We start from the raw sequence: 72089 nt of genomic DNA on the forward strand, positions 1-72089 counted from the left end.
ATATTTTTATTGATTGAGTCAATTGCTTTATGAATCTCCACAAGATGCAGCATTGGTAATGTATTTTAAATAAATAGGAACAAAAATGGTTTTCCCCATCTCCCTTACTATTTGCTTTGGTCAAGGAGCTAGCTGAAATTGTAAGAGCAAGATACCAGCTAAATGGCATACCAGAAACCTAAAATTTAATTATATGCAGATAATGTACTTCTCTTTATGAACGATCAATCAAAATCTGTACCAGCTTTAATTAAGTTATATAATGTCCTTCCATTAGCATGTATTTAACAATATTTTCTTTGAATTGGCCAAACTGCTTCATGCACCTGTTGTATTGGTTAATGGCTTGTCATCTCAGAAACTTCCTATAGCTAGAGATAGAAAACACGGCCTGTCACCTGTCTCTCTTGCTTTGGTCATAGAGACTAGTTGAAACTGTAAAAGAAAGGGCAGTCAAATACATAGTAGACACATTAAATTTCATTATATACAGATGATGTACTTCTGTTTATAAGGGATCAATCAATCAATCTGTACCAGTTCTAATCAAGATCACTCAAGAATCAAGTTTTCTGTATATAATAAAGACTTGTCTCCCCTTTTGGCTGTGAGTGGCCAGCAGTAATCTTTATTGAACTAGATTGATCTTACCATTGTAAATGTATTCTGGCATTTCCCCCTTGTTTCTGTCTTCTTTAAGGTTAAATTTTGTTTGGGATATTTAAGCGGGTTAATGGGTAGTTTTGTCTATTTAGTACATATGTGCACATGGTAGGATGCAGTGTATGCTAAGAAATGTGTCTACTTAATTTGATTAATGTTGCATCCCTGACATGTTCTGTTTTGTTGTTTTTTAAAAAGAAATAAAATAGAAAGTGAAAAAATTGTATACATCTACTTCATCACTTTTAGGATCCCATTTTAAAAGGTGACAACACACTCTTATTATCTAAAAGTTTGACTTTTTCATGTGCAAGCATACAATTTTAAAACCCAGACCTTCATCATTGTTCCCAGTAAGGTCTTAAAAATTTCCTTTGTGATCAGTTGAATCTGTGATTTAATATTAATGAAGTGGTTCTCATGATGCATAATTTTTCTGTACCAAAAAAGAACATTTGTCCAGCCATCTGCTGAAGTTTGTCTTTTTCATGTATCTAGCAAAGGTTAAGATTTTCCTGTGAAACAAAGGCTTGAAAAAGTCTTCCAAATGTGTTTCTGTCTTTCCTATTGTCCTGTGGTCTTGCAATGTGAGGTATATAGCTGATCCGGTGAGATATTAATCCTCCTCACGTTCAGCTCTGCAGCGAATGCTCTTGCCCTCTGGTAAAAGAAGAGAGAGAGCTCCCGGTCTATGAGGAAGTTGTGGTAGATGGTGGCAAGGCGGGTGCACAGCTGCATCTGAGACTTCTTGTTGCCCAGATCAATGGCTGCAGCAAGTGCCAGGTGGTAATAGCCTGCAGCATCGAATGGGTCCTGTAGAGACAACAGCAAAATGTATGGGTTCTTCAAAACTGTAATTTAATCACAGCTTCTTGGTTGATGCGGAAGCTGAGAGAGGTCATGGTAGCAATTTTTTAATATTTTAAAATCTTGTTATTACAAGATCAAAATTAATTAATTTTTTTATCATGGGGTAACAAAGTAATTTTCTTGAGATAAGAATGTTCCCATTATCTGGAGAAAATGAACATTATTCATTCAAAATAATGACTTAATTTTATCATTTTAAATGCAGTAGATTTGAGTCGCATGACTTGAATTTGTGTCATACTCCAGTCATGATTCAGATAGCTTTAGACTTAAGTTACAAAATCAAAAAAGACTTGACAACTCGACTTTGACTTCAACTTTCACGCATAATGACTTGTTTAGGACTTGGAACACAAAGTTTAAGACTTGGACTTGACTTGGAACTTGTTGGTCTTGACTTGGGACATATCCATCTTCTCTTCTCTTGGATTACCAGGATTACGCGAGACATGGGCTCTAATGTCATCACTCAAGATGCATGTGAGTCATACCCAATGTGAACAGAATGTTTTGGCACATTCTGGGCATTTTCTTCTTGACAAGAAAAAACAATTTTATCATCCCAAGTTAACAAAATAATAATCTTGTGATCTTGAGAATTTAAAAATATTGTAACCAGGATGCTAATCTCTGCTTCCATACATTAAGTCATCTGTCTACTTAGGCAAGGAATCTCGGTCTGTATGTCTTGTATATCTGTGTGTCCTTTGCGCATCTCTTGAATGATTCATCAGACTGATTTCACACTTGGTGGGTGCATTGCTGGGGAAAAAGGGAGTGCTGTGTCGAATTTGGTGAAATTTGGACACGCAGCACGACAAATATTAAAAAATTTAAACTTTGAATAAACAAGCTATCAGCGACTCTGGTCTGCAGCGGCTGGGTGGGGCTTTTGGGCTCTGCTACTGCATGTCATGATCAGAGCTGAACCCTCCCATGAGAGAGACGAGGGGATGACATCCCTCTTCGTTTGATAATGTTAAAAGTTAGACTTTGTTCCGGGTTTCCTGACTGATTTTAAAAAAGACAAGAGAAGATGAGAGAACGGACGAGCGCGCTGAGAGCATGAGCGAGCGACAGGGAGACGGGCTGGAAAGCTTTCTCTGAGAGAGAGAAAGCCTGTGAATGACAGAAATACAACGTTATTTTCTGATTGTTTCATGGCGGTTACATTCTAAAGCACTAATAAACAACCATCAAATACTCAACTGGTGATTTACTGTGGAGACAGACGCTCTTTTGGTGCAATCTGGACACGTGACATGTTTAATATTAATAAACTGTGAACAGACAAGCGAGTCGCTCAGCTCTTTGTCTGAGTGCAGGGGACTGTTTGATACAAACACCATCACATCGCAGTGGGGTGGGGCTTCTGGGCTCTGACTCAACCTCACACTTGTGGGTGAAGTGCTGAGGGCCAAAGGAAGTGCAGTGTTGAGTGTGAAGTTGTTTGGACATGCGACACATTGATTAACTTAAAATAAACAAGTCAGCTCAGTGTCTGAGTGCAGTGGGGGCTGTTTGATATAAACATGATCACATCACAGCAGGGCAGGGTATCTGGGCTCTGACTTGCTGAGCGGTACAAAGTCACGTGCCCCGCTAAATTGAACTGCCCAAGAGAGAAGAATGAGCACACACAGGAGAAATAAACAGAGGCGCAGCAGAATCAACCAAGGAAGGCCATAAACTGGCTCTACGGTTCAACCTCAGTTTAGTCTCACTGGTGAAATTTCTATCTGGATTAAAACCATTTAATTTATGAAATCCATATCGTTTTAACTGATATGTTTTCAATTGATACATATATGTGTGGTTCTCGCAAAGTAATCTGCCTGTTCCGAATAGGCGTATTTTGAACAGGCACTGCACTTGTGTCCATAAAGAGACTTTTTAATAACTCTGAACAAAACCATGGTGAGTCTTGGATGTGTTGGTGACTAGCTTGTAAGCTAACGTTTAAGACCAATGTGTTGAGCTGTTAGAATATTTTTTCCATTTTTAATGGACCAAAGACATTCCAGGTACTACGGTCATTGGAACTAAATCTAAGAACTCAACTAGAATTCTCTTTTGCACATTTCTTCCTATTGTTTGACTAAAGCTGTTGTAAGTTGTAGTAGTCTTGAGGTTTGTGTTTAACCAATCACTGATATTTAGCACTGTAAACTCCGCCCTGATAGTTCTGAGTATTGTTATGGGACAAAATTCAAAGTAAAAGCTGCTTTGAAAGCTCTTTTCAGCTGTTACTATGATGATATTTGGGTCTTCATTTCACGTAACAATGCATCTATGGATGACTACAGGCATCTGTGGATTTCACATTGTCTGAGTGTTGCTGCTAACTTCCAGATCCACATGGTTCAATAATTTAAAACATAGAAAAATCATCCCTTGTCTACCATCTAATCCCTTACCTTCAGATCATAGAAAATGATGTCCCCCAGTGTCTGATACACCCTGACATAGTACAGTGTTTCCTCATCAAACTGCAGAGGTGTTGGACAGAGTGTCAGGGTCTTCAGGTAATAGTGTTCAGCCAGTTCATACTGCTCCAGACAGTGGTACAGAGAGGCCAGACGGTGGTAGGCCACTCGCTCATTCAGACTCTCACCTGTATGAAAACACACAGAATGTAGAAAAGGTTATTCAGTTTTAGCACTGTAAATATTATTACTGTAACTCATGATGCTTTTTTTCTGCAAAGTTTCCTGTTATGGAGATGTAATGAGTATTGCAGCCTCCACTTTGGCAGTCTTTCCACAGGCAATGACTGTAGTATTGATCACTTCACTTCAATAAATGTGTCATCCTACTGCATCTATCATCTGTCACAGTTTCAATAAAAATCACAGAATACATATAACATAGAAAACCACAAAACCTTGTTGGAGGTTTTACGTACCCAGAGTGATGCTGATGTCCAGTGCAGTCTGAGCAAATTCCACAGCTTCCCCATAGAGTTTCAGACTGAGCATCAGTTCAGTCAACTTATTACACAACCTCAGCCTGGTATTAACACTGCTGCTCTTCACTGCGATGGGCAGAGCACGGTCCTACATGGTGGCAATACACAGATACAGAGGACATTCTTAAATGCTGAAAGGATAATTATGCCCTATTACTATTTAGGTCTTATTTTTGTAGTTTTGGCCTATGGCTGCTCAATGACAAAAAGTAATGAAAAGTATGGAAATATGTGACGATTGTGTGATCAAAATTCATAGTCATTATAAACTGTGGCTTGATCATGTAAAGCTATGCCAGAATCATCTGAGATCAATATCAAGAGTGCTCCATTATGAGGCCTTAGGGTCATGACAACATGGTGTTTTAGTCAAGTTCTACCCTGTAGAAGGTGATAGCCTTGTCCCTGTCTTGGCAGCTGTTGAAGAAAATGTCTCCTGCAGCTTCCAGAAGCTTCAGGATGAACCTGGTGTCTCCTGTGCTCAGAGCGACATCCTGAGCTACCTGATAATGACATGAGCAAAAATACAGGCTGTCATTCTAAAACATTTCAGACAGTTACAACAAGGTGAAAGGGTGGTATTACTTGTCCCATGATGGCTTACATGCAGTCATATCACTCTCACCACTCTGATGCTTTGGGTTTCTCTCTTTAGCTGTTTTCATTCATTAGTTGTTTACAATCTTTTCCAATTTGATTTTTTTTTCAATAGCTGATGAGTTATCGTCAGTGAAACTCACCACTTCCTGCAGATGTTTCACATTAAAAGACTACCAGGATTGGGGGGATTATGCCAAATAAGCAGCTGAAAGACTGGCTTTTAGTATGAAACATCCATAAGGGAAGTGTTGAATATTTTTGACAGTAGTTAAACAGTGATCAAAAAACTGTCAAAGGGGAAGAAATAATTAGTGAACAAGAACAATATATCTGTTAAAAACAGAAAGTGAGAATAGCAGAGTATGACATTACTGTGTTATATTGGTTATACTAAATGTATCCAGACTACAGGTAAACATGGAGGAAGTGCTGACTAAACAGACCACAGAGGAAATTAGAGATAAACATAAGCCTATTTTAAATGAAGGCCTGGTTCTCTCCTCCATTCAGGTAAACACAGTTCACAGTTGAATTTCTAAAGTTTAAAAGACTGTGCTGATAGACATTAAATAGCTGTGCTGTCTACAGAGCTGCTGTCACACCTGTACATAAAGATCCACCAGTTCGGTCTGGCCCAGCAGGAGGTAGATCTTCCCAGCATGCAGCCAGCCGTATGCCTCTTTCTCCTTGCAGCCCAGGTCAATGAAAATACCCAGGCTGCTCTTGGTGTAGTCGAGAGCTGCCCTGTGTGCCCTGAGAACATTTAGAGACAACCATGGCTGTTTGTCTATCACACATTATATACTGTGATATATGACTGGTATCAAATGAACAGAAACAGTTTGGACCATAACTAAAAGACTAATTTCAGGCAGTCAGACAGATTGTTATCCAGATTATCTGAACCACTTTATTTAGAGATTAAACTGAAAGTGAATGTGCATGAAATGTTGCTAATAATTCTTCATTGCACAGGAAAACTCTATTCATACAACTACAATGTAGCAGGTTAAAGTTGAAGTGGGTCTGTAAACTTAAACTAATTTTACTGTTTTCTCTTCAAAATCAGTTTGTCTACCTTACAGGGTTTATCTACAGCCTGTCTGCTTGTATTTCAGAATCAGACTCAGTTTTATTATTGTTGTTGTATGAATACGCATACAATTTGCCTCTGCTTTCTACACACACACACACACACACACACACACAAACACACACACACACACACACACACACACACACACACACACACACACACACACACACACACACACACACATTATTTGACACTGTTGCTTCACACTTTAAATTCAAAATCAAATTCAATTAGTGGCATTCAAATTAGTGGCAGTTCAGTAGGACTTGTATACAAAGCCCTCTCAAAAAGTGAAATATCAAAAATGTCATTGTACTTTAGTGTATAACTGAAATTTTCATATACTATGAAAGGGGCAAATAAGAACACGAGTGAATGTTAGAGCTGACCTATTCCAACTCCTCACACACACCTGTCTGTGCCCAGAGTGAGGTAGAGCTGGCTAATAGCTTCCAGTGCGTCCCCCTCCTGTCCTCTGTCTCCTGTGCGTCTGAGCAGCTGGACCTGGTGCTGACTGTAGATGATACACTGGGCCTGGTCTGGACTCTCACACCCATACAGATGGCACAGATGTCTGGTTGCAGTGAGCTGGCCTGGCAATAGTGATAGTCAAGTTTAGTTCATTTAAAGAGCAAAATAAAACATAGTACAAAACAGACCAAATGTAAGTGACTGTGTGACTTACACACTTACATTCTAAAACATTGGCATTGATAGCCAGCAGCAGAGCCCACTCGTAGCATCCTTTCCCATAGTCCAGCTGCTGCTGCTTTACATAGTGCTGTCCCAGCTCCAGAAGCACTGTGATGAAGTTTACCTCATGGCCTTCTTCATCCAGCTCAGAGAAGAGCTGCACAGCCTCAGTCAGGTGTCTCTGTGCTAGTTCTTTAGCTCCAGCTTTCAGACACAGCAGCCCTTCATGAAGATAAAGAAGCACTGAGTCATCTCACAGAGTTAAATTCCACTGGAAAAATCATCAACAATGAAGCACATAATACTGTGTTACCTAGGTTAGCCTGAGCTACAGCCCAGTTTGGCTGGTCCTCATGCTCTTGGCAGATGTCAACAGCAGCTTGGTAGCTCTCTGCTGCCCTCCGGAGGTCACCCATGCATCGAAGGGCCACGCCACGCATGTTGAGGACCACACCTTCATATGACGTAAAACACATTTACTCAAATAGCTATGGAATAGACTGGAGTGAATTTAGATTTTTTTCTCTTGACTCATGTTTTGCTGTTTTTCCAAAGAATGGCAAATTTCTTCACTTCATAAGGTGAAATATCATTTTTTTAAAATCCCCAAATCAATGCTTAGTAATATTCTATTTCTAACTCTATACTGCACAATTTATTCTACCAGGTTGAATTTGTCTGGAGGTTAGCTAGATTATGTAACTGCACAAAACAGGGAGAGAGTGCTAGGTAGAAGCTGGTACATATTTGAGAGTTGGCTGCTGAACAGAATTGCAAACTTCTGTTCAGGGAGGACATGAATTATATTATATTTTGGTAGATTTCATAATCAAACTGCACTTAAAAGTGCATTTCCTAGCAATGAAAAGAAAAAAAGAATCAATAGAATATATTTTGGTGGAGGAGTATCTATTTAAATTGTGCATATGTCGTAACACTTCTCTCAGCTACTATCTTGTCTAACATTCACATGAGTGCACCAGCCAACTACTTATTTTGGTTATTCAGCAAGAATGTGGAACCCATCCAAAACATTTGGTGTGAACAAAAGATGGACTAATGGAAGTGCACAGTGTCTACTCCTTATTCATCCCTTCATGTTTATCACTTAATTATCAAAAAAAAAAAGAGTGTCTCTATATATGGCCTGGACATTTTTGCTACTTCCTACTTATGGTAAATGGTAAATGGACTGTACTTGTATAGCGCCTTTCTAGTCTTCCGATCACTCAAAGCGCTTTTTACACTACGAATCACATTCACCCATTCACACAATGGGTACAGGGGCTACCATGCAAGGTCCCAACCTACCCATCAGAGGAAGCTAACCATTCACACACATTCATACACTGATGGCACAGCCATCAGGGGCAATTTGGGGTTAAGTGTCTTGCCCAAGGACACATCGGCACGTGGACTAGAGGAGCCGGGAATTTTTTTTGAACCGCCGATCTTCCAATTAGTGGACGACCCGCTCTACCTCCTGAGCCACAGCCGCCCCATGTATGTCCCCACTTATCTTTTATCAGGTCTATCAGGTCTAGAAGATCAAATCACAGGGCAGACAGCTGAAAACTGCAGTCACATGAGGAACCGAATTTGTGTGTTCATTACTGAGGTGATAATATCAGTCCCTGTCATACTCAACAGCCTTGCTCAAATTTCCCTAAAGTCATTCTGTTTGTTTGGCAGTTTGTCTGGTTGTCACAGAATGGCTATATAATTTTTTTAACTACAGGTTTTAAATAAGTTTCCAGCGGAACCAATTACTAGAACCACTTATTTGGAGGTGCAAACAAAACTAAATTAACCCTGAGCTTGTTGTAATTGTCCACTGATGGGGTGCCCTGGTGGCCAGGGTATAAAGATACTGACCATGTAATCGCACCTTCCATGGTCAGGCTGAGGACCTTTGTTGCATGTCATGGCAGTTAGCTATATCTCTCTTGCTCTTTCCCTTCATTTCCTGTCAGCTGTATACTGTCTATTCACAAAAAAGGAATAAAATGCTCAAAAATGTTCCTGATTGGGCATCCATGCACAACTATGTACTGTATGGCAGGCCAATGTTGAACATAACAGAAGTCCTGCAAAATCTTATAGATGTTTACAACTGACTGTTAGGTAGTAACCTATAATATTCACTTTTGGTTTCATTTCCAAAGTAGCAGGTTAGAATGTAATCACAGAAACCCACAAAATCAACAGACCTTCTTGAGGGGTTGTGCAGTGTTCTGGCATGGAAGCTAGGACCACATCCAGGATATCCAGAGCAACCTCTGGCTCGTTGTTGTCAATGTGAAGCCATGCCAGCCAGATGAGGGCACTGTTTCTTTCTGGGACAGAAGTGGGGATTCGCTGTGAGGGTGGACTGTTGTTGATAAGAGTATGCATGTGTCGGATAGCGTGTCCAGCCATTCTCTGCTTGTTAAACAGCTGGCAGAGACAGACAGTAAGCTGATAGCGCAACACATGGTATTGGTCATTTCCTTCTGCTTGGACCTTGGGAAAAGAGAGTGCTTGGTGTAAATATGGAGCCAATTGAGCCGGGACGAAGGCTTCCTGTTCTGTGATCCCATACAGTCTGTTAACATTGTCCAGAGCTAGAACCATGCTGCTGAGGCAGTCAGTCAGTGAAGTGGAGGACTGCAGAGAAGCTCTCCTGGCTGAACTGACACAGAGGTGGGGAAGGCAAAGTTCGCTGTAGAGCCTTCCCAGGGTCAGGTATCCATGGCTGGGGGAGATGTTCCATGTTCCATGCGCTTCAGCACAAAGAACAACTAGTCTCTCAAGATAAGGAACAACTCGGCTTGACTCAGCTTGAATCCAGTGGTGCTTCGCCAGTAGATAACAAGCCTGGGCCTCTGCCATTTTGTTGTGAGACAGAACAGCTTTCTTGAGCATGTATTTGAGAACAGGATCATCCTCTATGCTTTCCAGACAGCCTGGGATTCCCATTAACAAGGCGACAAGGCGCTCCGTCAGAGCAAAGAAACTTTCTGTATTTTTCTGCAGAAGATATATGGCAACCAGGTTGGAATAGATGCTGGCCAGCAGCCTGAGGTCTGTGAAGCCTTCACGTGGAACACTGAGGGCTTCTTCAAAGTAAACCCGGGCCTGGCTAAACTTTGACCTCCCAGCACAGAGCTTACCCAACAAGAAGCACAAACGAGTCTGCGACCAAAAGAGTCGCTTCTTTCTGGCAGTTTCTCTCGCAACACCAAGAAAGGCAATCAGCTCATCCTCTTCAGAGTGACCACTGAAGGTGGAGGAGGTGAGGAGTTCAGGGCTCTGTCTGTACACGGTGCCAAACTCCACTTTGTAATCTTGTCCTTCCAAAAAAGAGAAGAGGGGAGTGAAGTTCTCTGTATTGTTGTTTCCTTCTACAACTGGGTGAACAGTGAAACAGGGAGGGTTTGGGTTTTGGGCCTCAGCAGGCAGAGCTGAGTCTTCTTGAATCCCATTCATAGTCGCAACAGAATCTGGGGATGAGTCTTTTTCTTGATTAAGAATCCTCTGGATATTAGTTTTCAAGTGAGACTGATGAGTATCAAGTTTGCTTGAAGAACTGTCTGCAAAAGATTCATGAGGAAAAAAAATTGAAATACTTTTGAAACAGGGTTCTCTAAGATGGCTTTGACCCATCAAAAATCATTTCAAACTAGGTAGCAGAACTTACTTGATACTTTCATTTCAGAGTCTTTGTCACTGATGATATCTGGGATTGAACAATACACAAGTACAAGTAAGTAAATCAGAAAACACTGATTAATCACAATTCTGTTTTTAGGTTCAGATAAAAATACATTGCCAAGCTTCTTTTATGAAAGATCTAGGGGCATTCATTAGTGAGTGAATAGTCAGTGAATACAACCTGCGTAAGTTACTCATCAAGCCAGGGTGTGCTTGAAATTAACTAGCTTGTATGAAGTGTTAACTGACCAAGTCTAAGCGTGGTGTTTTATCCTGTAAAAAATGGTCACACTTGATGAAATTTGGAAAAGCCTTCCATTATACAGAAAGGCAAGAGCTGATTAGCAACTTGAGATGATGGTGGATACTTTTGGACAGTCATGATGTTGAAGCTGGCTGTTTATATGACAAGTGCTGGAAGCAAAGTGGGTGTGGCTATTAGGTTGTTGGTTTCAGAAAGTTGCATAAATTGTCAGATGCAGGCCCCCTCGCGATGGTGTGGGTAGAGGGGCTTTCAGAAGCTTTTCAACAATTCGACAAGTTCTTTGTGTGAAGTATATTGACACCTTTAGATGTCTGGTTTTAAAGGTCAGTTCTGATTTATTACAACTTGGGTCATACTGTAGTTTTCTATTTATTATGTTAACACTGTACTCAGTAAGTTCTGTGATCTAGTTCAATAGTGACATTGCAACAATTAAGTCTGTTTATAAAAACTGTGGGCCAATTTTAACAAGAAAATGAAATAGCGCAAATGTGTGCTGCAGTTTTCTTTGAGTTTTGTGATATAAAAGCCTTAGTGAATCTGGCCCTGTGTGCACACAACTACAATCAAAGTTATAGCAGGAAGTGGGTCTGTAAACTGTGATGGATGTTTGCAATGGACACTTTGGGTAATCATTTTGTCTTTGTTATCTCTTCCAAATAAGTTTGACTAAGCTGGGTGTTTATTTCCGATATATCTAATCATCTGACTGCTTGTGTTGCTTGACCTATCGGACTTTTTTCTTCCAACGTTGCTGGATTCCCAGAGCTCAGCAATTAACTTAGTGAGTACAACGTTATTATTACTGATAGGAATGAAATACAAAATTACAAACTATGTGTAACTTGTAATACACAAGAATTACCCTTTAATTCAGGCTTCTTTGACTCCCTTTTAACTGCAGCAATAAGTATTCCAATGCTTTTACTTTCTTCACATGACATCACAAACCAATCCAATGTTTTCTCATCAGTTTTAAGGATTATTGCTGCAGTCACTTTTTTCTGTTTTGATCTAGAAAATATGAAAATATGCCACCAAATTGGATCCTAAGTCACATGAGTAACTGCATATGGTACAGTTTTTTGACAGATCTGTATTTAAAAAAAAGTCCATAAAAATAAATTAATGTGGTGCTTAAGCTGAGCCACCATTCACATTGAACATGTTAATAAGCTACTGACATGGGGGCATATTAACTAGGGAGGAAGTTAAACATTTACCATGCACAAACGTTTGTATCCAAAATAGAAACGGAAAATGGAAAATCTGTATAAATTGGTGAGACCTTTCCGTCTTACCTAGTTTGTAGTTATGACCAATATCATTTTGTGATTTCTTCTTCAATAAGGCAGTTGTTTCCTCTATGACTTTGCTCTCTTGCAGACAGAAGAACGTCCCTTCCTCTCCATCCAAAAAAATATCTGCTGAACTGGAAGGGTGATAGAAGAAGAACATAAAGCATTTGAATTTATTGTAAAACGATTAACTACCTTTTTGTTTAAATGCTCCTAACCATACACTGATAAGAGAAAAACAATAATTATATACACAGAAATATAAACATCTAAAACAATACATTTTACATTGCATTACATATAGTACATACATTTTTATGCTTATTTTTAGAGTGATTCATAATTGGCTCAGATATTCCCTTTTACTGACACACCAACTGAAACATACAGTCTAACTCACTTGGTAAAAGTGCTGACATAGTAATATTGTTGATACACTCACTTGTAAGTGTTACTAGAGGGTTTCACCAGGTTTGTCCGGACCAGACCCACTTCTCCTGTTACCTCCTTCCTCCCTGTGAACCAATCAAAACAAGACACCAGAAGTCCCACAATGATGATGCGATCACCGGCTGCCATGCTCATCTCATCTGGACCCTCGGCATCATAGTCTGCAGTGGCCACACAAGTTCCCCTGGCTGAATAGAGCAGGACAGCAGGGATGGAAAGAGGAGGTATGCAGAGGGACAGAGATAATGCTTCACACTTTTTAATTGAACTTTTTACTATTTATGCCTTCAACTGGAGTATTTTTGTTTAAACATTTCCTTTTTTCACTGAAGATTTTTCAATTTCATCCATTCATCAGTCCATCTTGCACCTCATCCAGCAGTGGGCTACCGAAGGTTGCCCATTTGTCCTTCCTCCCAGCTACATTCTCCAGCTGTTCTTGGAGGCGATCCCAGGCCAGATGGGATATATAATCCCACCAGCATGTTCTGGGTCTTACTCAATTCAATTCAATTCAGTTTTATTTATATGACACCAAATCATAACATCTCAGGTCACTTTTCACAGAGAACATGTCAAGACTGTACTCTTTATATTTTACAGAGACCCAACATTCCCCCATGAGCAAGCGCTTGGCGACAGCGACAAGGAAAAACTCCTCTTTAATGGGAAGAAACCTCAAGCAGAACCGGGCAGCCATCTGCCTTGATCATGCTGGTCACTCTGGGTCTCTTCCCATTTGGGTACAAGAGGGAATGCTAATCAGATGCCCGCACACCTCAACTGACTCTTCTCAAAGGAGCAGCAATTCTACTCTGAGCTCCTCCGGATGACCAGGCTACTCACCTTGGGCCTCATTCACTAATATGTGCATAGAAATGTTCTTACTTTGCGCACAAAATAAGTTTGCAGGCAAAATTACCGTTGGATTCACGACGTGTGCACCGGCCAATTGTTTTTTTTACCACCATGCATATGTTAGTGAATCAGAATCATTCTAAATTGACAGGTGTGTGCCCACTATCATTAACTAGCATACTACCATGACCCCATTTCTTTACATAAGGAAAGCTCTGTTGGAGTGGTGCAGCAGTGGAGAGAGCTGTCTCTCATTGCAAAGAGGGCCGTGATGGTAAAAATGTAGAAAAACTTTACCACTAGTGAAATGCAAACAATAGTTTCAGAAGTAGAAGACAGAAAACGCAGATTTGGCTGGTGAACATTTCACTGGCACAACCATTTGGAGCCTGATTGTGAAACCTGTATACAGCCTGCATACCTGTTGCACCATTACCACACAGCATGTCCATAACAAAATACAAAGTTGGTAAATGTGTAGATCTGTGGAACTGATCTCAATAAATCTCTGCTGCTGTGCCAGGTGTGCATCGTGTTTCCTCTCTGTCCACAACAGGCTGTGATGTAGCAGAAGCAGAGCGCCCCTCCTTGAGCCACTATTGGCAAACTTGTTTCAGCAGCTTGTCTCCATGATCTCATTCTGTTAGTCACTATTCAGAGTTCTTCAGCTCCTACTTCCAGAAGAACCTCTTCTGCATCACGAGGGAGGCTGGGGACATGGAATGGGAGTGGGCAATGTTTATAGCCTCAGATGTGAATGTGACCGCACAGAGTTGTGGCCTGAGGGTCATCTGTGACAACTGAGTCAGACCTGGCCGTCAGACCTTTTGGGCTTGGTTAATGTAGGGGACTCTTGAAGCAGACAAATATCAGGAGACCAGAGACCCAAGTGAGGAGTTTAAGTATCTTGGGGTCTTATTCAGGAGTGATGGTGAAATTTATCCTTAGGCCAAATCAACCCCATGTTTCACACATACTAAAATATTTGGCAAGAAATGAAACATAATCAAGAAGCTTAGTTCAATTTAAATAATTGTGTAAAGTTATTGCCTTGACTGCGGCTTTACTGCGTCTTGGGCAGCTGTGGCTCAGGAGGTAGAGCAGGTTGTCAGAAGACTGGCGGTTCGATCCCCAGCTTATGCTTTTATAGATTATATTTAGCAATCTCATATTCTCTCTCATTTGGATATATTGGTGAAATCATTCTCTACAGCTTTTACTGCACTTACCACACTGCAGAGGGAAGTCACAGGCAGGTTTCCCATCACCCACTAAAATGCTCTCTGCACAAGATTTGAGAAACCATCTGTGGATAGATGGCACCATATGACCACAGAGAAAAACAACAACCTGAATTGTATAATCACAGACCAGTGAGATTGGTCATGATCACGTCATCAAGTAAGTCCACACACTCCTATGTGTGGATGTTACTCACTGATGGAAAGGGATAACTGGCTCCAATGCAGGGTTGGGTGCAGTGCCCCGGGCTGCATCAGCCAGACACAACACGGTCCAGCCTGAGCCCAGGAAGGGCGGCTCAAACTGGGCTATGTCTCCCTGCTCCAGGTACAGGTCTCCTCCAGAGGTGGAGCTGTCAAACATCTGGTTGGCAATACAACTAGCAAACAGTGAACCTGAGGACACAGAGAAAGAGTGAGTGAAATGTAATTGTGAATGGCCATTTCTTTTACTTTTTTCATTAGTATATGTTTTTCATTCAGTTTTTAACATCATAAAAAGGCAACATTAATGATGATAATGTTTGCACTTATTTTAATTATTACATATTATTACATAATATTTAATTATGAAGTAGTTATAGTTGCAATGATAACTTGAGCATGTTCTGATCCACACATACCAAATGTTAACAGCAAACCAACATCAACATACGGCAAAATTGAAAATATAGTAAATAGGTTGCTGTTTCCTGCAAATAAAGATTAGAATTTTAACTAATGAAAGTGCTTTTGAGATGATGGAAGCCTCTATCTAGTACAAATAATACTAATGGAGTTGGCTCAGGTGTTTTCATGTGACCTAAGAGTGAAATTTCAGTCACATAATAACAGGTTGTTGTATATGGGCAGAGATGGTAACTCCTGTCTCTGTCCAAAGATGGTCTCCACTGTCAGATGTGAATGTCCTCCCTGATCTTTCAACAGGCGTCCACTGACTCTCGGTCAATGACTGACTTCTGCTCAATGGATGTTGTAAGGAGTTTTGGTCTGGTGTTCACAGGCAGTAGGGATCCCAACACCTTTCACATGTGTTGTTGTGATGACGTCATACACCAACCCAGTTTTCCTCTTAGGAGGGTCCTGTCTTTAGGGTGTACAAGCAGAGATCTTAAGGTTTTGACTGATTTGTGGTGTTGACTCTTTGTCACTTAGGTTGCTTTTATATCTAACCAGTTTAGTTTTGATTCAATTGAACTCTGATGCTTTTGCCCATTTAGTTTATTTTTTTGGGCTAGTGTGAAGCTATCAGTTGATCTTTGGTGTGGACCAAACAACCAGACTGAGACTGCCTGCAAAGGAATGTCATGGTCTACTTCAAAGCAGACTCTGGTGCGGTTCATTTGTGGTGTCAAAGCAAATGGACCAACCACAGCATTTCATGATAGCAGATACGTGATTTTATCATTAATTCAAAAGCTAAACTACTATTAAACCATCTGATGATCATGAACTGCAATCTCTTTATCTGTATAAATGATGTATAGCCTATATCAATACAAGAAGGGTGTTGAGCTTATGTCCCACTCCATGTATTTGCAGTTCCCAAATAAAATTTCTTTCCCTGTAATATTACAGTACAAAACACTTCCTTTTATACTGGTTTGTCTGTTCATCATTATTTATGATACACAAGGTCCAGTTGCATTCTTAACTAATAATGCTTATAATCAGCTATTTCTTGTTGAGCTCTTTGTGAACACCAGAGAACATAGATATTTAAAGTCTACTAAGGTCACTGGAATTCCCAAGTGGGTCCATGTAGTGATGATGGTGCAGGATGACAGTCGCTAATAAATGAGCTACCTGTCAGTCCATATAACTTCATAATTAGAGATTTTGGTCAATTTCTTTTCTCAGCCATTGTGAACATGATGTGGACCAGAACCAAAAGGCAACAATGTATATTTTTCTTTGCTTGGTATGGACCAAATTAACCAAAGCAGTGAAAGCACCCTTAAAGAGTCTAGATGTTCTGACAGTCCATGTATAGGAGTTTCATCGAGATACTTCTAGTGGTCCCCATTGATTTAGCAGCGGTCTTAAGTCTGGCTGAGATTTTGATCATCCATTCCTGTGCCTGTTGGCCAACTGCACATCCTGCTGCACTTATCCTCCTCTTCACCGACAAGATGTTCTGCTCTGTTTAGGAGGGTTCTTACCACTATTTTTTATGCTGTGACTGCATGTTGAAATTGAGATACTGGAGGCCGGAGAAAGATCAAGGAGGACATTAATCTCTGAGACGAAGACCATCTTTGAACAGGGACCTAACCCTAATCCTTTGAGTTAAGTTTTAGCCACATACTGGAAATGATGTTTTCCTCTTTCTCCACCTTCTATCAGCCACTGCTTGATGCTGTAAATGCATTAGCGCTTGAAAACATCTGACTTTGTGCAGTAATGCAGCCAAGCAGGCAACTGACATCAATTTGCAGAGCAACTCAAAAGACTGAACTTCATCATCTACCTTCTTGCATGAGGATGCCTTTGTAGAGAAGATTGAGTGTGTCCTCCTGAATGGAAACCTTTATAGCAATGTCTTCCTCCAAAGAACTGAGCCAGAACTTTTCGTCTAACAACAGATTCTCCATGCACTGACCCAGGAAACCTGGAAGAGAGGAGGATGCGCATAAAGGTCATACTTTATGCTCATATTCTAAACTGCAAATAGTGGAATTCTTGTGCTTGTGGCAGCAGCAGTAGCAGTAGTAGCAGTAGATTTACTGACAGTAGCTACAACAGCAATAGCAGAAGTAATATTAGTGAAATTACATTTTGTGGTTGTGTCCTATCCAGTACATCATAGGTCAGGAAAGTAAATAATGATGCAAAATGCTTTTTGACATACTGCACACTACAATTCACAGGTAAATATTTTAATAATTAACTTCAAAGTTACTTTTACTGCTACTGGCAACTATTTTGTTCTTACATCCCAAACCTACCTGTTGTATAATATGTGGTGAACTTCCATATTTCCTCAAATGTTTTAAAAGTCACAAAAATCACTTTGTCTTCACTGTTGATGGAGACAAGATGAGCAGACAACTCCTACAGACAGACAGAGAAAAGAGAAGATTTAGTTAATAACAGATTTTTGTATTTATTTTGTATTGTATTTATTTTTGCTAAAACATTCATTTTGTTTTGAATGGGACTGGACTGAAAACACTGTTGACACGTGCTCATGTCATAGGCTCCAATGTAGCCTACTCCATCGCTACTGTTGCAGCTGTAAAACTGTGGATATATTGTTTTGAGCATCACACATCTCCCACGAAATGACTCAGTTCACTATCAGAATTTGATCGATTCCATCCGATAACATTTGGAAAGTCTAGAGGAGCCGCATTATTAAATTATTTTATCAAGTTTTCAAGTTAGCAGAGAGCTAACTGGAAGTTAGCCGGCTCGGCTGTCTAGTGCGCATGCCCTGCCCATAGAGCATGCACAGTATGCATTCATCCAGCCAGTGCGGGAATGTAAACCCGACACCAGATTAAAATCTCTGTGGTTCTTTGAAATACAGAGAGATATACCTGGCAGTGATAGGCTTAATTAGCATTGTGTGAACTAATTTGGCAAGGGTTTGAATGGAATGGATGTCCATTTATATGTAAAAGTTACACACTGCAGTTTTAAGTGATTTTTCAAAATGGATGGTGGTTCATATGCATATACTGTCATCATAGGAATCACAGTGCTATCATATCGGACCATTATTGGCCAATTAATGACCATTACTGAACAAATTATTTTCTGAAATGAGATGCTTAGATGCTTCTTCTAGTGTAAAAACTTGTTACCATTCAAATTCATTGTTACATGAATCAAAGTGGACCACAGCCACTATTCTCACAAACGATGAAAGTTACAACTTATCAGTGCCACTTTTAAGGTCTGTGGGAGTTCGTTTTTGATACTGAAGGGATAGATTTTAGTTGAAATGTCTTTTTAACCTAAGTATAACAATTTTCAATGCAAAACTTAAAGCTGCATTACTTGAATTTTGTCCACTAGGAGGCAGAACTGCAAAACAAGCAGACAGACAGCCTTTATGTTCTGATTTTATTCATAATTTATGAGAGTAAGTAGTAAGTAAGCAGATTTTTTTTTGCAGATTAAAACAGAGTAGAATATAGGCCTGTCAGCCAGTTCTGTGTGTTTGCATGTGCTGTACCATGAATAGAGCGTTGACCTCGGTGCTGTCAGCCTGCAGAATGTGCAGCTTCCCTCTCAGCATTTCCTGTGACTCCTCGTCTGCAGGAAGACGCTCAGGACCCCTGACCACATCCAGCAGCACGGGCAGAGCTGAGCACAAAACATACATTTACTGTGTAGCAAAATACCATGTACATAAAAACATCACATTTTAGTGTGTGTTACGGGGAGTCATTCTAACCCATGAAATGATATATAATTATTACTTATTTTAAAGACAAATTGGTATCAGCATATACAGTATATCAGCCAATGAGTAACAAGAAACAAGTTTATTTAGGCCTATACATTGTTAAATGTCCCCCAGAGTTCATATCTTGGTCACAACTCCTTAAGTACCACATTTAAGGGATCCTTAAAATATGTGTTTATGTTTTATGGTTATTTTAAAAATATTATATCAGCTGATATATCTTTATCAGCTTTTTTACTGGTTCTGTATCAGTCATCCTCTAAAAATCAATCATTTATTATTCTTGATACAAATTAATAGTTTTCTAAAGTAGTGGGTGTTGAAAAAAAGATTTGAATATATTTTATGTATATATATATATATATATTTTTTTTTTTATTTTTTTATTTTTTATTTTTTTCTTTTAAAACTAAATTACATAACTATGTGTGCTTCTTGCAAGTCCACCAACTTTATAAACATGCAATACTAAATCATTACAGTATGCTTTTTGTCCATACTGTTAATTTTGTATTGCACAAGAATGGTGAAATAGTTTGTAATGTCATGCAGTTGTGCAGTTTATATTTTAAATACATTTTAAAGATCCTGGTTTTATAATTATATCCACAGTTCCTCCACCTCACTTGATAGGCCGTAAGTTGTAGTTTCACTGTGTTCCACTTAGGACAAAGGTAACTGGAAATTTTTAGCTGTTGCTGGGTGCTATAACAAAACCAGGAAGTGTATCTTTACAAGAACCACTTTTATTTTTTAACTCAGAGTAATATATGTTTTTTTTTTTTACTCTCATAGGCTGTTAAGTGTGACTCCCTTTCTTGTGAGTATTTGCTGAGAAAGAATGAGCTGAGCTGTTACTGCTGCTGTGTCAAACTGTGACACTTAACTGATGCAATAAAATCCAAAATACAGTATTGCAATATAAGTACCACTTTTTAAACCACAAATAATACTTAAATATAATAATAGTGCAAGAAAAAGAATTTTTTTGTATTTGTGTGACAGAATTTTAAAAGAAAATCTTTACTTGCAAAGAGATCTGAAGTAAGGTTGTCCCTTATCTCCCTACCAATTTATTTTGGATTTAGAACTTGTTGGACAGAAAGTATGAAGCAACAACAACAACAACAAAAAAGTACATATTTGATGTATGTAAACAGTACAGTAGGATATTGATATTACTAAGAAAAGGGAAGTTAAATCATGAAACCATGAACCATGTAAAGCATTTAATATAATTCACCACAATATGTACAAACCTGATGAAATGCACAACAGGGCTGACCAACAATTTACATTCCTGTTATGTGGTCAATGAGATGAGTGGTTAGAAAGCTTAGATGGATGTTGGTGTAAGATTTAAATACGAAGACCAACCCACATGATTGAAATACATTCTGCCACTGTCGTGTGATGATGACACTGTGACTGAGTCAGAGATTAATAAATGACTTCAGAGGAGCTCAGAAGTTCAAGGTATAAAACACTGCAAAGTCTCTCACATGACTGTCCACTGAGGTCACTTCACTTTTACAGGTCATATGTTTGCTTATGACTAGTTAGGGGTTGGGTAAGGTTGACAGCACTACTACAAGCAATATTTTATGCTAAATTTCCTCACTTGACCCTCAGACCAAAAACATCTCAAACAAAAAATATCAAAATCTAATAGGTGGATTACAGTGAAATTTAGTGAGAACTCCCATGCTCCACATGAGATTCCTGTGCAGTTAAGTTATTAAACCTTATTATTAAGCCACTTGTGTCACCTTTAGGTCAACTTAACAATTCTGTTCTAAAAGTGGCAGGACTCAAGTAGAGCAAAAATATCAGTATGTTTGTTGTTCAAATCATATAATTGGCTGTAATACATATAGCAGTATATACATGTAGGGGCTGCTTAAGAGCTTTTACAGGATACAAAAGAAAAAGAAAACAAAAAAAGAGACAATTGACTAAATAACACGAAAACATCCATTAATTTACACTTTAAAACAGCCTTAAATTTTCAATCAAATTAAAATTCAGGGGATTTACTCTTGTGGAGTTATTATATATTGATTTTTCCATTAATTAATTTCAAGTACGGGGTTAAACCCTGAATTTTCACCTTAATTGAAAAATATAAATTCTCATTTTTACCCCTTCATACCCTTAATTCATATAGAAAACCTATTATAATCACTTCATATATTACAATCCATTACTGTATATATTAATTTAGCTCAAATTTAGCCCCTGAAAATATTTCCGACCCCTTATGTAAAATCAAAATATCAACTTTAATATCACCTTAAATTGTAACTTGTGTAACTCTTACAACGCTTCATTTGATAATTAAAAACTTTTGAAATTAAGATATTTGGTTTACACAATGGACAAAGTAAACAAGGTGTTTGGTATGTTTTTAAAGGTAAATTTAAGAATTCATTAAGGGTATTTTAAGGGATTTGTGAGTGGACGTTCCTGCAAAAATGAGCCTTGCTGTCCTAAATGAAAGTTTTAGGGCGGTTGCCTGCTCATCATGAGAAAATTAGGAATGGGGAGTTAATAGTTAGTTACCTCTATGCCATGCCATTCACTGTTTGGCAGTTAGTTTGTGGTAATTTGATGAATTGATTGATATAGAATAAAACAGAAAGGGCCTTAAGGTGATTCCTGCATTATTACTGAATCAAAATTGTATATATATATATATATATATATATATATATATATATACATATATATATATATATATTCTATTTTAAAAACATACCAGTGGTTTTACATGTTTTAGTCGATTTACTAAAAACTACACCATTGCTATGAAGTTACCTGTTGGGAAGTTCTCCTCAGATGCTGATAGAGTTCTCCTCAGACTTGCAGCATCTCTGGAGAAACCACGTGCTGTTACAGACATGAAGACACAGCGTTGAAGTGACACACATTTAACCACAATTTGGAACAGCTTCATACATTGTACATGGATAGTGTAGGCATATATACGTCCACTGTCACTGAAAACTAACTCATAAGTTTGATGTATCTTCATTATCTTCTTCACATGAAAAACTGAAAGACAAACGGCCATAAACAGAATTGGCTGTCCTCTCTGCATTTAACAGCCTCAATATAGCCTCCACTAAGTTTCTTTCCAATACAGGAAAGAAATGGACAAACAATAAAGAACACATACTATGGACTGTGAATACAGTATAGTGCTTTAACATGAGAACAGAACAAAGCACTTAATAATACCTGACTTATAGAATACTTATAAAGTTGCCTAAAGGTTAGAGGAGTGATCAGAGGGTCGCTGGTTTCATCCCTCCATCTGCAGGATGAATCTGGGTTTTTTTTTTTTTTTGCTTTAAAACCATAAATTTACTGATTAATAATGATTTATTAAATAGTCACATATTCCACTAACTCATCACATGGCCATCAAAGTAAAGTGAAGTGAAAACTAAGATGGGTTTTTATTTGTTATCTGCATGGTTTAAAAGGGAAAATGTTTGAATACAATATACTACAAATAATACAATAATACAAAATAATATGAAGGCATCCTTTAATTTATATCCTAAAAGGGTGTTCATTTTCAATTACAGTAAAATTCCATTAATATTCCATTAATGTATTCCAAATTTGAGGTGAGCCCCTGAATTTGCCCTCTCTGGAATCTGTTTATTCATTGGTGAATACACATTTATAGTAACATAACTTTATTTATATATCATGTAAAGACAAGCTGAGAAGTGTAAAGTGTGGTTGTGGGCTTTCACACAGTATCACTTTCATGTTTGCAAACCATAAAAAAGGCACATTTTTCTGCTGTATTTGTGCATGAAATGTGAAACCATATTTTTTACAGCCTTGAATTGTTCTGTAATAATATTTTAAGTGATTATCACTAAAGATTTGTAAATTTTTATAAGCGCTTGTCATTTTTCTTGTAATTTGGGTTCCTGGCACTGTTAAATACTAAATGATAAGTTAGACTTGTAACTGAGTTAATATGAAAATGAATTAAATGGTGGCTGTAATGTTGACTTTGTAAATTGTAAGTAGTTTTTACCACTTACCTTTAATCCATGTAGAAAACCCATTATAACCACTTAATATATTACAATCCATCACTGTATGTATTAAATGAGTACAAATTTGGGTTTGTGATCATTTGATTAATTGATTGATATAAACTGAATGGAAAGGATGTCAACTGTGTTTTACTACTTTTTAAACTGTTAAGTTTAATAAACAGTCTATGTTCTGCTTACACAGGGATATAAACAGAGACAAGCAGCACCTGGCGCCTTAAAACATGAATAAAGATAAAGTATTAGTAGTAAGGGATGTATATAGTGTTCAGTCAACATCACACATAGATAAAATATTAAGAAGAGAATCATGTGGTCATATAATGACACCATGTTTTGACCACTGAACGTTTACTTTTGGCTTCTATAAACATCAACTGACAGAGGTGAGATATATTACAGAACGACTTACATTTACTACATGATATCATGAGTGCATTCACGAACTCTGAGATTTATCGTAGTATTATAGAAGTAGCCTATTTTAAAAAATCTTGTACCCGTTTTGCTGTGTCTGCTGGTTTTCTCCGCCATGTCCTGCTGCTGCTGGCCGTCAGTGGAGGTCTGTCTCCGGTACTCGCGGCTCCCGCTGTCTCTGTCCGACCTGGCTGACATTTCCCGCACAGGCTGATCAGTCAACAGCTCACATCACATGCCTCTTCGGCGGTGCGGCTACAAAACTTCTCTTCCAGCAGAGGAGACAGGAGTGTCAAGCTCACCGCAGCAGCCCCGGTTCATTCTTTCAAAATAGCTGTGTTGTTGTTGACCTGTGGGTGTTGCTACATGACGAACTCGATTTGTAGATTTATAGATTTATCCAGATCAATTATCTATTAGGATTACGGTCAGAATAAAGAGGGATATCTATGAAGATATATAGATATTATAAAACAATTTACAGCTTTTTTCAGAAGGAGTTTGAACAGATTGTTGAGTTTCATATTTGAATAAACTCAGGAACAATAATTATAAACTATATTATAATTATCGACTGTAATGTTTTCATTTCTGAATATTCTTTTAATAATGTTGGTGGCAGTCTAGACTTATTTTTGTTATAATTACAAAAACAGAAGAAATGAATAATATAACTTATTTTTATGTATCAATATTTGTATTTGACCTCAGTTTATTTACTACAGATGATCATACAATATCAACAATACTCTTTTATTTTGGAGTTACATTTGCTTGATTTCCTGTACTGCTCTGGTTAGCTTGACTGAGGTGTTCACTGCACTGACAGGCCTATACTGTTCTTAAATGTTTATTCTGTATGCGTTACTCTAGGCTGTATATGTGCATATTAACACTTTATATCAAGTTCACTTCTTTCATTTTTTAAAGATTTCAACACTGAAAACCTCTTAAATTCACTCTGCAGTTTTCAGGTTAATAATCACTCACTGAACAAATAAACCTCTTTCCAAATCAGTAAATGGGTTGACAGTAGTGTAGTATATCAGGCTGCAGAGGCCCATATTTGACTCATTCTCTTACATAAAGAAAGCTCCTAACCAACAGGAGTTATTTCCTAAACAGAAGCAAATAATCTTCCCTCTTTATAACTTATCAGACACTGTCTTTTACTACTTAAACTCTCTCACACAGTTTTCCTCTCTGTTTGCTTTAGTGTGGGTTTGGTCAGTGTAGTGTTCAGGCTAGTAGCTTTAATCCAGTGTGTGTGTGTGTGTGTGTGTGTGTGTGTGTGTGTGTGTGTGTGTGTCTGTGTGCGCGTGTTTGTTTTCCCTCAAACATCCCAGGAACAGACTCAGCATTTCCTTTCCTCCGCTCAATTCCTCTATGAGGAATTTATAACAGCTGCAAACAGACAATCACAGGGAGCAGAATCACAAGATAGATGACGGCTTGGCACTTAAGTACTACACATTCTGCAAGGTGTCTGAAAAGTCTGGAGTCATATAACACACACTCTTTTTATTGCACTTTTTCTTCACATAAAGTCAGCTGCCAGATGACTAAGTGGTATAAAGTACAAGAGTTTTTAGAGTGGGAGTGTGAATCCCTCCTGCCTTAAATTCTTCTTTATGGGGTGTCATTAAAGTCAAGAATTTTAAAACACTGCAATAAAGTTACCTTTCAGCAAATTCACTAGTTGATCATTTACTTAAAGCTGCTTCTTCTGAAATTTTTTAGCCACTCGGGGGCAGTAGAACAAGATGGCAACACAATGTTGACTACCTCATAAGACCTAAAAAGAGAAACATTAACATTGTAGTCAAGTTTGTGTCCACCTCTCTTTCTCCTCTGGTTTGGTCTCTACCATCTCCTGAGGAAAATATATGTCTCTTTAGTAACTAAATGCTCCACTATGTCCAGCTGCTAGTCTCTAACTGTGTCTGTGTGTGATTTGATGCTGGGCAGGAAGTGTACAGTGGGTTTTTAGAGCTTTTTCAGTGAAAACCGCTGCCTGCTGCTGCTGTTAGAAACAACGTTGATGAAAGAGCAGTTGTGGGCTTTAAAACCAAAACAAGGAGCTAAAAGTGACTTAAAAGCTTAGGTGTCACTCATCACTGAGTGACACCTTTCACATTACACACAGTTATGCGATCCACCCACAAAATAAAAATATTGATAAGTGCAGCTTTAAAATTGCTGAGGTGTCCAACAATGCACCCAAATCCCCCTCAGGCCAAATCAATGTAGTTCACAGTTGTGTTTCAAAACACTAACAGTGAACTGGGAAGAAATTTGTGGCCAGTATTGATTGCTGAAAATAATCGATTATGTCTTTAAATATAACTATTACCTCACTTAATGGATTTTCCCTTTATAAAAGAGATTATAAGTAGTGACTAATGGCTTTATTAGTGGTTAATAAATCTACTAATGCTTTCAAATGCATATATAAGCCATTGATAAGAACTATTTTTTGATTGACAGATTGTGAAAAATCCCTCTGAGTGGTTAGACTGTTTGAGGACTTATTTCTTTAGAAAACGACTGCAGACGAGTGGACCAAAATCCATTTATTAAGCAGCTTATTAAAGGATAGGTTCACAATTTTTCAGTCAGGTCTCCATATGAACAGTGAAAGAGGTTTTCCTCACTGTAATCATTCATCCTGTTCATACTGGCTATTAAAAGATCCCCTTCAGTGTGCTTTCAATGTAAGTAATGAGGGCCAAAATCTTCATTTTGTGCAAAATGCATTTAAAATTTGATATTGATAAATTTTAAAATATGAGGCTTCATCAGTCTGAGTTAGTCATATCAAGTGGATATCTGACACATTTACAGTCTTTTTAGCATCAAATTCCCTCTTTGTGTTTCCTCAGACAGTGTTTCCCTGTTTAGCTGTGGTGGAAGTAAAGTAAGAAAAAGAGGAACTTTGGCACTAAAAAGACTGTAACGTTGAAAGATATCTACTTGATTTGACTTATTTGGACGCTGAAGCTTCATATTAGCTTCAGATAAACTTTTAAATACATTTTTGCACAGAAGGAGGACTGTGGATTTTGTCCTCCATCACTTACATTGTAAGTGCATTATGAAGAAATCTTCTAATGGTCAGTATGAACAGGAGGAATGATTACAGCAAGAAATACATGTTTCAAGGTTCATTAAGGCTCCAGACTTGGGAAACTGTGAACCTGTCCTTTAAGAAGTGCAGACTTGATTAAAACCCTTAATTAATGACTTATGGTCTTAATTAATGACTTATAAAACGTATCAAGTAAATTATGTATGAACTGTTAATAAAGCCATTAGTTAATTGTGATAAATCCGTTATAAAGGGTGCCTTACTAGAATGTAGTACCATATAATTATCATAAGTCGTTTCTTGCTGAATACTTTAGAGGGCGCTATGTACAAAAGCTGCTCTAAACTCTGCCGAATTTAGCCATTATTGCAACTCTGTTGAGCGTTTCCTGAAATCTGTTATGTCTATTGATAACAACGACTGTTTTTTCATGTCTTGCTTCCAAAAGAAAACTGTATTTGACATCTTCTATGTCCAGGCAGTTGTTCGACATGATAATGCTTTTGTTTTGAAGGCTGACTACTTTTATATCCGGTAGTACTCTCTAACGCTGACAAACTTATCTAGCTGTTACTGTCTTTGAGCATCACCCAAACATTAGCCTGCTGAGTAGCTTCTAGCTAGCAAAACTCTTCTGAGAACAGCTCATTAGCCGAGCTAATCTATGAGTCGCAAAAGAAATCACAATTTCGCTGACACAAACCTGTCTCCTGAACTCCACGGCGCCTTCATGGAGCCTCCTGGGTCAGCGAACCGAGCCGACGCCGATTTCCTGGAGCTGGAGCCTGACGAGGAGCTGCTCTGTTCGGTCAGCGACATCACCGAGCACCTCGGCAGAAACATCACTGTGGTGCTGGAGACAGCGCTGTCTGAGATCCGCAAAATGGTCAGCATTAGGGTACGAGTGCTGAAAATGGAGCTACGCGAGAAAACCGAAGAAATTGAGGTGTTAAAGGCGAGACTGGACACGGTCCAGAGGGACGGTAGGGACCCTTTCACCGGCGTTACCAGCATGGAGCCGTCTTCAGAGGCTGGCTTCAGGAAGCCAGACCTCAGCTCCGGCACCAAACACAACAGCGCTGACCCCCGGAGAGCCAAAGCTGTCATGCCCGGAGTGAAGAAGGAGAACATAGATGCTATTTGTGACTATCTCATGAAAGATAAGAACTCGAGGGGGTGTGCAGATATGGACGGAGACCAGAGCAGCCAAGCCAGCGGCGACAGGGAGGCTCGCCAAGAGCCAGATCCTCACTCCCTCAACCTGTGGCCGGACAGCGGGATGGCTGGCTCCGGGCCTGGACACGGAGACTCCGAGTCCACCACAGACGACATCTTCAGTATGCTCCCCTCTGGCAGCAAACGCATGTATGACTATGAGTGGATAGCACCAATGGAGTATTCTTCAGACCTGAAAGGTAAACACAGAGAGTGAGATAAGGTTTGTATGTATGTATGGAGATGTTCCTACACAACTGAGGACACTTTTTAAGACATGCACTGTGTGTGTGTGTGTGTGTGTGTGTGTGTGTGTGTAAGCCTATTTTAGCTTGCAAACCCCCCCAAAACAAAACAAAGAACAAACAAAAATCATAAAAATATTAGGAATAAAAAAATAAAAATCATCAAATAATCAATCAATCAAATAAAAAAAGGTAAATCAAAATGATGAGATACTAAGTCAAAATTCTTAACTTTCAGGTTAAAATTACGAGGTAAGTATTTTGCCATTATTTTGACTTAGTGAGGCAAAGTTTTAGAGAGTAAGCCTCAATGATGAGGTACAAATGTGCAGCAGACACTGGCTGCGTTGTGGAGCTCCTAGCACACACTGGACATGCTCTAAACAAATCTGTGTTGTAGGCTGATGTACACAAGCTGCCATCACTATGGTGACACCTGCCCCAGATCATGTAGAACCTGTAACATCTTGAAATTATAGTCATCAAATGCCATTAAAATTAAGGCTATAATCTATATAATTTAAACTTTTCAACAAACTATAGTCCAGTTTTAACAGACTGCTGTTCTGTGGTGTTATCAGCAGCTCCAACAACAAAGTGACACTTTGGAAAAAAAGTAAAATCCACAAGCCTCTGCTCTATGAAATCAGTTTTACACTTAGAAATCTCCATTAAAATCTCATGTTTCCATCACATTCTGAGCAGTAAATGGACCAGCCAGGGACCACCAAAGGCCCTGTTTACACCTGGTATTAACATGCGTTCCCACATGTGTCCCCACTTGTGATGGGATCTCACTTTCCCACTCTATATGCAAATAAACACAGACATCATTTCTGTTTTCAAAGACCGGACCCGGAGTCTGCTCCGTCCAAAGCTGTAGTAAATATTCAGGACATATATATATATGTATATATATATATATGTATGTGTATATATATATATATATATATATATATATATATATATATATATATATATGTATATATGTATATATACACACACACACACACACACACATATATATATATATATATATATATATATATATATGTATATATATATATATGTGTGTATGTGTGTGTGTGTATATATATATATATATATATATATATATATATATATATGTATATATACATAGAGAGAGAGAGAGTTATATGCAGTGATCTCCCCGCAGCTGTGTCTCTCCATTGAGAGACGCTGTGCGCATTTACACACAAGACACAGCAGCATAACTTTATTGATTATTTAAATCTCGGACACGCCGACAGGATCTAATGTTGATTAATTGATCAGAGGAAACTATCCAGCAACGTTTAGCTTCTGAAATATTTTTTTAAACACACAAGCGGAAAATTAATGTTTAATTTCTATTCTAATTGCCGATTTGAAGAGGAAAACCGGTTAGGGGAACGGGAAAAACAGGAAAAAACGGGAAGTGGATTACGTTTTTAATTCACATGAAAAGCAAAGTAGTTTGTTTATCCTGTTATCAAAGAAGTTGAACAGCTTTGGATGGAGGGTCTTGTGTCTAGTCTGCCGGAAAATAGAGGACATCAGTTGAATAGGTGGTCCTTCAGTGTGGCCCAGGATGCATTGCGTTTACACTACTAAAAGAATGTGGCCACATGCAGCCCAGACCACCTCTGAATGTGGTTTGAGTGATCGGATCTCAATCTGTCCTCAGTGCGTCTTGGGTGCGTTCACACCTGTATTTAGAGCTGTCCATTTGTTCTCGGATCACCGGAGACAGATGTTAATACCAGGTGTAAACAGGGCCAAATACTTTAATGGTCTGCCTACACAAAGCTGATGATGAGCCTTCATAAGCTGGATACTCTTTCAGTTTTCTGAAATTCCACTTTTACCATATCATGTGTTTCAGATTTTTATAAATGGTGCATTTCTTCTGATTACAATGAAAAAAATTGTAAGCTAGCAAAGCATTCCTGCTGGGTTTCATGAGTTACTCCATACATACATACATACATTTTCACATCCAGACTATGGAGGTCAGACAGATGTTTGTGTGATTAACCCAAACATCTCTGATTTTACTGTCAGTGAAAATATGTTCAGTTTGCTACTGCAGTAATGGTGGCGTCATTTGAGAGTGCAGCACATGGAAATATGTCTTCTAGAAGAAGCAGTCAGGGTACAGTAACCAGAATGTGTGGATCATGGAGCAAATAGGAGAAAATTGCTGCTCTTATGCACGTTGATGATGGGAAATGGGACAGCACTGTATACTGACGAGTAAATGTGCATCAACACGCCCTGATGTGCATCAGGATGCCGCCAGAGTGTGTTGCCCTTGACTCATAATTTTGACTCAAGGGCATGAGTCAATACACAAAGAACAGAAAAGCTAACAATGCACACAGAGGGAGTGTGACTTCATTCTCTGCTCAAGTTGCCTTTACTCCACTATATCCTTACATAGCAAAAAGTTGTTTGCTGTCATCCAGTGAGGCTCAATGTCATTTATGTGACCTTTAGGCCGTATTCAGACCAAATCAGGCGGTGCGGCGAAAACGTCAGTTCTCCCATTCATTTGAATGTTGGTAGTGTGGCTCGGCTGTGGATGTTTTGGCCAGTGCGGCGCTGCACTGGACTGCGTCCAGAAAGCTGAGCCAGAGTCAACTTTTGGAGAAATGCAACCCAACGTCAGCCGCAGTGACCAATCACAGCGGGAGATCAGACTGACCGGAGTTGTAAACTCTGCCATGAGGGAGCGCAAAAATGTTACCAGGACGAAGGGAGGACATTTCTCTTCGTTTTGTGATAACGTTAGTAAAGTCAGACTTTGCTGTCAGCTTCCTGACTCATTTTAAAAAAGACGAGAGTTAAGGGGAGAGAGAGAGAGCAGCTGTGGTCGAGTGAGCTAGAGAGTGAATGAAGAGAGGGAGCACTGGTAGCAAGAAAGCCGGTGAATCAGATCAATAAAAGGTTATTTTCTGATGGTTTCACAGCGGTTACGTTCTAGAGCACAAATAAACACGCCCACAACCCCCCCACACACCTCAGCTCGACCTTGTGGCTCAACGCTGCACCACCTGATTTGGTCTGAATACGGCCTTAAAGGGGAACTCCAGTGATCTTCCACATCAGCATGTGTTTCCAGATGTTAGATGTGAAAAAAGAGGGAGCTGTATGAAATCTTATAAAAACAGTCAAGTTGCATTGTGGGTACTGCAGGTTCCGGGTTTTAGGAAGGAAGAAGAGTGCATGGAATAAAAAGATGATGTAGGAGTGCAATGGTAAATCAGTGGAGTACTCTTTTAAAATAAGTTTTATCACTCCCAACTTTTCATCAGGTTTTTTTTGGGGGTTTTTTGCTGGCAGCAATGAGCTTCCATACAATGCCAACAAGGAGGATAAGTATCTGATATGATTGGAAAACAGGAACATCAGATTCACACAATTTGGCATAATTTCCTTGCTGTTCGTACTTGCTCCTTTATTTATATAAAGTATAATATGAACAGCTCATAAAGTCATACTTCATCTGCAGTCAGTTAGTTGATATGGTATGGACTGTCTGCTCTCTCAAAAGTACAAATGTTTGCCTGGAGTTCATGTTTTTTCTTTTATTTGTTCCAAGTCATGAAGGAGCCAGAGAGTGACAACACCCCAACTGGTGAGACAGAAGAAGAAGAAGAAGATGATGATGAAGATGAGTCATTGAGGAGGGAGGGGGGTGGGCTGGACCAGACACAGGCCCCGCTCTCACATGTCCAGGCCCCTGACTTCTCCATGGAGCCCCAGAGCTCTCCAGGGGAGGGTGGGAGTCCCCTGGAGGGCAGCACAGACAGGCCCGAGGCAGGTGGGTAGGAACGGGAAGAAGGGGAAGAAATAAAGGTCAGAACTACCAAAACAAGACTGAAAGTGTAATAAATTTGAAAGACAGATTGATGGATGTTGGTGTAATGTCATGTGACCATGTAGCCATCAGGGTACCGTTCACAATGGTGCCTTTTTTCGTTGCTTTACTCTCTCTGTAATAACAAAAATGTAGTTTCAGTTGTACAAAATAAGTTCAAACTTCTCAATTTTAACATTTTTATTTATTTAGAACATTTTGTTGTGTAAAATAAACTAATATATTAATAATAAACAAGGTAAAGTAAGTTGTTCAGGCTACTTGTGGGAGATGTGCTGTTTGCCTGTCGTCTCCACCTCTTCATCAAACATCTCAATGTGGCTGTTTCTACTTGTACTCTTCCTCTCTGCAGTATTTCTAACTGATTCATTGAACAAAGAGCTCTAAACATCTCCAGATTTTTTTGTGTTGAGTTGTTTTTATTGAAAAATAGCACCGCTAACAAAGCTCCGCTAACTCAGTGATGAACACACTTCATTTCCTTTAAGTTCTTCACAATAAAAGCTATCTGTTAGTTTGTCAGTGCTGCTGCTGCTACATTTCTTACATTTCAGGAAATGTTTTCATCAGCGGTAACTTAACACAGCTCCAGTATGGCTGAAAGCGATCCAGAAACAGTAAAATAAGGCTGATATCTGAAAGTACAAACAGGAACACAGGAGAAAAATTTCAAGTGCACGTGTGTTAACTAGGAGGGAACACAACCCGATTGATCAAAGGTGATAGGTACTTGTTAGTACTGACGTAGTTTGGTCGGTACACTTAAAAGTACAAGTTTGGTACTCAACCCTGTTTACAGCTGAGTCAAACCCTCACTCTTTGATCTAATATTCTCTGCCAGCATCTCCCCCTCTGACATCAACTCCTTCCACTTACTTTGGGATCATACATTTTGTAGGAAGACATGCATTTTTTAAGGATTTGAGCCTATTCATATTTTGAAAGTATTTCATATCAGCTACACGTTTGGCTGAACTAAAAGAAATATATATACTCACTTTTTGATCATTCGAGTTAGCAACGCCAACTAACATGTTTAACTAAATTTAAGATGTGTAATTATCAAAACTTTGTATGTTGCTTTTCTTGTATGTTTCCTTTTCTCTTTTGCTTTCTTATTTCTTATTTTGAGAAATAGAAACTTTTTTTTTCTTCAAAAGCCATTTCTTTTAATTTAATTAATGTTCCTCACAGCTTTATTCACACATGACAGGACGTTTACAGGACGTTTCGCCAACTATTTTGATAATCGAGTAATGGTTTTAGTAATTTTTTAATCAAAAATGCCAAAATATTTGCTGGTTTCAGCCTCATATGTGATCATTTCATGCTTTCTTTGTCATACAGTACCAGTCAAATTTTGGACACCTAATCATTCAGGGTTTATTCAGGGTTATTTTCCTCATTGTAGAACAATACTGAAGAAATCTAAACTATAAAATAACATATGCAATTATGTAGTAAACAAAAACATGTTAAACAAACTAAAATATCTTATTATTATATATATTTTAGATTCCTCAGCCACTGTTTGCTCTGATATTAGCTTTGCACACTCAAGGAATTTTCTCAACCAGCTTCATGGGGTCGTCTTTGATGTCTTCAGTATTGTTCGACATTGTAGAAAATAGTAAAAATAAAGAAAAACGCTTGAATAAGTAGTGTACATGATAGTAAACTGATAAACTTTGGGTTTGGGACTGTTGGACAAACAAAAAAGATATATGAAGACATTTTATAGACATAACAATTAACTAATAATGAAAATGATTGTTAGTTGCAGCCGTACGACAACAATACATACAACCATAACACCTACACTGAAATTACTTTATTTTTTAATTACAGCAATCAGCTGTTCACAGCTCCCAGTGGCATGATTCCCAAGCCCAAAGAATGTAACAAGCACCAGAAAAACATAATATACATCCCTGTGCACTATCTTGAACAAAAACACATATTTGGAAAAATACACAAGCAAAAAATACAAAAACATAGGCTGACAATAACACAAGCTGCAGCAAAAGTTTATCCCTCCACCCAGTACTTCTGTGCTTCATCTGCAATGGTTGCCTGGCAACCCCACAATGACAACAAGTCTCTGCAAAGTCATTACCACCTGGCTGTTGTCTGTCAAGAAATAATTACAGCACATAACTCTATGTAAGGTCAGTCTGTATGACAAACCAAGAAGTTTGCCATAGTTTGAACTTGTGAATGTGCTGTTAGTGACTAATCAAATGTTATATGTTTGTGGTTTCAGGCCAGCAGTTCCCCAGCCACACCTACATCTGCTCTCTGTGTGGAACCTTCTGCCCTGACTCTGTGTTCCTGGAGGAACATGTTAAACTGATACACTCAGACACAACCGGTGCCCAATCTCTGCAGGCACTGCAGTCCACCTCTGCAGCTGCACCCACCATGGGGGACAGCAGCAGTGACTCCAGGAGGGGTGGAGGGGGGCAGAATGAGGGCAGCACAGGACCAGGGGCTGGTGCGGGCATCAGTCGGCGAGGGGGGCCTGTGAAAAAGGAGATTAAAATCGAGGGCGGGTATGAGTGTGGGGACTGCGGCCGCCATTTTAACTACCTGGGCAACCTGCGGCAGCACCAGCGTATCCACACCGGAGAGAAGCCCTTCATGTGTCCAGAGTGTGGGGAGAGGTTCCGCCATGCAGCCCGGTTAAAAAGCCACAGGTTGGTCCACAGCGGCGCCCAGAGCCCCTTCCCCTGCCCCCAGTGTGGGAAAGGTTTCTCAGTGCTCTCTGGACTTAAGAGACACCAGCGGGTGCACACCGGTGAGAGCCCGTACGCTTGTCCGCAGTGCGGCCGGCGCTTTAAGGAGCTGGGGAACTTGTATACCCACCAGAGGATCCACAGCGGAGCCACACCCTACTGCTGCCAGCAGTGCGGACGCAGCTTCCGCCACCTTGGCACCTACAAGAGCCACCGCTGCACGCCAGCACAGTAATCCGCTACAGCTCACTGAAAGCTGACAACCTGACAAAGTCAAAGTGTACGTCAAAAACAGACATGGAGCTCAATCTGAGATGTGTCCTCATCGTGTGGCTGTCTGCTGTCACTGCGGGAGGTGCAGGTGAATTGGGGAATGGGGCGGGTTTTCTGAGATTTTGCCCAAGCTTTCCTGTTTTGTCACATTCATGATATTTCACCTCCTCTCCACCATCAAGGAAACTATCATCTTAATCTTATAAACGGTAGTTTGACAAAACAATCTCAACTGAAGGTCTACTTGAAAGGTGAGTTTGGAGGTTTATTCTTGAGCATGGAAACTTTGGAGTTGGAGGTAGTTGTCTTGAGTTGAGATCGTTTGTTAAAAAGCTGTATCAGGCACAACATGGAAATGAGATAAAGCATGCAGACTGTGTTTTTAGGTCATGTCAAAGTCATCATGAGGGGAGGTGAATCGAGGCCCCAGAGGAAGACCTTCCCTTTTTATGACTGGATGGGATCGGTGCATAAGCTCATAGAAAAACTTAATGCGTTTTGTATGTTTAGGTCCGTTTATTTCAATTCACATAGTGTATATTAAAGGATAATTTCTGTTAATTAAAATTTGGCAATCATTTCTAAATCTAGCCCCAAGAAACACAAGCAGTCAGATGATCAGAAAGGTTGCAAACGAGCCAACAGTTTATTCATCTAAACTTTAATTTTGAGGTCAAACTGAAAGTGAAACACCTGCTAATAACCCCTCATTGAAGAGGAAAACTATGTGAGGACGTATAGTAAGTACAGAGTTGGTCTGTAAACTGATGGACGTTTACAACAGACAGTTTGGGTGATAATGTTATGCCTTTGTTCTCTCTTCCAAAGGAGTTTGACTAACCTGTTGTTGGTTTGTTTCTAACCTGTCTGATCATCGATTATAACAGATAGACTCGATGGCCAGAGATACAACAATAAAACCCAAGTTGTAACAAACTGTAGTTTTCCTTTAGTGGCTCAAAGGTTTCGGAGCATCCTGGAAGTCATGATTACACCACACCGGCAACTTCTCATATCAGTCTGTACTGGAGCGACTATCTGAAAGACACTTCAGTTTTCTGCAGGTTTTTATATCACTCAGATTGGCTGTGAGGAAAATAGGAAGAAGGAGGAAAACACTCAAGGTTTTATGTGTAATCTTGGAGAGTTGAAGAGAAGATGACATATATGATTTAAAACAGGGCACCACGGATTGGGAATTTTAGAAAATTCAAGCACAAGAACTATCTAGAGAAAATGAAGCACTAAAGTCAGTATTTTAGACATGAAGCAGGAGAGACTGAACAAGAAAGCCTGGTGAAAGTAACAATGAAAGCATTCGAATAGATCTGGGGTCTGCATTATGAGCATATTGTTTTTAAAGACAGATTCAGAGACAGCAGGAGAGGACAGTTAACAAGGTCCTACGCCATACTTGAATCCTACATTTCACTCACAGCTGATTTGCACCTTCACTCGCTGAGCCTCCAGGATGCCCTGTCATGACCTCGCTCTGTGCCGATGGAGGGACCTGTTAACAGAGTGGTGGGATACTATCACCCACATGTGGACCGTCTGTGCAACTGCAACTAAAATATCTTCTGGGTTTACTTTCATCTTGATGCTGCTTGGTGCTATGTGTAGAGCAGAAAGTTTATCATATCATTTTTAACCAGTGTAATCTACTGTTACAGACTGTATATTGGTCATTTTATATGTTTGCTTGTATGATGACTAAGAATTGTGTGATGACAGAGAAAAAAGAAAATAACATCCAAAATGTCCGGTGTGTTTTCTAAATTAGAAAAAGTGACCCGTGTACTGATTTACTCACGCTTGTGTGTGAAATGACTTCCTGGATCTCAGCGCTGTGTGAAAGACTGTGACAAAAGCAAGAAAATGGCAACTTATCCAAACCTGTGGATGTGACATGCTAACCATTGACAATCTGCTTTCAAATAAACAGTTGTCTGAATATCATCAGTGAGTGTGTGTTTTTCTTTTTTTAAACAAATAACAGCGTAAACCGGATTTACTCAAATTCTGTACTTAACTTTAGTATTAACATTTAATGCTTCTTTATACTTACTGTACACTTACGTACATATAAGAGGGTTACATGTTACATGTTAACTAATAATAAACTTTTCAGATTAAAATTTTTACAAGACATTTCTGTTTTTTACTGTACCAGAAACTAAATAAAGCAGTTAAAATCAGCTTCCCCACATACAACATTACAATGTTCTTTACACACTAATGCATCAATAATATAACAATTTACTGAATGCAGGTCATTGTGCATAATAAGTAGTTTTACTTTGATAATCAAGTACATTTTGCTGATGATGACTCCACTGGTTTGCATGTTTTAGCTATTTACTCAAATTGTGGTTTTTAACTTTACATGACAGTTAACCATTTTGCAAACCATGCTGCTGCTTTTTCTACCAATCCAGCTGTCTATTGGCTTCCACTTTAGGCAGACTTTTAAAATCAGTCTGCAATTAAAGGACAGGTTCACGATATTTCAAGTGTGTATTAAAACAACAGTCAGGTGTCCATATGAATAGTGAAAGAGGTTTTTCTCGCTGTAATCATTCCTCCTGTTCATACTGGCTATTAAAAGATCCCCTTCAAATGTGCTTTCAATGTAAGTGATGGAGGCCAAAATCCACAGTGTCCAAACAGTCATTTTGTGCAAAAATGGATTTAAAAGTTGATGTGAAGCTTATATTCAGCTTCAGCAGTCTGAGTTAGTCATATCAAGTGGATATCTGACACATTTACAGTCTTTTTAGCATCAAATTCCCTCTTTGTGTTTCCTCAGACAGTGTTTCCCTGTTGAGCTGTAGTGGAAGTATAGTAACAAAAAGAGGGACTTTGGCACTAAAAAGACTGTAATGTTGAAAGATATCTACTTGATTTGACTCATTTGGACGCTGAAGCTTCATATTAGTTTCAGATAAATTTTTAGATACATTTTTGTACCGGAGTTCATTTGCATCCGAATAAGAATGATATCATATTTAGTAACTTATACATGCTTTAATAGTCTTCCTTCCTTGATTATTGTAATGCCCTGTTGACTTGTCTGAATAGTGGAGCTATTAAACAGCTCCAAATTCAGCAGCCAGATGACTGAGCAGCATTGCTCACACATCACAGCGATCTCAGCTTCATTGCATTGCTCCTCAGTCTCCTTTAGAATCCATTTTAAGTGTCACATACAGTACTTTGCAAAAGTTTCAGGCACCGTAGATGTTTAGATTCTTATCCATTATGCAGTACCATCAGGGAGGTGTCTGATCGGTCCCAAATTTATTCATGACATGACAATGACCCCAAGCATACAGCTAGAGTCATAAAGAACTATTTTCAGCAACAAGAAGAATGATGAGTCCTGCAACAGATGGTATGGTATGGCCCCCACAGAGCCCTGATCTCAACATCATGGAGTCAATCTGGGATTACATGAAGAAGCACCTGAGATGGCCTAAAAAATAAATCCACAGAAGAACATTCTTTCTCCAGGATGGTTACAACAACCTACCTGCAAGTTACCATGAAAAACTGTGTTAAAGTGTACAGTTTCATGTTTCATGATTATATTATGTTTTGTCTGCATTTATATCACAATGTCATTTTATCTATTCAATATTTAACACTTTTTGGCTCCATAGTTTTTTTATTGAAGAAAAATAATGCTGCATGTTAGAGGTGTTAGAACGTCAATTCAACAACTGAATGCCATACTTTGCAGACGCTACACATGCAGAATGTTAACTGGAGAACACATTGTAAGTGATGCAACATATGGATGTATAATATTTAAAAGATATATGGCATCTAGTCAAACAGGACAGAATGTTGGAGTAGTGTCCACTGTAGTCAGAACCCACTTTACAGGTTGAGTGTATTGACAGATATACGTAATGTGAATTAATAATTTGTAACTGGAAATTACTTAATTCATTCCATTTGTCCCGTCAAAGTGATCTAGAGGGGCAGGGGCAGACGTAGTGATTTCTGAGTACATTCTAATTATATGTGGGCATGAATTATTAATTCAAAAGAGCATATTAATAATTAATGTGTACCAATGACCAAACTCCTCAAATTAATAGTTTGGGTACATGACTCAATAAATTGTTCCCTAGAATAAATCATTTGTGTAAACATTACATTTTTAGTCGAAGAAATGAATTGAAAGGTTTAAATCACAAACTTCAGAGAACAAATCATCAAAAGTTTCTCCCCAATACCTGCATGGCTTCATAGCTGTCTGTCCATCTGTGATAGACTGGTGATCTGTAGTTTGCCTCTAACACAGTGCATGCTGGGATAGGCTCCAGCCTCCTGCAACCAATCTCCCAGGAACAGCACTGGGCTTTGAAGCCAATTTGCCAATTTGATACACTGTGGAATTACAACTCCTGGGTCTGACAGGGGACTGAAAAGCATTTTTCCCGCACACAATCATGAAGCAGCTGTAAAATGGTGGATACATTTTTTTTAAGTGTCACATTTCCCACAAAATGACTCGTTTCACTATCAGAATTTGATCCATTCGGTCCAATAACATTTGGAAAGTCTAGAAGCGCTACACGATTTAATTGTTTTATCCCCATTCTGGATGGCTAAACTGGTGCTGGGGCTCTATGGGCACTGTATGTTTTCATGCTAGTAATTTCTTAACAGTGGGAAGTGACTTTTTTGGCTTCATACGCCACTGAGCAACTTTCATAGGAATGAATGGGGCCCTGCCTCTGACACTGTATCCAGTTCTCTGTATACATCCATGCCTGCAATCCAGTTGCATTGCAATTTTTTTTCCTAGGATAGGAATTTTCTGTAAAGACCCGCCCCTACACTGCTTCTGATTGGCTATGACCCTGATATTCTTACCCTAACCCGAAACCTAACCATCTCACTCCTCATGCCTAAACCTAACCAACCTAACTAACCTAACCAACCTAACCAACAACGGCAATGAGTACTAGCCAATCAGACGCAGAATGAAGCAGAGTAGGGCAGGTCATTCCATCACCATCCTTGGACAAAGAAAAACTTGCATCGTGTCTATTGTTTTTCCAACCCACTTTGGATGAAGCCACACCCACTTCCATATGATGAAAGCCTAAACGGAATGATGGAAGCCGCAACAGCTGCATTCCCATGGAAACCACCCTCACATGGGTCCTACAAAATATCACAGCAACAGTAGCTTGGAAAACAGTGACATGGGGCACTGAATTTGATGAATTTGTTGTTGAAAAGCCACAGTCTGGGAGAATGTGCTTTGGACAGATGAAACAAAATTAGAGCTTTTTGGTAAATAACAACAACCCTGTGTTTACAGAAGAAAAAATTAGGCCTTCAAAGAAAAGAACACTATGCCTACTGTGAAACATGGAGGATTTTGGAGCAAAATATACACCCCGATACCAGAAAGCTGTGTGTTAGCTGCAGGTCATAGGTCTTCCAGCAGGATAATGACCCCAAACATACATCAAAAAGCACCCAAGAGTGGATAAGAAGAAAATGTTGGACCATTCTGAAGTGGCCTGCAATGAGTCCTGATCTGAATCCCATTGGACATCTGTGGAAAGAGCTGAAACTTGCAGTTGGGAGACGGCACCCATCAAACCTGAGAGAACTGGAGCAATTTGCTCAAGAAGAGTGGGCCGAACTACCAGTGGAGAAGTGTTGAAACCTTACTCAGAGTTACAGAAAGCGCTTGACTGCAGTTATTATCTCCAAAGGCTGTGCTACAAAATATTAAGTTAAGGGTACCAATAATTTTGGCCATGCCATTTTCATTAATTTTATTAGTATTAAATAATATGTTCAGTTGTAAATCAAAAGCAAAGTTTCAGTTATATTCAATGTGAAATTAAGAATGATGGATACCATATACTTCTGTTAGTTTCAACTTAATAAAGAGAAAATTTAGTTTTTTAAAAAACAGTGGAAGGGTACCAATATTTTCAGCCACATCTGTATTTTGATATATAAACACAATTTATATATATATATATATATATATATATATATAATGATAATTAAACTGGATGTCATTTTTTTCATTTTCAAACTGGCAGACAGTGCAACCCAAAGTGGGAAATTAAATTTCAAACGGGACATTTGCATTTAAGTTTTAATTATTTCCTGATTTTAGCTCATGTCTAATGAAAATGAAAATGAAAATGTTCATAATGACAGGCCACTTATGAAATCTGACAGTCAACTGTTATGTAAATGGCCATTAAATAGATTTTTTTCTTTAATGTCCATTCGGAACAAGCTGAAATAAGAATATAACTGAAACAAGTCCAGTTTATTATTTCATTTCCAGGTTTAAGTTTCCCAGGGTTCCTTGGAACAGACACTTTCAGTTTATAATTGTAGCGTCTGTTGTCCGACTAAGTACCGATAACACCATGTAACACCAGTAACACCTTTACACGCGGCAATACGTTTTGCTCAGCACCAATCCATCCTATCCCGCCCCACCTCCCCCCACCTGGCCCACCACCTTTTCTGGCAGAAACCCTGTTTCCTGTTGTCTGAAAAGTTTAAAATTCAGTGTCATAATTATTATGGCAGTGTTAATCTGTGCAGAGTAAACCAAAAAGTATTTGTCAATTGAGTTTTAATTTCAATTTTAATGAAATGGTTTAATTTGAATTTGGCAGCCATAGACTTCCATAGGCCAATAGATTGAGCAGTCCTGTGCTGTCTTCTCTGTCAAACCTGATTCCTGAAGCACATAGTGACACTTTGAATTATTAGACCACCTTGATATACAGTGGAGGAATGAGTGCACATTTCTACAATGGCAGAAATAATTAACTTTGAGTCAAGATGAATGGCTAGAGGCTGAGCAGAATTTGTTCTCTCCCAAAGATTTTGTGTTTGAGTGGCGTAGCTGGAAGATGTGTAAAACTGAAAGAGACAGAAGTCATAACTCATGTGGTTATCCTTCTACAGCTGTGGAGCTGGAATGAATAATTGCTCCTCACAGAGTGATGGCAGTTTAATTTCTTGGAGAAAATGTGTAGCCTGTGTAGTAAGAGATAACCATAGTGCAAGTCAACGTACAGTATATTGAGCGTCAGCTTTGCAGGATGACATTAGGATGACATTAGGATGACCTTCATACATAGATACCTCTTGGATTAAGTCAAGAAACAGCCACCTGCACTAGTCTAGATTAGTTAGACTGAGGGTGCTATGAAAACACTCCTGCATGCATGTGCATGGCGCAAGAGAAGATAGACGCTGTGCTGCTGCCAGAAGAGCCGCTGACTGAGATTACTCTGAGCAGCATGCATGGGAATAAATTACAATATAATAGATTTGTGTATATTTCTCACTTTACCTCTGATGGTCTGAATAACTTGGTGCTGCTGTTGCTGCTCTGTCTTGTCTGTCCATGTGCTGTCAGTGTCTTCTTTTCATGTTGCGACGTTATCAGTTATGAATTTGTTTTTCACTGTGTGAGAAAATGTGTGGCGTGAGAGCATGTGAAAAATGTCAATTGCGTGAATCTCACGGTCAATGCGTGAGAGTTGGCAGCCCTGTTAATAGACATGTTACACTTAAAAGAGCCGACTCTGATTTGGCTCCTTCCCAAGTGCCAATCAGCAGGCTAACGTTAGGTGGACAGGCTGGTAAAGTTAGCTAACACTGACTCGCAAATCAGTTCAGCATTTCAGTGACAATACAATCCTACTTTTAGCTAATTTAAAGTTTGGCTTGAGTCAGTGGGCCCAGCAGGTTCATTCAACATATGCTAGTCTATCCTTTCCTATGTTCTATTTTCAGTTGATGATCAGTTAAGCTAAACAGCATGTTTCTCACCTTTGTAAACAGTCAGACTCCTGTGTGGATTGACAGACTGTGATTGACAGCCAAAGCATGTACTATGATGCACTGTATTATGATGAATTTATTTTTAAAAAACAAAAAGTGGAGAAGCAAAACCATAACTTTTGCTAACTGAATAATGGGGCTGTATTTGCTCCACTTGCTCCATTGCTCAGGCGCATATGGTGTGCAGCAGGAAAACTTCTGAGATGAAATATATTTACATATTTATAGATTCTGGAAATTTTAATGAGGGAGAAGGAGTAGATGCCATTTTAAGGATTTTAATGTGGTAATTATACTTTTTTTGTGGAAAAAACCATATCAGACACACATTATTGTTCCAAGCAGCTGCAGAGTGTTTTTGTCTTCATACATGTCTGAAGGATATCTTTAAAGAAATGTTGCCCTGTAATGGGTAAAATTTAGATACAGTACACAGTGACAGTCTGAACATACCCTCCACACACCAGTTATTCTCTTCATTGATGAAGCACTGAATATAACCTCTGTTGTTTCACTGCTATAAATGGGGTGTGTGGATGACAGGAGACCACAGAGATACACAGCCTCTCTGATGCTTTATACTTTCTGACTGTAGGAGGTGCTGCTCCTCTGCACAACAACTGTATAGCGTATGTGTGTGTGTGTGTGTGTGTGCTATCACAGTCTGTTACTGTGCTATACAGATTTATAGCGAGGACAGCAGCTTCTGCTTGTGCCCTGATATGTAAAATAACCTTCACTGAGAGATTCTAAAAGGCTTTATGTGAAAATAGCTTAACAAGGCAAAAAAAAAAAAAAAAAAAAAAATCCCTTTGAGGGAGAAAAAAGTTGTCTCTGAGTCACATGATAGCCACTATGGGACTGATTGACATGTTTGGATTTTTTATGACTAGATAAAGGGTGCCATGATTTGATTGAACATCAAAGGAAAGTAAAACAAGGGATAATTGTAGCTTGATGACACAAATTAACAATGAGAAAATGTTTTATTCAAGATGCAGGGGGATATAAAAAGATGTGATCATGTGATCATAATTTGGAGCCATTACAGAATCTGAATGGAGGCCAAAAAATGTACAAATAAACCCTAGTTGATGCTGAACAGAGGAAAATGAGCTTAATGTGACTTTTGGCTTAATGACCATAAAACACAGCTGGGAAACTGAGCCAGCATGCTCCGTCATGACAACCTGCTGTGATGAGAACAGCAAGTAAAAAGAGGTCATGAAAGAATTCAAATTCAGGAGCAAATATATTGAAAATGGCTTAATGTTCACCTTTCACAGTAAGCCTTTTACAACATCCAACACTTAAGATGACAAGTCAAATCAGTTTACGGTCTGTTACCGATGTGAGACCAATAAAATGATAAGAATTACAGCGGATAGATAGCAGGCAGAACAATATGTGAATAGTTTGCCAAAAGAGACACAGCAACACACTCACTGGCCACTTCATTAGTTACACCTGTGCAATTTAATACAACCCAATACAACAGCTCTGCCATTAATTCCTCTTACTGAGCAAGACTGCGACAGCCAATGGGCTTACTGGCATGCACTGGTGCTGGAACAGGGGGGACAATGAGACGTTTTGTCCCTCACTTTCAGGTGTTATGGTAATATAGTGGTAATGTCTAAGCCAGGTTTTAACAGTAAGCCTACTCCAACATGTTGGACCTTTTAATCCATTCATAATCAACCATTGTGTAATTCAAATGAAATCAAAGTAATCTGACATTCAATAAAATCTGATTATGAATTGGGTGTGTGTGTGATGTGTGTGTGTCTGTTTGCCTTACTGCACATCTTGAGCGCTGTCTTTCCTAGCATACTGTATGTTACGTAGGTTCTGGGATAGACTAGCTAGCTAACAAAATGACTGAGCCACTGATTAAAAAAAAGTTTGTGCAAAGCAAACTTGGTTTTGCAATCAAGCCTAGGCCTACACACTGCTTTTACCAGTGGAGCTGCCAGATGCGGGAGAGCAAGAGTGAGAGAGAACCATAATTAAACCATCAAACCATATTAAAAAAAAAAAAATTGACTGACTGACATATTGGTTGGTTGATTGGTTACAGAGTGACATGTGATGCAGCCAGCCAAATTCGGAGCACCTGTGCCTAATGCTCCGATAGGATAGAAGGTCAACTCCCAGCATTGTTCGTGTGCTCTCTCTTGCCATGACTCATCCCAGCCAGCAGCCGCAGGCTTTTGTTTTTCGTTTGATTCTAGTTTTGTTTTTATTCCACAACACCTTACACTTCATTGTTCACACATCCACACCTACAGTGCTGATGTTACTGACTGACATACTCCATATTTGCAATAATTGTATTGCAATTATTATTATATTTCGTGTGTTTCTTTCTTTCTTTCTTTCTTATTATTCCGCCACTTCAGACCTAAATTTAACCCCCTAAACATGCTCAAAAACTCACCAAATTTGGCACACACATCAGGTCTGGTGAAAATTTTGATAAAATGTAAATATTAACCTCCAAAATGCCAAAATGCGCTCTCTAGCGCCACCTATGTAACTAAAATGGCCGCCACGGCCCGTAGGAATGTCGTAGAGAGATCGAACCAAAACTCAATTATTCGTCTGATCAAGACTTACAAATCATACACTGACACCCCTGACCTAAATCCAACAGGAAGTCTGCAATTAGCCTGTCGATATAAGACTTTGCTTCAATTTTGGACCCCCAAGAAACGCTATCTCCTCCTATCTCCCGTTAATGGTATCGGCTTCAAACTTGAATACATGACTTATCACACTGTGCTGAAGAAAAGTTGTTAAACACTTTGTAATAACTTGAACGGTTTAGATATTATAAGCCCTGAAAGTTGTAGTGCCACATCACACCTTACAATGTAAACCAATGGGGAGGCAATCTCTAGGCATGGACTTTGTGTCAAACAAATGGTTCTGATGTCTAAACTATAAGTCTGACCACTTTGAAACCTGTATCAATGGATTTGCGACGAAATTTCCAACAAAAAATGATTTTTAATGTAGGATTTGTCAAAAGTGAAGGGATTGCCAAAGTCAAGGGATTTATGAGGATATTTCACAAGAAGAGTGACACTCTCCTCTCCAACTGAGAGGGAGAAAGAGAGAGAATAGGGGGTACACATTTCAATCAAACTTTGACCAGGTCATGTGGGTTAAAAGTCTTTACTTTTCTAAACATAAACTTGATGAAAATTAGGAAGTGCATTTCTTTTACACACAAACTCATCAAAAGTTTTCAAATTATTAATTGAAATTACAATGAAAGGGCCCAAAACTTGCATAATTTTGATGATACAGGTGTGAGCAAGACAGACATGTCTCACCCTGCAGAAAATTCTTATCCTCACACATTTGATGTTTCACCATGACAGAGGAAGTTGCTATAACTTTATTGTACATGCTCCAATCTGCACCAAACTCTACATGTTTGATAAGAGTCCCGGCCTGAAAACGTCTACATGACAGTATCCCATCAGTGATGCAAACTGGCTGAATAGCGCCCCCTATGAAATTGCAGCAAAGCAGCCCCAGCAGCAAGCAAAATAGTCGACATAGGAAATAATGTTTATCTCCTTCTTGCATTGTCTGAAAACAGCCTGGGTCTGAAGACATCTACATGCCCGTGACAGAAGTCCTTCGACTGCGTCGTGGCCCGACATGTGCGGAGGCACGAGGGCCCTTTCAACGCTGCTTGCAGCCTTAATTTTTAGCTGTATTTTATAATCTTTAAAGATTCTTCCCTTTCTATCCCAGTTGTTGTATGTCTTGTAGTTTGTTTTTTCTTAATGTCTTTGTAATTATGGGATTTGAAGAGCTATATATTATGCTCTGGATCAGAGATTGTCATCATATCAAAAGCATATTCTTTGTTTAGAAACAATATGTTTATGCTAAATGTCTTTAAAGAAGCAGCCTTTTCACCATTCAGGGGTTTTTGTTTGTTGTTTTATGTCGTTCAGTCAAACATATGAGTATTTTTCTGTGTCCAGCTGCAGTTACTTATTATCTCTTCAGACAAAAGTACCGGAAGCCTTTGGCTAATCCTGTCATTCATTTACCCTTACAATGACAAAACCTTGGTCCTTATGCCTGAGACACACTAGATGCGTGAGCAGCGTGTGTGTGTGTGTGTCGCTGAACTGCTGCGTCTCTCACGCTTGCAGGGTCCACACCGGAAGCATGTCTGCTGCGGCGCTTCTGCCCTATCTGGCAGCCCTATCTTTCTCGTTTTCCCTGTCTATTTCTGCTGAGAACGGTGCACGTCACGTGGAGAAAATGGGCGAGACCTTGAATCTCTAGATGAAGCGACGCAACAGCCTTGCATGAGACGTGCGTTTCACGTGGGCTGTGTGGCCGCTCTAACCTGTTAACATGGGTGCCAAAATGAAAAGCAAGAGGTTCCGCGACGCACACATGCTGCTCACGCATCCAGTGTGTCCCAGGGGTTACAGGACAGGACCTTTGATTTCATCAGATGGGGAACAATGATGTAGTATGATGCAGTTTGTTGTAAGATTCTATGTTACATTCTGCTTGAATATGAGTTGCTATACTTCAACAGGTTGTGCTATAAATTATGTCGGTGTATGTGGTGTTTTAAAATCTTGTTCCATATGCCCCTTTTTAACTTTGAGCACCTGCCCCTCTAAAGGTCTCTGCACAGCCCTGCTGATGTCACATCCTGAATGGACTTTCGGTTGTTTTTTGGACTCTGTGTTTTTGTTCTTTTGAATTCCTTGGTCCATCAGATGCCCTCAGACTTTTTCTGTTTTGTGTTGGACTTTTTAAGGGACTTTCTGGCATTTGGGTTGCCTTTAATAGTCGGACTGTGCTTATTGTGTTTTTGGTTTTCTGGTTTCCCTGTGTGTTTTCCTCCTGTGTTTATGTGCTTCTCCTCTCACCTGCCCTGCATTGCCCTCGTTAGCCCTGCCCTACTCTGTGTATTCCCCACACCTGCCCCACCTGTATCAGTCTTGTTAGTCCTACCCTGCTCCCTGTGTTTCCCTCAGCCAATCATTCCCAGCCTGTCCTTGTGTCAAGTCACCTGTTCCCCATTCCCTGATTAGTTTGCTATGTATTTATAGTCCAGTTTTGAGTTCAGACTTTGTCGAGTCATTTGTGGTCATAGTTAGTGTCTCCTGTGTCTCTTGTGAATTTTGAATGAGTGTCTGATTGTCTGAGGTGTCTGATAACAAATGTAAAAATAAAACCAAAGATCCGTCAACACTGAACTGAATTTAAAGCAAACAAGTTAGAATGATCTTTTAAAATCATGTGCACTGAATCCTTTAAAATCTACAGCACATTAATGTTGAATGATCATGAGAACTGAACAGTTGAGAGCAATTTCAGTCTTTGATCTTTCAAAAGTGTGTACGTTTGTTTCCCAGACTCAGGTTGTAAAGGGCTACAACTGGGTCATGGTTCATCTGTGTATTAACATGCATGTATTTATAGCAAATAGTGCTGCAGAGCCAACACAACAAAAAAACACGTACTGTCAAAATATGTAAAGACTCTACTGCACTATATAAAGCTCTAAGGTGCATAGATGGATCCACATAGTAACTGTAGGAGTTGTGTCATTCACTAACATGGGTTTATAACAGTTAAAGTTAACTTCTTTATAAAATGTGCAATTTTTTTTTCTCTCCATATTTTAGGTGAGAATGTTGTAGGCCTTGTAGAGTCTTGTTCATCTAACCAGACAAAAACAGTTGATTTTATAAGTGTTTATATTTTTTAACACAGTAATGTTGAAACTGTGTAATATGAACTGTGGGTACTTCACAGCTGCACTCACAGAGGGAAAAGCAGAAAACCATCAAAGGTGGTACGATTGACATATTGATCTGAAACACGGTGGTCTGTCCCAAGAGTCATGTAGATCACGTCCCCCTTTTCTAGTTGAAGGATTAAAGCATTAGACACAGAGACATCGCCATTGCTATCAGTGATGTCTGAACTATACATCATTCTCTTCTTATTGTGATAGAGATTAGCACCCATCCAAGTTGATGTATGTGTGTCCCACAAGGTGAATCTGAAGTAGTAGGCTCCTCTGACTGGAGCTGTGAAGATACCTGCATCAGAGGAGAAAATCAGTGAGGGGTCAGAACTTCTCCCCAGATCAGTACTGAAAACTGAATATAAAAGAACTGAATACCTGTACTTGGGTTGTAGGCCTGGCCGATATTGGTGAAGACTTTACTGAACTTAAGTGTGGTTTCAGTATTGAAGGGTCCAACATGTCCTGCATCAGTAAGACTGACTGAAAATGCCACCTTTGGTCGGTCTGTGTAAATGTGGGAGATGTGCATATTGAAAACGTCTAATGTGCAGTCTCTGAGAAATGTAACTGCATCTTTTGTTTGTAAAATATTTTCCTCATTGACATACTGCTTTTCAATCGCACAACATAGTGACACTGCAGTCAGTTTGATGCTGATAGCAGCATTTTGACTTTCAATAATGATTTAAGCAGCTTACCTGCATTCTCTCTCTTGAGCTCCTCCACCTCGTTTTCATTGGAGCTCATTCTGGCCTCCAACACTGTGAACACATTTAAAACTCTTACTGTAAAGTAGGACTACGGTTAGCAGTTTTCACATTTTTCTTTGATTACTATGTAGGCCTACCTGTGCTCTTATTTTCTGTTCCTGTTACTCTGGCTAGAAGATCTGCATTAGAGGAGGAAATAAATTAAGATTAACATCCACATATAAATTGCAGTATATATATAATATAAATTTGATCAATATGTCAAACTTTTTTCTTTTAAGTGTATCTTTTTACTCCTCTTTCATCACTTTTGGACTTCACTTTAGACTTTTTACTTTTTTATTTTTTTTATTTTTTTACCTGCATTCTCTCTCTTGAGCTCCTCCACCTGGAGCTCATTGGAGCTCATTCTGGCCTCCAACACTGTGAACACATTTATCACTTTTATTGTAAAATAGGATTATGGTCTGCAGTTTTCAGATTTTGTCTTGATTACTATGTAGGCCCACCTGTATTCTTATTCTCAGTTGTTGTTGTTACTCTGACCAAAAGATCTGCAATAGAGGAGAAAAATCAATAAATATAACAATATTAATTAATATTAATTAATATTAATTATAATATTTTTTATAGATATTATAGATAATTATAATAGATTAACAACCCCAGATGTTACATTTCTTTTGAAATCTTTTTGACTCCTTTCCAATTACTTTTGCACATCATATTTTGCAAAAACATGTTTTCTAAGATTATATGTATTCTTTATTTTTTATTTATGTTTTTGTAGCTTACCCATGATGTCTCTCTTGAGCTCCACAATGACATTTTCACTGGCGTTCATTCTGGCCTCCAAAACTGTGAATACATTCAAAGTTTTTTACCAAAAGCTTCATTTTGAATATTAGATACTAATCTTGTTAAACAGCTGAAAGACTTGGTTACATTTAACTCTTGAGTTTGACAGGAAAAACATCACATACATAAATTAATTATATATCATTTAATAAAATGTAAATATCTACCTGCATTTTTGCTTTCACTGGCTGTCAGTCTGGCCTGTATGGCTGGGATAAAAGCAGTAAATTAGTCCTAAAAGTAATGAATATGTGAACATTGCATGAATCTGTTTAGCAATATGTGAATGAACCTGTATTCTCTTGCTCCAGCTTCCGCAGCTCCAGACTGTGTTGGATCACCATGTCTCTCAGCTCCTTCAGCTCAGCCCAGATATCAGGGGTGATGTTAGTCTGATCACTGGTTGCTTTAACATGCAGGATCTCAGACTGAACCTCTGTCTGAGTGATATCATTCTCTGTCACCCCTCCACTCTCACCCTGAGCCCTCGTCCAGTACAGACAGAGCAGCAACGCAAGAAAAGCTGCAGCACGCCTCATTGTGAAATATCACCTCTTTAGACAGCAAGATGCAGTCTGACACGTCTCGCTCAACTTTCGTCTTTATATACACGTAAAACAGGTCACTGAAAAGCTGTATGAGAATGAAACAGGTGTCTGATAACAAATGTTGAAATAACACCAAAGATCCTTGAACACTGAACTGAGTTTGAAGCAAACAACAAGTTAGAATGATGCGCTTTCCTTCAAAATAACAACATTAAAGGACAGGTTTACTATCCTGTAAATCTCTCTTAAAACAGCAGTCAGGAGCCCTTATGAATGCTGAAATAGGTTTTTCTTGCCATAATCATTACTCCTGTTCATACTGACCATAAGACGATCACATCACATCTCATTATTAGACTCAATTGGCTTCTCTCAGTGTGTAAATAATCCCACTCACTGTCTTAACCACAACCTAGACCTTGTTCTGACTTATGGGATTGAAATTGAACATTTAATAATTTTTTCACAAAATCCTATTCTATCAGATCATTTTTTAAGTTTTGAATTCCTATTACTGGATTACACACCATTAGATAAAAATGTCCTCACTAGATGTCTATCTGATAGTGTTGTAGATAAATTTAAGGAAGCAATTCCATCAGTGCTGAATTCAGTGCCATGTCTCACTACTACAGAGGACTCTTATGTTAACTTTAGTCCCTCCCAAATTGATAATCTTGTTGAAAAACACTCGACTCCATCGCCCCCTTAAAATGGAAGATAATAAAACATAAGAGGTTAGCTCCATGGTATAACTCCCAAACCCGCAAATTAAAGCAAACATCGTGAAAATTGGAAAGGATTTGGTGTTCCACCAAAGTAGAAGAATCTCGCTTAGTCTGGCAAGAAAGTCTTAAAACATATAGGAAGGCCCTCTGTAATGCCAGAGCCGCCTATTACTCAGCATTAATAGAAGAGAATAAAAACAGCCCTAGGTTCCTTTTCAGCACTTTGGCCAGGCTGACAAAGAGTCATAACTCTATTGATCCATGTATTCCTATAGCTCTCAGTAAAAATGACTTCATGAGCTTCTTTAATGATAAAATTCTAACTATTAGAGACAAAATTAACCACCTCCTGCCCTCAACAGGCACTGTTCTCTCCCCAAACACAGGCACCTTAGAAACAGCTGTAAATCTTGACATATATTTGGACTGTTTTTCTCCAGTAGACTTGTCTGAACTAACTTCAATGATTTGTTCAGCTAAACCATCAACCTGTCTCTTAGACCCCATCCCAACCAGGTTGCTTAAGGAAGCCTTACCCTTAGTTAGCACTTCTTAACTAGATATGATCAATCTGTCTTTAGTAACAGGCTATGTACCACAGTCCTTTAAAGTAGCTGTAATTAAACCTCTTCTTAAGAAGCCTACTCTTGATTCAGGTGTTTTAGCCAATTATAGACCTATATCTAACCTTCCATTTCTCTCTAAGATCCTTGAGAAAGCAGTCTCTAATCAGTTATGTGACTTTCTACATAACAATAGTTTATTTTTCAGTCAGGATTTAGAGCACATCATAGCACAGAGACAGCACTGGTGAAAGTCACAAATGACCTCCTTACTGCATTGGACAAAGGATTTGTCTCTATACTTGTCCTGTTAGATCTTAGTGCCGCATTCGACACAATCGACCATCAAATCCTTTTGCAGAGACTGGAACATTTAATTGGCATTAAAGGAACTGCATTAAGCTGGTTTAAGTCCTATTTATCAGACCGATTTCAGTTTGTACATGTTAATGATGAATCCTCCGTGAAGGCAAAAGTTAGACATGGAGTTCCGCAAGGTTCTGTACTTGGACCAATTCTATTCACCTTGTATATGCCTCCTTTAGGTAATATTATTTGGAAACACTCCATAAATTTTCATTGTTATGCAGATGACACCCAATTATATTTATCAATGAAGCCTGATGAAACCAATCAGTTAAACAAACTCCAAGCATGCCTTAAGGACATAAAGACCTGGATGACCTGCAATTTTCTACTACTAAATTCAGATAAAACTGAAGTTATTGTGCTTGGCACTAAACACCTTAGAAACACATTATCTAATGATATAGCTACTCTGGATGGCATTACCCTGGCCTCCAGCACCACCGTAAGGAATCTGGGAGTTATCTTTGATCAGGATATGTCCTTTAACTCCTACATAAATCAAATGTCAAGGACTGCCTTTTTTCACTTACGTAATATCGCAAAAATCAGGCACATCCTGTCCCTAAAAGATGCAGAAAAACTAGTTCACGCATTTGTTACTTCTAGGCTGGATTATTGCAATTCCTTATTATCAGGCTGCCCTAACAAGTCTCTAAAGACTCTCCAGCTGGTCCAGAATGCAGCTGCACGTGTATTGACTAAAACTAGAAAAAGAGATTACATTTCTCCCATTTTAGCTTCACTACATTGGCTTCCTGTAAAATCTAGAATAGAATTTAAAATCCTTCTCCTAACTTACAAAGCCCTTAATGGTCAGGCACCATCATATCTTGAAGAGCTCATAATACCATATTACCCCACTAGAACACTGCGCTCCCAGAATGCAGGCTTACTGGTGGTTCCTACAGTCTTTAAAAGTAGAATGGGAGGCAGAGCCTTCAGCTATCAGGCTCCTCTCCTATGGAACCATCTACCAGATTCTGTCCGGGGTGCAGACACCCTCTCTATGTTTAAGAGTAGGCTTAAAACTTTCCTTTTTGATAAAGCTTATAGTTAGGGCCGACCAGGCTCGCCTTGGATCAGCCCTTAGTTATGCTGCTATAGGCCTAGACTGCTGGGGGACTTCCCATGATGCACTGAGCTCCTCTCTCCTCCTCCCCCTCCTCCTCTCCATCTGTATGCATTCATGTAACATCAATGCATGTCACTAACTTTGCTTCTTCCCCGGAGTTTTTTGTGCTTTCTCATCTCACAGGAAACCCTGGGTTCTGGGCCGAGCCTTCACGGTCCTTCACAGTCCTGATAGCATCCTTCTCTGGCTGTTGATGCTTATACTTATTGTTATTGTCATGATTGTTGTTCTTCTGTCCCCCCTCCCCCTTTCCCTCTCTCTTTCTCTCTCTCAACCCAACTGGTCAAAGCAGATGGCCGCCCACCAAGAGCCGGGTTCTGCTTGAGGTTTCTACCCGTTAAAGGGGAGTTTTTCCTTACCGCTGTTGCCAAGTGCTTGCTCATGGGGGACTTGTTGCGTCTCTGTAAATTAAAGAGTACGGTCTTGACCTGCTCTATGTGAAAAGTGCCTTGAGATGACTTTTGTTGTGATATGGCGCTATATAAATAAAAATTGATTGATTGATCAAAATACACTTATAATGTAAGCGATGGGGGCCAAAATCCACAAGCCTACTTCTGTGCAAAAAATATATTTAAAAGTTTATCTGAAACTAATATGAAGCTTCAGTCGTCTAAATGAGTCAAATCAAGTAGATATCTTTCAATGTTACAGTCTTTTTAGTGTAAAAGTCCCTCTTTTTGTTACTATACTTCCACTATAGCTCGACAGGGAAACACTGTCTGAGGAAACACAAAGAGGGAATTTGATGCTAAAAAGACTGTAACTCAGACTGTTTAAGCCTCATATAAACTCACATCAACTTTTAAATACATTTTTTGACAAAATGACTTTTGGCCCCCAAAAGCCAGATTTAAAATCTCATATTGAACTTGTCTCTGCTAAATACATAAATGGCTGATGGCTGATACTCTCTTATCAAACTAAAAAACTAAAAATGGAAATATACAGTATATCCACCATAAAGCTGATATAAAAGTTACATGGATGGATCTAATCCCATATAAATAGATGTGGGCATATAAAACAACTGGCTGTTAGTTTGGACCCACATGACAGACAGTTCTGCTGCATGAGCTGCAACTAAACAAATAAACTACTCAGAACAGTCATTTCAATAATATACAAACATTGGATGAATATGTGAAGCCCTGTGTGACTGACATGAATGCACTCACCTGTATTCTCTTACTCCAGCTTCTCTATCTTGCTCTTGCTGTTCCTCAGCTCCACCTTGTGTTGGATCACCATGCCTCTCAGCTCCCTCAGCTCAGCCCAGATATCAGGAGTGATGTTAGTCTGATCACTGGTTGTTTTGACACTGAGGATCTCAAACTGAACCTCTGTCTGAGTGACTGGCACATGCAGGGAGCACTATATAATAATATTAATGTTATTTACTTTACAGTAATGTCCACAATTACTGTAATTAACACCATACAAGCTAAAGTTCTGCTTCATGCTCTGTTAGACTTGAGTGAGTGAAGGAATCAGGAGAGAGGGGACAGAAGTGAGGAGGAATTGCAGGATGTAAAAGTGTTGAAAGAAAAACAAGGAGAAGGTAAAGAAGACACAACTGATTCAAGACTGAAAGAAACAGTTAAAGGAGGAAAGAGAAACACATAGAAGCAGCCCAGGTATCAGGTGATGGAGAGACATGAACATATTCAAAGCAGGAAAACTGGTAAGACATTTACAGCTGTATATAGATAAATTACTTTTCTGGTAAATATTTTAAAGGCACAATCTGTTATCCAAATATAAACTAAAGGACATCCTAACAAACAAAAGTCAAAGCACAAGATTGAAACCTGCTATAAAAGGACTTACAGAGCTTTTAATACAGGTACTAACACTACACAACAACTCTGTTATCATGATGTTTACACAAGCTGTTAAAAGGTTGAAATAGGTGAGACGCCAGCAAAAAAAAAATCTCTGTGTAAATATTTAAATAATTGGGAGACTACTTTCACATTCGTGACAAGCATGTTTGGAAAAAACTGAAAATGACACATCGCAGCTCAGTGGATGTTTCTTATTGTTTTAAACCTTGAAGATGTGCTAACTAGAAGTAGAAGTACTAGTACAGAAAAGTACTGTATATATCAGAAAAACATCCAGTGGCAAATAATCACATTTCATTTTGGTTGGAAAAATGTCTATTAAAGAATCCTACAAAGTTGAGTCTTTATTCAGTGACATATCCATTTTAAAAACAATCCAATAAGGTATTTCAACCAAAATATGTTCTGTAATACAGCAAATGGAGTCCAAGCATTTATAAATATTTTTGCAGTTCAGTTTCTTTTAAGATAAGACTGTAGCAGCTGGTTTTGTCTCACTGTCTCTTGCACTACTTTTGAACTCTGCCTCTCTGTTATTTTTAGCTGTATTTTATAATCTTTAAAGATTCTCCCCTTTCCATCCCAGTTATTGTATGTCTTGTAGTTTCGTTTTTTTTTAAATTTCAGTGTAAATATGGGATTTGAAGAGCTATATATTATGCTCTGGATCAGAGATCGTCATCATATCAAAAGCATATTCTTTGTTTAGAAACAATATATTTATGCTAAATGTCTTTAAAGAAGCAGCCTTTTCACCACTCGGGGGTTTTTGTTTTTGAAAGTAAATTGTTTTATATGAAATCTTTTTGACTCCTTTCCAATTACTTTTGCACATCAAATTTTGCAAAAACATGTTTTTTAACATTATATGCAATTTTTATTTTTTAATGATGTTTTTGTAGCTTACTCATGATGTCTCTCTCGAGCTCCACAACCACATTTTCACTGGTGTTTATTCTGGCCTCAAAAACTGTAACGTTTTTCACAAAAAGGTTGCTGTGTTCTCTCTTCATAAAACAGTTGTGTATGGAGTCATAGAATATTGTCACTACTACGGGAGTTGTACTTTTCTTCAAAAGGCTTTGTGAAATTATTTTAATTACATATAACATCCTCTTCATACTCATTAACACTATAATGTTTTTTTTTATTCACTGATAAGTGCATACATGTATAGACAATATGGACATACTAACAAATACAAAGGCAACAGGAGATGATATTAGTTTACAAAAAAGGACACAGATAGGTAACAGGGGACAGCATGTGAAGAAAAGAAAGAAAAACATTTAAAAGAAATAAAAATAAATAAGCGGAGTGCGTGATCTGTTTGGATTTGGATGCATTTCAGGTGAGTTTTGCAGGATGGCTCTGGTTTCGTTTTTTTCCCCCTAAGAAACAAACACCAGAATGTAACTTGTTTTTCAAACTGTGGAGAAGTTGTTTGATATTGTCAGTAGAGAACTTTTTCATCCTGTGTCTTGTTCATGTAACCAGACAAAAATACACACACACAAACAGATTATTTGGATTTCATATTTTTAATAGTGTAATGTTGAGATTTCATACAATCAACTGTGGCTGTTTTTACAGCAGACCTCACATAGCAAAAAGTAGGAATCCACTAAAAGTGGTACGATTGTCAGGATCATCATAAACACCATGGCTTGGGTAGAGAACCAGATAGATCGTATCTCCCTTTTCCAGTTGAAGAACAAATCCATTAGACACAATGACAAAACCAGTGTCATCATTTCTATTGTAACACCCAGTAATTATCCTGCCATTATGATGCATTTCAATGCCTACTGGAGATGAATACCAGTCTCCCCACCCGTTGAATCTGAAGTAGTAGGCTCCTCTGACTGGGGCTGTAAAGATACCTGCAACAAAGGAGGAATTCAGTCTTTTTCTCACCATTAAAATCTTTTGTGAATTCAACATGAAAATGGTTTTTAATTGCTTTTGTCAGGATTTCTAGGTGGCTCTTTGGGAATTTGTGCCAAGTTTGTTTATGGTAGACTGTGTTAGTCAAGGAGTTGATTCAGTGAAAACCAAAAAAAAAAAAAAAAAAAATTACAATGTTGGAAATTTATTATATATATATCAGGATAAACCCCTTGAGATGTTTCGTCTTATTTTCAAGGTGGTCCCAAACAACACAAAACAAAACAAATTGAGAAGGTCACAATGATATATAATGGAACAATGACACAACAAACAACATACAACAAACAAACAAATTGGATAACAAAGAGGGAAATAAATAAATAAAAACATATAAAAAATACAAAACAACAAAAACAAAAAGAAAAGTGCCACAACCTTTATAGAAGAGAAAAAATTGATCAGTCTAAAAATACAGGAAATAATGGAAGTAAAGGAAATAACTGAAATCTGTTTTAAGATGAAAAAACAAAGTATTCTTAAATAAATAAAATGATGACAGAGAGCAGATATTTGCAGATAACTTATTCCAATCGGAAGGAGCCCGAAACATAAAAGCTTTTTTACCAACTTCCTTAGATACAAAGAGGATCACAAAGAGGATCTGATCACAGCGTCTCAGTGAATAATTTGACATATAAGGAACAAAGAAATCGTTTAGGACAATAAGGATAGTTAAACTTAATATTTAAAAATAAATTGGTACCAGTGAAATTGACGCCTTATCTCAAGAGGGAGCCATCTAAATGTGTCTAACATTGTGCAATGGTGTGTAAAAAACAGGACAACCCAGTACAAATCTGCAGAGTATGTTACATATAACACTGAGGGGATAAAGATTAGTTTTAGAGGCATTCTCGTAAACAATGTCAGTGTAGTGGGAGTACAAGTGGGAACGATCAAAGTCTTCACAGAAGAACCCATTAGAATAATAAATAAATAAAAACAGAAAATAGAACAAAAATGGCCACATAATGCATTTAAACATGTGCAAACTATGTCAAAGAGAAACTCACTTCCCCAAAAATCACTTAAAGCCCCGTAAAACGTTCTTCATCTGAATGAGCTTCATTTGCCCCTATATATAACAACACTTCCACCACAGAACTAGCCTACTAAGAAGATAAATGAAGAACAAAAACATGAGAAATGGCAAGTCATGCAATTTAAAGAGAGATATTCCCCTCTTGGACAAATAGGGCTGCAATAAAACCTATGCATGAAAAGGCAGTTCCAAAAAAATGATAAGTTGGATCTTAAATCTATAAGACCATGTAATAATTCAAATAAAGTCAGTGTGAGTAGGTGAAAGAGGTATACGTACCTGTAGTTGGGTTATAAGCCTGGCCGATGTTGGTGAAGACTTTACTGAACTTAAGTGTGATGCGAGTATCGAAGGGACCAACATGTCCTGCGTCAGTAAGGCCGACAGAAAACGCCACCTTTGGTCGTTCTGTGTGAATGTGGAAGACACACATAGAGAGAATATTTCCCTCTCACATCAGTAACAGCTGCGAAATATCACTTCTGCCTCATTTAATAACTGTATTCATGTCACTCTGCATCCTGCTACACAGAGGATGACCCTTGATTTATCGTTGCCATTCTCACTGCTACCATAATATGACATTTTGACTTTTTAATAATGATATAAGCAGCTCACCTGCATTCTCTCTCTTGAGCTCCTCCACCTGGAGCTCATTGGAGCTCATTCTGGTCTCCAACACTGTGAACACATTTAACATTTTTATTCTAAAGGAGGTAAACTACATAACTTGAACTTGAAATACTTGTATGTGTGTATCTAATAAACTGGCAGCTGTGTATTTTGCAGCTTACCGGTGTTCTCCCTCTTGAGCTCCTCCACCACATTTTCCATAGTGTTCAATCTTGCCTTCAAATCTGTGAACACATTTCTAGTTACTATTGTGAAAGGGTTACAGTCAACCAACAGTCAAGTGTAAAATGACATTAAAATTTATAATATCTGAAAATTGCATGAATGAAACCAGATTTTCACTGCTGTTTATTATGGCTTCCAAAACTGTAACGTTTTTCACAAAAAGTTTATCAACCTTTTATTATGATCATTTTCTCACTAAATATGTTTATATTTCTATCATACAATGCTATTTTCGCTTTTTTTTGTAGATTACCTGTGCTTTGTGATGTTCAAGTTTTCCCACGAAAACATTATAAATGAAACTTATCCTTATCTTAACCTCACTAAATATTTTCTCATTACTAACATAATATATTTAATTTCATTTTCACACTTTGATTTTTTAAGCTTACCTATGTTCTCTCTCTGGAGCTCCTCGACTAAATTTTCACTGGCGTTCATTCTGGCCTCCAAAACTGTGAATGCATTTAAAAAATTTTTACCAAGAGGTTCATTTTGAATTTTAGATATTAATCTCAGTAAACATTTGGTTACATTTAACTCTTGAGTTTGACAGGAAAAACATCACATACATAAATTAATTATATATCATTAAATAAAATGTAAATATCTACCTGCATTTTTGCTTTCACTGGCCGTCAGTCTGGCCTGTATGGCTGGGATAAAAGCAGTAAATTAGTCCTAAAAGTAATGAATATGTGAACATTGCATGAATCTGTTTAGCAATATGTGAATGAACCTGTATTCTCTTGCTCCAGCTTCCGCAGCTCCACGCTGTGTGTGATCACCATGTCTCTCAGCTCCTTCAGCTCAGCCCAGATATCAGGGGTGATGTTAGTCTGATCACTAGTTGCTTTAACACGCAGGATCTCAGACTGAACCTCTGTCTGAGTGATATCATTCTCTGTCACCCCTCTACTCTCACCCTGAGCCCTCGTCCAGTACAGACAGAGCAGCAACGCCAGAAAAGCTGCAGCACGCCTCATTGTGAAATATCACCTCTTTAGACAGCAAGATGCAGTCTGACACGTCTCGCTCAACTTTCGTCTTTATATACACGTAAAACAGGTCACTGAAAAGCTGTATGAGAATGAAACAGGTGTCTGATAACAAATGTTGAAATAACACCAAAGATCCTTGAACACTGAACTGAGTTTGAAGCAAAAAACAAGTTAGAATGATGTTCTTTCCTTCAAAATGACAACATTAAAGGATAGGTTTACTATCCTGTAAATCTCTCTTAAAACAGCAGTCAGGAGCCCTTATGAATGCTGAAATAGGTTTTTCTTGCCATAATCATTACTCCTGTTCATACTGACCATAAGAAGATCACATCAAAAAACACTTATAATGTAAGCGATGGGGGCCAAAATCCACAAGCCTACTTCTGTGCAAAAATATATTTAAAAGTTTATCTGAAACTAATATGAAGCTTCAGTCGTCTAAATGAGTCAAATCAAGTAGATATCTTTCAATGTTACAGTCTTTTTAGTGTAAAAGTCCCTCTTTTTGTTACTATACTTCCACTATAGCTCGACAGGGAAACACTGTCTGAGGAAACACAAAGAGGGAATTTGATGCTAAAAAGACTGTAACTCAGACTGTTTAAGCCTCATATAAACTCACATCAACTTTTAAATACATTTTTCGACAAAATGACTTTTGGCCCCCAAAAGCCAGATTTAAAATCTCATATTGAACTTGTCTCTGCTAAATACATAAATGGCTGATGGCTGATACTCTCTTGTCAAACTAAAAAACTAAAAATGGAAATATACAGTATATCCACCATAAAGCTGATATAAAAGTTACATGGATGGATCTAATCCCATATAAATAGATGTGGGCATATAAAACAACTGGCTGTTAGTTTGGACCCACATGACAGACAGTTCTGCTGCATGAGCTGCAACTAAACAAATAAACTACTCAGAACAGTCATTTTAATAATATACAAACATTGCATGAATATGTGAAGCCCTGTGTGACTGACATGAATGCACTCACCTGTATTCTCTTACTCCAGCTTCTCTATCTTGCTCTTGCTGTTCCTCAGCTCCACCTTGTGTTGGATCACCATACCTCTCAGCTCCCTCAGCTCAGCCCAGATATCAGGAGTGATGTTAGTCTGATCACTGGTTGTTTTGACACCAAGGATCTCAAACTGAACCTCTGTCTGAGTGACTGGCACATGCAGGGAGCACTATATAATAATATTAATGTTATTTACTTTACAATAATGTCCACAATTACTGTAATTAACACCATACAAGCTAAAGTTCTGCTTCATGCTCTGTTAGACTTTTAAAAGGAAGCTTTTTACATTTCCAGAGTGAGTGAAGGAATCAGGGGAGAGGGGACAGAAGTGAGGAGGAATTGCAGGATGTAAAAGTGTTGAAAGAAAAACAAGGAGAAAGTAAAGAAGACACAACTGATTCAAGATTGAAAGAAACAGTTAAAGGAGGAAAGAGAAACACATAGAAGCAGCCCAGGTGTCAGGTGATGAAGAGACATGAACATATTCAAAGCAGGAAAACTGGTAAGACACTTACAGCTGTATATAGATAAATTACTTTTCTGGTAAATATTTTAAAGGCACAATCTGTTATCCAAATATAAACTAAAGGACATCCTAACAAACCTGCCTGTCAGCACTTGGGTACCGTAGGCTGTCTTCTACAGATTTGCAGTCAAGGTTCGCAGGACGATATGGCCGACGGCTCTCTACCCAGACAATCTGGAACAGACTGCACGCAGCCAATCACTGGTCTCATAGGGCGGCCAGGAGACCTGCCATGACTGCCTTTCACCGTCAGGCCCATTTGTGCTGGCGTTGGCAACACGTGCACTGGAAGCTGAATATGTGGAGGAACGTTATGTTCAGCGATGAGTCCATATTCTGCCTACGGCAGTTGGATCATGGGGTCTAAGTGTAGAGAGGATGCTGAGAACGCTATGCTGATAGCTGCACCAATAGAGTAATATCTTTTGGTGGAGGCATCATTGGAGGCAATCTCAATGCAGAGATATCGAGATGAGGTTCTGCAACCAGTGGCAATCCCATATCTTCACAGTCTAGGACCAAACTCTATCCTCCAAGATGACGACGCTCGCCCCCACAGAGCAGGGTTTATCAGAGACTACCTCCAGAAGTTGGGAGTGGAGAGGATGGAATGGCCTGCCAGAAGTCCTGACCTCAACCCCATTGAACACTTGTGGGATCAGCTTGGGCGTGCTGTTCGTGCCAGAGTGACCAACACAACCACATTGGTTGACTTGCGACAAATGCTGGTTGAAGAATGGGATGTCATCCCACAGCAGTGTGTGACCAGGCTGGTGACCAGCATGAGGAGGAGGTGCCAGGCTGTTGTGGCTGTGTATGGTTCTTCCACACGCTACTGAGGCTCCTGTTTGTTAAATTTATAAGTTGTTAAATTGCCAGTATGTCTTGTTTCTTCAAACTTCAATCATCCAATCCACCAAACACCAAACAAGAGTCAATGGCAGAAGCTGTTTGGCATTGGCAGAGAAGATTTGGCAAATTTTTCATGGGTGCAACCCACATACTCAGCTCTGCTGCTCATCCCACAAATGCAAATAAACAGGCTTTCCAACGGTATAAGATTTTATTGCCAAGAAGCATGGTTACAACCAGGGGCGTCACTCGAGATTTATGGATAGGGGGGCTAAGCCTTTACCGGGGGGGCTGGAGGAGGATTTTTTTTTTTTTTTAAATGGCCCCAAAATGTCTGTTTGTCATGAATTTTTAGAGTAGCAAAAGGTGTAAAATCAACACAATAGATCTGTCTCTTCAGAGTTTGTAATAGGCATGGATCTAATATGACTTAAATGCTTTCCATCCACTTACAACAGGCACAGATCAAGCAAAGGTATTGAAGTCAAGGAATGCTATCTATTCTCTCTTAGATAAGTTGCAGGTCCTAAGTATGTTATTGATACACAGACAGATGTCTAATGTGTGAACCTCTAAAACTAAAAGTTTATGCTTTGTATGAGTAATAGGCCTACGTCATAAAATTCAGTCTTAATTTTATCTGAAAGCTTAAACAACTCCCACTTGCTTTCTTCTAGATCACTAACCTCCATTTAGACCTGCTCCATCAGCCCTGTCAGTCTCATCCATCTTCCTCCTCCCTCTTCTCGCCTGTTTTCAGTAACACGTTATTAGGGAAGATAGGAAGATATTTCACAAGAAGAGCACTCTGAAATCCTGCTCTCCAACTGCTCCTGGTGATGTCACTCCCTCAGTGCTGGGACACATGACACACTCATTATCAAATCACAGGAGGAGCAAGAAAAGACTTTAAAACTCACTCTAATATCTCAAACAGTAAAAGATAGAAAACATGTAAATTAAAGATTTGTAGGTCAACGTCTCGTGACTCATTTAAAGTTCAAATGAAGTTTGTATCCAAAACTATCCAACAGGAAGTCTGCAATACACAGATGAAAGTATGACTTTTCCCCAATTTTGGACCCCGAACAAACGCTATCTCCTCCGAGGGCGTTAATGGTATCAGCTTCAAACTTTAATACATGACTTATGACACTGTGCTGAACAAAAGTTGTTAAAAACTTTGTAATAACTTGAACGGTTTAGATTTTATAAGCCCTGAAAGTTGCTGTGCCACATCAAACCTTACAATGTAAACCAATGGGGAGGCAATCTATGGGCATGGACTTTGTGTCAAACTGATGCTTCTGACGTCTAAACTATAAGTCTGACCACTTTCAAACCTGTATCAATGGATTCACGACAAAATTTCCTACTAAAATATGATTTTTAATGTAAGATTTGGCCAACATCATGGGATTTATGAGGATATTTCACAAGAAGAGTACTCTGAAATCCTGCTCTCCAACTGCCCCTGGTGATGTCACTCCCTCAGTGCTGTGACACATGACGCAATACACACTCATTATCAAATCACAGGAGGAACAAGAAAACACATGTAAATTCAAGATTTGTAGGTCAACGTCTTGTGACTCATTTAAAGTTCAAATGAAGTTTGTATCCAGAACTATTTGGAAGCAGTAAATGATCAAAAAAGTGTGGGTTTGCTCACACTCTCCATTCAAATATATGAGTATTTTTCTGTGTCCAGCTGCAGTTGCTTATTGTCTTTACACACCTGACAGTACACATTTCAATCAAACTTTGACCAGGTCATGTGGGTTAAAAGTCTTTACTTTTCTAAAAATAAACTTGATGAAAATTAGGAAATTAATTTGTTTTACACACAAACTCATCAAGAGTTTTCAATTTACTAACTGAAATTAGTAAAGTGAATGGACACAAAACTTGCATCATTTTGATGACACAGGTGTGAGCAAGGCAGACATGTCTCACCCTGCAGAAAATTCTCATCCTCACATTGACACATTTGATGTTTCGCCATGACAGAGGAAGTTGCTATAACTTTATTGTAAATGCTCCAGTCTGCACCAAACTTTACATGTTTGATGAGTCCCGGCCTGAACACGTCTACATGACAATATTCCATCAGTGATGCAAACTGGCTGAATAGCGCCCCCTACGAAATTTCAGCGAAGCAGCCCCAGCGGCAGGAAAAATAATGGACAAAGGAAGTGATTTTTATCTCCTTCTTGCACTGTCTGAAAACAGCCCGGGTCTGATGACATCTACATGCCCGTGACAGAGGCCCTTCGATTGCACCGTGGCCCGACGTGCGCAGAGGCGCGAGGGCCTGTTCATTGCTGCTTGCAGCTTTAATTTCTTCAGTTGTTTACGTTAATAAATATCTTTAATTTACTGCCATCCATTGTGTCCATTCCAACATTTGTCATGGCCTTGGAGCCGGGTTCTGACATACTGGGGGCTCGCCTGACTGTTTTGTCCTGTTTGTGCCACGCTTTGTGGTTAAGATTTGTGAGTCTCTGATTTTTGGTTATTTGGTACCTAGTTGTGCGATTTGGTGTTTGTGTTTAGCTTTGGATTAGTTAAGAAGTAAGCAATATATATTGATCGTGGCCTACATGGTGAGGACTTTTTCCAGATTTAAGGTGCTTTTGGTGCTGCAGACTTTGGCATTTGAAGCACGTATGTGTAAACTTTGGAGTGCTCATGGCACGCCTGGAGCCTTTGTTCAGTTTGTGCCAGAATGCTCGTGGCACGCTTAGGGCCTTTGTTCCTTTGTTCCTTTGTTTACCTGTGCAGGTAAGCTATTGTCTGCTTGTGTGTGACTGTGGGTGGATTTGAGGGAAAGGACAATACATTTGGGATGGCTTTGCAAGTTAAGTTGAACAATTTGTGTATGGCTTTAGTTGTGTAAAACATTTGGTTTGGTTGTTTCTTACCTGGATTTTGCGGAGAGTCTTGTTTGTTTGCTGGTTGTTTATGCTGGTAGCAGCTGATCACAATGACACTGTGTTGCCTTGTGCATATTTGTGTATGAAGTGATGCGGAGTTATCCCTTGTAGGCTATAGCGACATTCTCCTTTGAGTTCGTTGAGCTGATTTTGGGGTAGTGTTGTGACGAGCATAGGTGAAGCTTTGCTTGGGAGCATGTGTGTGATTTTGGGAGGGTTGCTAGTTTGCTAATCACTCTCCTGATCCAGCGGTCTTTAGTGCATAAGTACCCACCATAATCTCAGTGTACAAAACATAAAGGTCGCTACCATTTTGGTCTGGAAGTACCTCGATGAGGGAGGGAATGTATTTCTTACCATATTTTAGTTGTGTTCCCCTTCTTCTTTCCACAAAGTTAGATTGTAAAAAATAGGCAGTAAATGAAAAGTGCAAAGCAAGAACCACCTTTGAAGTTCTTCTCTACACGTTACACAGTGCGCTGTCTCTGTGTTATGGGTGTATAAATAAGTAGAGGTCTGTCTGCACGTTGGCACTGCACATCCCTTCTAAATACTGACTTAGAGGGTTGAATACCTATGCAAATGTATTTTGTATTTCACATTTGTAATTAATTTCAATCATTTTGTAAAGATTTGTTTTCATTTTGAAATTAAAAGGTGTTTTTATGTTAATAAGCATCAAAGAGTGATTAACCACATCAATATACTTTGATTCAATGTTGTAAAATAAAACTATGTTTATATACTGTATATCGTATATATCTTATTAATGTGTAGCAATATTTAGGAGGTCTCTGTGCACAGTGTATAAAAGGTATTTGGTGGTCTGAGTTCAGTAGTTGGAGAGGGAACATGTCTGTCATCTTTTCCTTTAGTATTGAGGCTTGGCATAATCCACACTCAGAACAACAGAATCACAACAGTCCATTGTGCTGATGAACTGGCTCATTGCTCATGGAGATGAAGATACAGATCAAAGCTGCTCTCATCAGCACAAGGACCAGGAGCAAATGCGATGACTCATGAGGGCTCCTAGAGCGGCTGAAGCTATCTCTAACAGAATACTAACAAGGTCTTCAAGTCTTTCTCCTGATGCCTGCATGTGTATGTGCTTGTGTTTGACATGCATGTATCTCTCAATACCCATTTCTATGCAGATTAAACGTGAAGCGCCAGCTGCTGAACACACATATCCCATTCAATGCTAACAATTCAGTTCACTTCACCTAACATTAGGTCTATGTGCATGTTTTTAGGGCTGCAACTAACACTTATTTTCATTATCGATTAATCTGCCTATTTTCTCAATTAGAATAGTGAAAAATGTGTATGTTATAATGTTATAATTTCCCATAGCTCAGGGAAATGTATTAAAATGGCTTGTTTTGTCCACCAACAGTCCAACACCTAAACAGATTCAGTTTATTGATATAGATACAAAAAGCAGCAGATCACATCTGAGAAGTTGGACTCAGTGAATTTCTGGCATTTTTGCTTGAAAAAAAAACAATTAATAAATTATCAAAATAGCTGCTGATTTATTTTTTGTTGATCAACTAATCATTGTAGCTCTACTCATGTGTAGCAGGTCAACTGTATGTTTCTACAAAATACAGATATTCTACTAATGTGCTTTGCCAAAGAAGTGTAGAAAAAAATTTAATACTGTATTGCCTGGATTTTGTTCACAGACAAAGTTTTTGTCCAATACATTCTTGTGTGACATTCTTAACTGCACAGAAGTTAGGGGTGGGAACCATTGGGAATCTCACTATTTGGATTCTTGGTGTCAAGATTCAATTCAGAAACATTTTTCGATTCTTGATTCATTAAATAGAAAGGTAACATTGTATCTAGGCTTTAACTCCATCTAAAAAAGGCAACTACATTCATTTGGAATTTGGGCCAGCATCACTGGTCAAATGCTTTTGTGCAAAAAGAAGGCGGTATGCGTGTGCTGGAGTGAGGAGATGAAAAAAGCGTGTGGACGGAGCAATCTTAACGTTTTGTAAAGTGCTGCAGTGTGTGTTGGTCGGTTGATTTGTTTGTTCATGCTGGAGTTTGCAGTTCTGCTCTGCTGACATTAATCTCTGGGTGATGGTGATGAAGTATTCACAAAATAGTTAAAGGTGACATTTAATAATAATAATAATAATAATGAACTTTATTTATATAGCACATGCTTAACATAAAAGCAGATAGCAACAATAAAAACAAGGGAAAAAAAGAAGTTAAAGAAAATGTTAAATTAAAAATGACAGGATAAGACTTGAAAAAAAGAACTGTCAGATTCAAAACTTGAAACTGTAATGGTAGAAAGATGTGTCTTAAGATTTTGTTTGAAAGTATCAACAGATTTAGAGCCTCTCTGACCCTCAGGTAGAATGTTCCAGAGTTTTAGGACATAATTAACAAAGGCTGCCTCTCCGTGCCTTTTAGTTCTGACTTCAGGAACAGTCAAGAAGTTAGAGCCAGAGGATGTAGGAGTGATTTAAAAACCAATAAAAGAATTTTCAAATCAATTTTGTAACTGACAGGTAATCAATATAAGGATTTTAAAATTGGAGTGATGTGGGCTCCTTGTCTGGTTTTCATCAGAACATGTGCTGCTGCGTTCTGTATGAGCTGTAACTGACCAACAGCTTTCTTAGACGCACCAGACAGAAAAGCATTAAAATAGTCCAACCTGCTTGAGACAAAAGCATGTATTAACTTTTCTGTTTCTGCCTGGGAGAGGAACAGTCTGACTCTGGCAATATTCCTCAAATGACAGAGGGACAGTTTAGTCACATTTCTAATGTGACATTCTAAAATTAGATCAATCAATGATAACACTAAGGTTTTTGACCTGTTCCTTGGTGTTTAGTGTCAGTTATTATAGGTGATCAGCCAGTTTTTCTCTCTCAGTTTTTGCTGCAATAACTAGGATCTCAGTTTTCTCTTGATTCAGCTGTATGAGTCATCCACTGACTTATGTCAGCAATGTATGCTAAGTCGTTAATAGAACTGTAGTCATTTGAACTTACAGAGATAGCTGGGTATTGTCTGCGCAATTATGGAAATTGATGTTGTGATTTCTAATAATAGAGGCAACATATACAGACTGAAAAGAATTGAGCCTAAGATAGAGCCCTGCAGGACGCCACCAGTCGTTGCCCATGGCCACAAAGAATTGTCAACCGGCTAAGTAAGACCTGAACCATTTAAGAACTGTGCCAGAGAGACAGACCCAGTGTTAAAGTCTGTCCAGCAGAATATTGTGATCTACAGTGTCAAATGCAGCACTGAGATCTAACAGGACAAGCATAGAGAGCTTTTTCTCATCAGTGTTCATTCGGAGGTTATTTATAACTGACTAGAGCTGTTTCCATACTGTGCTGGGCCCTGAAACCAGATAAACATTTTTTTTCTAAAATCTTACTCAGAAAAGGCAGGTTGGAGATAGGTCTGTAGTTAGAGATGACAGTGGCTTTTTTAAGCAGTGGTTTAATTAAAACAGTTTAAAAGCTGCAGGAAAGGTGCCTGTGAACAGCAAGTGATTAATTATTGTTAAAACTTCTTCTGCTAAAAAAATTTAAAAAGTGGTGGGAATGGGATCAAGAGCACAGGTAGAGGATTTTAACTCATAGACAACTTTCTTGACTGTTTCCAAGTCTACTGATGTAAGAAAGAGCATGGTGCATTTGAATTATGGGGTAATGTTTTGTGGTACATTGTCCAGCCTTTTCTGAATAATATTCATTCTGATGGTTGCAATCTTATCCCTGAAATAGGCAGAAAATTCATTGCATTTAGTAATGCTCAGGTGATCAGGGTAATAGTTAGGGGAAGGGTTTATGAGACTGTCAACAGTAGAAAAAAGAATCCTTGGATTTTCAGTATTTTTATTTATATAAGTTCAGAGAAATATGATCACCTGACATTTCTGATTGCTGCATTGTATTCTGCTAGTAGTTCTGAAGTTTTGTCTCCATCTCTGTTTGGCTTTGCGATAGGTTTTTTTTTTTGAGTTGGATGATATTCTGTTTTCTCCATGGTGGCTTTTGTTTTAGAGGAATTTTTTTTTTGTACCTGACTGGGGCAATATGGTCAAAAGCCAATTGTAGTGTTGTGTTTAAATTGTCCACAAGATCATCAACAGTTGAAGGGAGGGTTGATGTAGGGAGGGTTTGCAAAGACATGCTTTATATGCAAAAAAAAAATTTCTGCTCAGATGTAAGATATGATCTTTTTACAGTGCGTCTAGAATTACAACGCAGCATATGAAGAGAGACAGAATTCAGTTAAGAATTGAGAAGACAGAACCACATCCACAACTCTTAAAATGTCAGCAGAAAGTCCCCATGTAATGACAAGGTCTAAGGTTTGACCATAGGTATGACTTGGTTCATTAACATGTTGTATGAAGCTCAGTTCCTCCAATAGAAGTGAAAAATCAGTAGCCGCCCAACCAGGGTGAGGCTGGTGTGGTTACGCTCGAGAACATAACCACTGTGAAACAATCAGCCTTGTCTGTGTTATTGTCAATGCGTAAATTCAAGGCATCAATAATGATTATATCGTCATAGTTAGAACTGATGATAGATAAAAGCTCAGAAAAATCACAAAAGAAATTTGGGCAATGGTGGTCAATAAACAATAACTGCAAGAATGGGTACTTCACATGTCAGAATGACAGCATGATACTCAAATGAACTAAAACATCAAAAGAAATATCCCTTGGCCTCAGAGCATTGGTACATATGGTACATATTATACTTTTTTTCAAAAAGTTAATATAGGTCTCTGAGGTCCCCAAAACGTCTTTGAAGTTTTTTGCTGAAAATACAACTGAGATTATCCATTCTAGCATGCCTCTATACCACTTTATCTCTGTCATGTTCTGGATGGCAATGCAAGATTATATGACCGCAACAGGAGAGACTGAGGAACTGCATACTTCATACTGGAACTGCAATGGAGCTTCAGTAGCACACAGTACAGTAATGCTTAGTGTATCTGTGGAACAGAATGGATGTATTAGCCTTGGCTTGACTTTACACACACTGCCACAGCAGGCCACTACAGCTTTAGGCCATATTCAGAGCAAATCAGGTGGTGCACTGCACCACCAGAGGGTTGGGCGGCGTGGTTACACTCTAGAACATAACCACTGTGAAACAATCAGAAAATAACGTTTTATTGATCTGATGCACTGGCTTTCTGGCTACCAGCACTTTTTTAAAATGAGTCTAGAAGCCAACAGCAAAGCCTAACTTTACTTTTGAAGAGTGTTGGGTTTGAAAGGAGTGTGTTTGTTTATTAGTTATAATTCATAATTATCAGAGATAATTATGATTATCAACTTGAGGTAGTAAAGCTTGAGGTGAAGTTTTTTTTTGTGTACACAGATCAAGATGCATGAAATTGTGCAAATATTGTCTCTGCAATTGTGCAGAGGTGTATCTAGTCTCATTCACTACCCGGACTGCCTGGGGGAAAAAACTTTTCCTGAGTCTTTTGATGTTTGACCTCAGGGTCCGGTAGTGCTTCCCTGATGGGGGTGCTGTGAGGAGGCTGTGACCGGGGTGGTATCTGTCCTTGGTGATGCTATGTCCTGCATATTCTGATGTAGATGTCTGTAATGAGTCAACGCCTGCTGGTCCTCTTTGTTGACCTTACCACCCTGGACAACACCTTGCAGTCCTGCGCTGCCTAACCTAGCAGTGATGCTCCCTGTCAGTAGCTCCAGTGCACAAGGCCATCAGCACCCAAGGGGAGACTCTGAACCTGGCCAGGCACGCTGATGCAGTCTCTGACATGCCTTTGTCACCAAGCTGTTGGTGTGTACAGTCCAGGAAAGGTCCATTATGAGAAGGACCCAAGTTACTTGAGGTACACCTTCTTCCTCACAAAGTCAACAACCATCTCCTTGGTTTTTGCAACGTTCAGGGAGAGGTTGTTGGTCAGACACCAAGCAGTCAGGTTCTCCACCTCTTCCAAGTAAGCCCTCTCATCATTGTTGATGATAAGGCCTATCACCACAGTGTCATCTGCAACCTTCACCAGCATACTGGAGCTGATGTAGAGAGAGTAGAGTAGGGGGCTGAGGACACAGCCTTGAAGGGCTACAGTGCTGAGGGTGTAGTGTGGATGAGGTGTGTTTTCCCATCCTCACTACCTGTGGATGCTTGTAGGAAGTCCAGGACCCATCGACATATGACAGTGTACAGTCCCAGGTCCTGGAGCTTCCTGTAAAGGTTGGAAGGGATGATGGTCTTGAAGGTGGAGTTATAGTCCACAAATACCACCTGCACATAGTTCCCATTTCTCTGGTCCAGCTCATTATTAAGTTATTAAATCTGTCCGGGAGCTGCAGTGCATATAAGAATAGTGATTTTAATGTACATCGTTTTTTTCACCCACTTCTATTAATTT

At 38.9% G+C, this 72089-nt stretch overlaps 3 protein-coding genes across 4 annotated transcripts; 1 reads left to right on the forward strand and 2 right to left on the reverse strand.

Moving 5' to 3' along the window:
* Positions 1-606: 606 nt before the first annotated feature.
* On the reverse strand, positions 607-27541 carry LOC137174030 (SH3 domain and tetratricopeptide repeat-containing protein 1). 2 transcript variants are annotated; one of them, XM_067579019.1, is made up of 20 exons: positions 27403-27541; positions 23695-25015; positions 21930-22001; positions 18879-19009; positions 17644-17749; positions 17166-17306; positions 14893-15091; positions 14684-14760; positions 12589-12784; positions 12150-12280; positions 10570-10608; positions 9101-10462; positions 7204-7344; positions 6891-7112; positions 6610-6790; positions 5704-5854; positions 4882-5004; positions 4439-4589; positions 3951-4147; positions 607-1476 (listed from the first exon to the last, which is right to left on the reverse strand). In XM_067579019.1, the coding sequence occupies exons 2-20, from the start codon at positions 23807-23809 to the stop codon at positions 1228-1230; spliced, it is 3984 nt and encodes a 1327-aa protein (XP_067435120.1). In that variant the 5' UTR covers positions 23810-25015; positions 27403-27541; the 3' UTR covers positions 607-1227. The 2 variants fall into 2 exon arrangements, with proteins under 2 accessions (XP_067435120.1, XP_067435121.1); XM_067579020.1 differs by lacking the exon at positions 27403-27541 and adding an exon at positions 25292-26137.
* Positions 26977-37009, forward strand: znf16l (zinc finger protein 16 like). Its single transcript, XM_067579021.1, has 3 exons — positions 26977-28114; positions 31764-31985; positions 34306-37009. Exons 1-3 carry the CDS (start codon positions 27364-27366, stop codon positions 35010-35012), a joined length of 1680 nt encoding a protein of 559 aa, XP_067435122.1. The 5' UTR covers positions 26977-27363; the 3' UTR covers positions 35013-37009.
* An 11715-nt stretch (positions 37010-48724) lies between these two features.
* LOC137175130 (uncharacterized) lies at positions 48725-60326 on the reverse strand. The gene is made up of 9 exons (XM_067580824.1): positions 60061-60326; positions 59936-59977; positions 59082-59144; positions 56379-56441; positions 49787-49849; positions 49564-49605; positions 49415-49477; positions 49092-49220; positions 48725-49008 (listed from the first exon to the last, which is right to left on the reverse strand). The coding sequence occupies exons 1-9, from the start codon at positions 60305-60307 to the stop codon at positions 48725-48727; spliced, it is 996 nt and encodes a 331-aa protein (XP_067436925.1). The 5' UTR covers positions 60308-60326.
* Between the last annotated feature and the right edge of the window lie 11763 nt (positions 60327-72089).

This window comes from Thunnus thynnus, chromosome 22 (assembly GCF_963924715.1).
Source record: "Thunnus thynnus chromosome 22, fThuThy2.1, whole genome shotgun sequence".
Classification (NCBI taxonomy): domain Eukaryota; kingdom Metazoa; phylum Chordata; class Actinopteri; order Scombriformes; family Scombridae; genus Thunnus; species Thunnus thynnus.

What these genes read in the sequence shown, in the direction of transcription:
- LOC137175130 (XM_067580824.1), bottom strand. Translation starts at nt 60,307, where the DNA reads ATGAGGCGTGCTGCAGCTTTTCTGGCGTTGCTGCTCTGTCTGTACTGG. An exon ending in CAGTGAAAGCAAAAATGCAG is followed by an intron (nt 59,145 to 59,935) that starts GTAGATATTTAC and finishes ATGTGTTCACAG; the next exon opens with TGTTGGAGACCAGAATGAGC. An exon ending in GCTCAAGAGAGAGAATGCAG is followed by an intron (nt 49,606 to 49,786) that starts GTAAAAAAATAA and finishes CCTCTAATGCAG; the next exon opens with ATCTTCTAGCCAGAGTAACA.
- LOC137174030 (XM_067579019.1), bottom strand. Translation starts at nt 23,809, where the DNA reads ATGTCAGCCAGGTCGGACAGAGACAGCGGGAGCCGCGAGTACCGGAGA. An exon ending in TGAGGAGAACTTCCCAACAG is followed by an intron (nt 19,010 to 21,929) that starts GTAACTTCATAG and finishes TTTTGTGCTCAG; the next exon opens with CTCTGCCCGTGCTGCTGGAT. An exon ending in CACCACATATTATACAACAG is followed by an intron (nt 17,307 to 17,643) that starts GTAGGTTTGGGA and finishes CCTCTCTTCCAG; the next exon opens with GTTTCCTGGGTCAGTGCATG.
- znf16l (XM_067579021.1), top strand. Translation starts at nt 27,364, where the DNA reads ATGAGTCGCAAAAGAAATCACAATTTCGCTGACACAAACCTGTCTCCT. An exon ending in GTATTCTTCAGACCTGAAAG is followed by an intron (nt 28,115 to 31,763) that starts GTAAACACAGAG and finishes ATTTGTTCCAAG; the next exon opens with TCATGAAGGAGCCAGAGAGT. An exon ending in CACAGACAGGCCCGAGGCAG is followed by an intron (nt 31,986 to 34,305) that starts GTGGGTAGGAAC and finishes TTGTGGTTTCAG; the next exon opens with GCCAGCAGTTCCCCAGCCAC.